Here is a 72,089-nt window from a genome sequence, read left to right on the forward strand (position 1 = left end):
AGCTGTGTGTATGCTTGTGGTGGAACTTGAGCCCATCATTGCTCCAATTCATGGTCTGATGGTGCCTATCTTGCTACTGGCAAGGTTTTTTGACAAGGACAAGTGTCATTGACACTTGTATTAACCCCCTGGCTAGTTTCTTTTCCTTTTGCAGGTTTCAAATTCAATTTAATCCAGCGACAAAGATTCCAAGACTAGTAATTTAGGATTTTTGTATATGATCCAACACTTGTAATTCTTATTTTGTTTTATTTATTATTCTATCCATTCTTGTATAATGAATATTCTAAAGACAATGTAATTTTTGTCTATGATCAATAAATCTCAAGGTTTTACTTATGAGCTCTTATGTAAATTTAATTATTCACTTTCGAATTACTTGTATATGTGTGATGTGATTTGAATTATGAATTCATAATTCATTTATATATTGTTTACTTATTACTTCTTTTGTTTGAAATCAAATATGAAATGCCAAATCAAATATTCTCCCAAATCTCTAAATTTCAAAAGAGGTCATGTCGAAATTCATAACACTCACATTTCTCTAACCCTCATAGCAACGAGAGAGAAACCTCGATCCCTCTTAGGTTTTTATGCAATAATGCATGAAAATTTCCCCCATTTTGCGATGAAATGCACATCCCATTTCTAAATCTTACCCTTTGTTGATCCTATGTTCTGGGATATTACAAGATTCCACTCGGCTGATGGAGGGGATACGGCGTAAGCATGCAGAGAGTCCAAACCTATTTCAACGGGAAGCAAGAGGCACATTGTTCAGACTGGAGCTCAAGGTTCGAGAGTTGTGTGGAACTCGGCATCGATCGGGTATGGCTGATGGATCTGCAGTGGGCTTGAGCTGGTGTGGGTACGCGTCCCAGGAGATCTTGGCCAAGATTGCGGATGCTCGGCACGGTGATAACGACGAGGCGTGCGGTAAGCATGGGACACATCGACGGGACGGCGCACTGGTAGTTAGACATGTGGTCTCACATGTGTGCAGGGGTGCTGAATTATTGTTGGCGACTATGTCTATCGGGATTGACGTCAAGTGATGGACAAGAGTCGGACATGGTGAATCTAAGAAAGTGTTTTGAAAAGTCTGAAATGTGAAAAGTACATGGCTGTATATTCTGCGATGTTCAATGCACATGGGAAAGTGCAGCTGCCGATGTAGAAGGAGGCGGGGTGTTGTAGATGTGGGACATGTAGAAGACTATCTAAAAAATGAGGCAAATGTGAATTTTGATTCAAGGTGACACAAGGGCTACAATGAAACTTCTTCAAGTTGGAAGCACTTTCGTGCACATCATTGGTCGGTGTGTGATGGTGTCTAACGTGAAGAAGGAACTACACAGTGCTGTCACATGGAGTCTGGGAGTAGCAGCGAAGCTCGTTGGAAGAAAACTCAAGTCTGGAGTACATGGAGGGTTGACACTTGGATAAACTCGAGGTGGTGGAGAATATTCATCAAGGTGGAGTTTGTTGAGTTGTGTAGAATATTTCTACGTGTTGGGTTACGTTAGAACTCTGAGTTGTAATAGGTGTGAATATGTTACGCGTATTGTTCGAGTCGGACTCTAGTAGCCTGGCCTTCCCATATAATGTGATAACGTGAGGGGCACCACATGTTGTAACCCATCACGACTTGATAGCAGCAGGAGTGCAAGGGAGCCGAAGGATTGTGCCGGTGTCCAAGACGATCGGTGTTGCGCTATCAATGGGGAGGAGCGCATGTAGGCATGCCCGAGTAGCGAAGTTGTCGAACTGCGTTAATAAATTTCGGTGTTATCATCATGTTGTGATTGCTTGGTTCCTCGGTAGATCAATTATGCGCATACGACACTAACATAGGGCGTGTTTGGTAGCCTGCATGGATTTCCTGGCTCACTACGCCATCGAGATGGGCCACCCTGCGCGCCGCGAACAGGCCATAGACAAGGAAACGCGGGTCGTTTGGTAGCCTGGGCGGCCTTTTGTGCGTCAGAGAGGGAAGCCAGGACCCATTGTTTGGTTGCCCGTTTCCAGCCCAACTTGCACACAGGAAAACATGAATCAATTGTTTGGTTGCTCAAATCATAGTTCCATATCTTTACCACAATTTAAATAGGGTGAGATTACCATGCCATAGCATGTCACATATGACCAGACACCATTCAAAACAACAAGATCCTCACGATCACCACGATGAGGAAGGCGATGATGTAATCTTTGACCTGACTCAGACGTACCTCTGGTGGTGCTCTTTGTAGAGCATGTACTTCCTCTGACAGTAACTGTGCTAATGGAGCTGCCACATCTATGGCCTGATCTTCCAGGAACTCCTCTTCCAGGTAGGTGAGGTACTCTTGTTGTGCCTCATCCAATGTGTCATACCCTCGGTAGTTGTTGTTGGAGTAGCCACTGACCTGGTCCTTACAGACCCTTCATGAGCTATAGATTCCTCGAACCCGTCCGCGGAGCACCACATACCACTAGCACGACATAAGAAGAACAGGTAATCGATCACAACCATGAACCAATTCATAACAAAGCAAGAAAACCACACAAGTGTTGACAACAAATGATAAACTAATAGGGGCATGCATGATCATTCCAAAAGTGGATCACAAGTTCATCCTACACTACTATGGTGTCATCCTACCACACCAATAAAAGTGGTGAATGTACTAGGACGTCGCCTAGAGGGGGGTGAATAGGCGGTGTATAAAAACTTCTACTTGAGAGCTAAACTAGGCGGAATAAAACTACTAAGTGTTTACTAGTTTAGCTCAAAGCCTATCAACTAGGGGTTTGCCTAAGAGCACCAACAACCTACGCTAGCATGATGAGCAACAAGGTGATAACAAGATAGGTATAGCTTCAAGCATGATAGATATCACAATGTAAAGCGCATAGGTAAAGGAGTTTGGGTTGAGAAGTAACCGGTGCACAAGGAGACGACGATGTATCCCGAAGTTCACACCCAAGGGTGCTACGTCTCCGTTGGAGCGGTGTGGAGCCACGAGGCACTCTAATGAGCCACTAGGGCCACCGTATTCTCCTCGAGCCTTTCCTCCAAGGAGGAAAGCCTCGATCCACTAAGGGACCCTCGAGGGTGGTCACCGAACCCGTACAAGCTTGGGCAAACTCCCAAGTATCAAGATTGAGGCAACTCCACAACACGGAGGCTCTCAAGTACAAGGCTACAAGAGGCTACAACATGCCACACCGGCAACAAAGCAACCAAGACACGCGCTGATACGTCTACAACGTATCTATAATTTCTGATGTTCCATGCTACTTTTATGACAATACCTACATGTTTTGCTCACACTTTATAATGTTTTTATGCGTTTTCCGGAACTAACCTATTAACAAGATGCCGAAGTGCCAGTTCCTTTTTTCTGTTGTTTTTGGTTCCAGACAGGCTGTTCGGGAAATATTCTCGGAATTGGACGAAACAAAGACCAAATATCTTATTTTCCCCAGAAGGTTCCAGATCACCGAAGGAGAGTCGGAGGCGGGCAGCAGGGGGCCCACACCATAAGGCGGCGCGGTGGCCCCCTGGCCGCGCCAGCCTATGGTGAGGGGGCCCCGTGGCCTCTCCGACTCCGCCTCTTCGCCTATAAAGTCCCTCGTGACCTAAAAACGCGACACCAATTGACGAAACCCCAGAAAGACTCCAGGAGCGCCGCCGCCATCGCGAAACTCCGTTTCGGGGGATAGAAGTCTCTGTTCCGGCACGCCTCCGGGACGGGGAATTGCCCCCGGAGTCATCTCCATCGACACCACCGCCATCTTCATCGCCGTTGTTGTCTCCCATGATGAGGAGGGAGTAGTTCTCCCCCGAGGCTGAGGGCTCTACCGGTAGCTATGTGGTTCATCTCTCTCTCCTATGGTGTGATCTTTATGTGATCATGAGCATTGTATCACTATTAATCTATGTGCTACTCTAGTGATGTTATTAAATTAGTCTATTCCTCCTCCATGATGTAATGTTGACAGTGTGTGCATCATGTAGTACTTGGCGTAGGTTATGATTGTAATCTCTTGTAGATTATGAAGTTAACTATTACTATGATAGTATTGATGTGATCTATTCCCCCTTTCATAGCTATTGTTGATAGTGTGTATGCTATGTTAGTACTCGGTCTAAATTGCAACGGTCTATTATGCACTCTAGAGGTTACTTAAATATGAACTCCGGATGTTGTGGAGCTTGTTTACTCCGGCTTGAGGTGTGCTTTTATAGCCCTACACAATGAATGGTGTTTGTTATCCAACAAGAGAGTGCAGAAAGTTGCATTTATTTATTCAGTTATGTGATCAATGTTGAGAGTGTCCACTAGTGAAAGTATGATCCCTAGGCCTTGTTTCTAAGCATTGAAACACCGTTTCCAACAAGTTCTGTTACATGTTTGCTTGCTGCCATCTTTATTGCAGATTGCAATTACTACTTACAATCATCCATATTACTTGTATTTCACTATCTCTTTGCCGAACTAGTGCACCTATACATCTGACAAGTGTATTAGGTGTGTTGGGGACACAAGAGACTTCTTGTATCGTAATTGCAGGGTTGCTTGAGAGGGATATCTTTGTCCTCTACCTCCCTAAGTTCGATAAACCTTGGGTGATTCACTTAAGGGAAACTTGCTGCTGTTCTACAAACCTCTGCTCTTGGAGGCCCAACACTGTCTACAGGAATAGAAGCGTGCGTAGACATCAAGCTATTTTCTGGCGCCGTTGCCGGGGAGGTAAGGTAAAAGGTATTCACATCCTCCGACTACTAAGCTATTTCCTAGCACTGTTGCCGGTGTGTGAGTGCTCGAAGCTATTTCCTTTAGATCCTGCAGTTGCATCTTTTTGTTTCTTGTTTTTATTTTCACTAGTTAGGCTTAATGGAAAACAACAACAAAATTAGAGATCTTTATGAACTTTATATTGAATTAGGACATGATGTGTTTGAAGAGAGAATTAAAAAACCCATGGAACTTTGTTTGCAAAATAGTTGGAGCAATGTTATTAGCATGAACTCTTTGAACGCTATTATTGCTAATGCTATGGAAAATCTAAGCTTGGGGAAGCTGGTTTTGATGAGCATGATATTTTTAGTCCCCCAAGCATGGAGGAGAAAATTTACTTTGATGATACTTTGCCTCCCATTTATGATGATTATAATGATTGTGGTATTTTGGTGCCACCTACTATGGAGGATAAAGTTTATTATGATTATACCATGTCTGCAATTTATGATGATTACAATGATGGTTGTGATAGTTTTACTCCCACTATTACTAATAAAATTGATTATGCTTATGTGGAGAGTAATGATACTTTTATGCATGTAGCTCATGATAAGAATGTTTCATGTGATAGTTATATTGTTAAGTTTGTTCATGATGCTACTGAAAATCTTTATGAGAGAGGACAATATGGTTGTAGGGATTTTCATGTTACTAAAACACCTCTCTTTTTGCTGAAAATCTTGAAGTTGCGCTTGTCTAGTTTTCCTATGCTCATTGCATTATGCTTACATGACATGTTTATTTACAAGATTCCTTTTCATAGGAAGTGGGTTAGGCTTAAATTTGTTTCATATTTGCTTTTGATGCTCTCTTTTGCTTCAACTCTTATTTCTTGCGAGTGCATCATTAAATTTACTGAGCCCATCTTAATGGCTATAAAGAAAGCACTTCTTGGGAGATAACCCATGTTTTTATTTTGCTACAGTTTTTTTGTGTCTTGGAAGTTGTTACTACTGTAGCAACCTTTCCTTATCTTTATTTTATTGCATTGTTGTGCCAAGTAAAGTCTTTGATAGTAAGGTTGATACTAGATTTGGATTTCTGCGCAGAAACTGATTTCTAGCTGTCACGAATTTGAGTAGGTATCTCTGTAGGTAACTCAGAAAAATCAGCGAAAATTCACGAGTGATCCTCAGATATGTACGCAACTTTCATTCAATTTGAGCTTTTTAATCTGAGCAAGTTAAGTGCCCCTAAAAAATTCGTCTTTACGGACTGTTCTGTTTTGACAGATTCTGTCTTTTTATTTCGCATTGCCTCTTTTGCTATGTTGGACGGATTTCTTTGTTCCATTAACTTTCAGTAGCTTTGTGCAATGTACAGAAGTGTTAAGAATGATTGTGTCACCTCTAAATATGTGAATTTTTGATTAAGCACTAACCCTCTAATGAGTTTGTTTTGAGTTTGGTGTGGAGGAAGTTTTCAAGGGTCAAGAGAGGAGGATGATACAATATGATCAAGAAGAGTGAAAAGTCTAAGCTTGGGGATGCCCCCGTGGTTCATCCCTGCATATTTCAAGAAGACTCAAGCATCTAAGCTTGGGGATGCCCAAGGCATCCCCTTCTTCATCGACAACTTATCAGGTCACCTCTAGTGAAACTATATTTTTATTTCGTCACATCTTATGTGCTTTACTTGGAGTGTCTGTGTGTTTTATTTTCGTTTTGTTATTTTCATTCTCTGAATAAATTCGGATCCTAGCAATCCATGTGTTGGAGAGAGACAGGCTCCGCTTGTTCATATGAACACTGGTGTTCTTAGCTTTACTTTTAATGTTCATGGCGAAGGTTGAAACTGCTTCGTTCATTGCTATTTGGTTGGAAACAGAAAATGCTTCATGTAGTAATTGGTATATGGTTGTAACACCCCAAATTTCAATAAAAAGAAAGTTAGAGATTTCCAGAAAGCAAAATTTCAAACCAACAAGAACTTTTTAATTTGCATATAGTACCATGCATAGGACTTGTGCATTTGAGTGATATGCCATGATGATTGTTATTACTTGTATTTGATATGCTCTAAAACCCTAATGTGATCATATTAAGATCACCAACCAAATAAATCAAAGAGGAAGAAAATCCATAAAAATGAAAAACCCTAAAAACCCTCACATATGCCCTATGGCATTTTTATAAATTTTGACCCTAGACCTATTTGGTCTTCACCATTAGTTGAATAATGTTATTAAACACTTATTACAACTTTTGGAATCAAAGAATCACAACTCAAATAATTTCCAAATGCAAAACTAGCTCACATATGATAATGGTCAAAATTGACAATTATAGTCTGATCACCACTTTGAGCCATTGCCATTCAATTTTCCCAAACCAAATCTTGCTAACTCTTTGTACCATTTCAAAGTCAACATCAAGGTGAACAACTTTGGTAAAGATCACCATGCCAAAATCATCTTTGATCATGAGCAATGCTCATCCAAAGTCTCAACTTTATCACATATGCAACATGCTCCACTTAGCCAATTTTGGCAAAACTTGGAATTAAACTTTTCCACCACCACCTCTAATCACCTCTGGTCAAATACAACTTATCTAAACAAATAGATTTCAAATAGATTCACCTTTTGAATTATTTCAAATTTGAACAATTTTGCAAATTCCAAATTCGGGCACTATTTGCAACTATTGCAAATAGTGTTTCTACTCAACCTAATCTACACTACACTACTCTAAATTGTTCCCTGGTCCCCTTAAACCCAATCAATACCAAATAGCACACTAGGGAGAGAGAGAGCAAGCTAGGGCATGGCCATGCCGGCCATGGCGCCCAACCCGACAAGCTCCCCCTCTCTCCATTGCTTCCCTGCCCTGGCCACCTCGCCACAGCACGCCAACACATCGCCTAGCACCGCCTAGCACCGCCGTTGTCGAGGAGGACGACGACACTGGCCGGACGACGCGCGCCCAGGACGCGCTCACCATGCCGATGACGTCGCGCATGGACATGCTCGAAGATGTCACTGGCCACGCGCCCAGGACGCGCTCACCATGCCGATGATGTCGCGCATGGACATGCTCGAAGATGTCACTGGCCACGCGCCGCGCCGCCACCCTGCGCTCGCCCTGGACCCGCTCACGATGCCTTGAGCATCACCACGACACCTGGACGCCGCCAGACACCCGCCAGACCATGACCCGCGCCCACCGCCACCGGAGAAGGAAACCCTGGTCCGCCGCGGGCGCAGCAGACATGGAAACGATGCGACACAACCAGGCCCTCCCCGACCAAGCTGTTGCCGCCATTAGCCTCGCCTGGACACGTAGAGCATCGCCATGACCTCGCCTAGCTCGACCAGCCGCCGGAACCGCCGCGCCATGGTCGACCGCCACCCTGCCCCGCAGCACTCAAGCAATGCTATAAAAGGAGAGCTCCCCTGAGCAATCCAAGCACACCACCAGACTCCCCACCTCTCACTGCTTCTCAACCACCACTCCACCCATCGAATCCTCGCCGGAGCAAGCCTAATCGCAAGATCGCCGCCGCGGAAGCCCTGCAGCAATCGCCGGTGAACCAGACCACCTCGAGCTCCGCCACTGCCACCAGTCGCTTCGCCGTCGTCCACAACTTCACCGAGCATATTGCCAACCCTAGCTGGAGCCACCGTAAGCCCTCCAACCCCCTACCTGAGCCGCCGGTGAACTCCTCTCTCGCCGGCGGGACGATGAACCACGGCCGTTAGATCTTGATCTAATCCTACGCCCCACGCTGCTCCATACCGCTTCGGCGTTTAAGAGCCGCCACGGCGGGACCCTTCGTCGAGCAGCCCGCGCGGCACTGGACCGTGGCTGGGCTGGCCTTGGGCCGTTTTTAAATCTTTGGGCCCAGTTAGCTTTTCCCGCCGGCCTTTTAATTCAAACTGGATTTAATTAATTCAAATGATTTTCAATACTGCCTCCACTTTGAATTTCAATAGATTTAAATTGGCTAAACCAAAGTTGATGAACTTTATATCTTTGGAAAGCTAGTAAAATTATCTACAACATGCCACTGGTCCCATGACCAGATTCTTTGTAGAATTAATCTGATAAAAATAACAAGGCAGGGACTTTTCCCTATTCAAATAATTCTTAAAAATCAACCAAAATAGATATTAAGTTAATTCCAACTCTAATAGCTCACTTTTGACTTACACTAATTGTTTATGCAATCAAATGGTGTGGTCACTTTGCATGATCATGCCATAGTTTAATTAATGGATATTATGGCTAGTTTAACTAGTTGATATTGTCCAAAACTATTAAAGTAAATTATGTGGAGTCTTACACTTCATTTAAACTTGTCTCACATGAATTCATGGGATGTTTGGACCCCTGGTCCCAAACTCTCCTATATGAATTACTTGAGATTTAAATCATATGTAGTGTTATTAAATGATATGAGGTGATCTACCTCATTTAAATCATTTCTCCAAATGATGATGATGAACATCTGACTTAGGTCAATATGAGTTCATACATGATTGTTTGAGAAATTAAATCTTAAGAAGATTTCAATGAGAGGAAATTATTTCTCAAGAACCCTATGGAAACTATCATTTACATATGGAATACAAAGAAGTGAATTCTATTCAAACAACACAACCCATGCACCCTAAGTAGATTATTTTGTGTGCATAGAATAGTTTGTGTGTTTATATGTGATATATGGAATAGCCATTGAATTAGTGAGTAATTATACTCGTATTCAAATTTAGACGGTAGCACCGGAGAGTACGCCGAAGAAGAAGGTTGCTACCAAGAGGAGGAGGAGGAACAGTTTGAGAACTACCAAGGCAAGCTAATATTCTGGCAAAGTGCAAAGCCCCTTGGGGCAAGGCACCATGATTCTTACCTTTTCTTACATAAGCCTATCCCAAGTTTTTCCATTACAAGCTTTTACTTGTTTTCTCAATAAGTTACTTTTATAGTTAACTTTGGTCAAAGTACAAGTTGGTGACTAGAGTAGTGAAGTTAGTCTCTTCCAAGCAAAGCAAGATAGCACCCCTCATGATTTAGAGCTAGTGCTAATGAAATAAAACTTGACTACTCTAGATGGGAACAATGTGAATTTGAAATGAATTTGAAACCTTGGAATGAAGAGGCATTCCATTGAATGATTTTTGAAGGTGAATGTGACCAAGAGAAGATGGTGATTTTTGATAAACAATGATGTTGGTTTGAATGCGATACCTTTCCAATTATTAAGTACCCCCACAATACCTGATTATGGGTAGGGCTTAACTGGAAGTTTATGCATCTTAGTATGGGTTCCCTCTGAACACACGTCATAGGGGTTACGCTTGAGGCTGCCTCGGGTTGTTGAGAAATGATGTGAAATTGAGGTGAATTGTACGGCCAAGCCCTGTGCAGTTCCCAGGTTGACAGTTGGTCTTCACTGGGAGGCCAAGCTCATGGGGAGAGGTGCTCATACTAGGATTTATAAGTGAAAGGTTATGGTTGATGATCCGCGTACTGTGTTGCGATGATTTTGGGTAATCCCGACGGATGAAATCAAATGTTGTGGCACAAGTGTGCAACCTCTGCAGAGTGTAAACCTATTCGAATAGCCGCGTCCACGGTTACGGACGGTTGGAAAGGCCATACAGTTTCCGATGTCATAGCTTTGAAAATGAGGTTGAAAGATGATGGTGAAATGACTTGTGGTGAATTGAATTGAAATCACCACTTGAATGGTGGGAATGACACTAATGTTCCCACTTGAGTTAGTTAGCACTTGAATAAGCTTTTCTCAAATATTGTGAACTAAAACTAGCTTTATGCAAATCAACTAGAGCTTAGCAAACCATACTAGAAATGTCTAGCACTTACATTAGTATTAGTTTGCGAGTACTTAAAGTACTCACGGCTTTGTCCCTGGCTATTCAAATGGCCAGAGTATGAAGATGAACAAGGAGATGACCAGCAGGACGCCTACGACAACTAAGCGCCTTCCGACGTCAAGCGTTGGCCTGTGGACTAGAGAGTCCTTGTATCTTACGCTTCCGCTATGAACTATGAACTTGTGTGTGTTCGTTGATCAATAGATCATCTATTCGTGTAATATGGATCATGTGATTCCAAATTTGTAAGACTTTTGGTTTGTAATGAATGATGACTGTGATACTTAACTATTATGCCTCGCAACAACAATATTCCTGGGATTGCGATGTATGACATAATAGGCATCCGGACTTAAAAATCCGGGTGTTGACAATGGTCTTGAATAATTTGGTACTTGGCAATTGTTTTGCTCAAATAGATAATGTTTAAGCTCTTGCATCATGTACTTTGCGCCTATTAGTGAAGAACTACCATAGAGCTTGTTGAAATTTGGTTTGCATGATTGGTGTCTCTAAAGTCTAGATATTTTCTAGTGAAGTGTTTGAACAACAAGGAAGACAGTGTAGAGTCTTATAATGCTTGCACTATGTTCTTATGTAAGTTTTGCTGTACCGGTTCATACTTGTGTTTGCTTCAAACAACCTTGATAGCCAAAGCCTTGTATTGAGAGGGAATACTTCTCGTGCATCCAAAACCTTGAGCCAAAATCTATGCCATTTGTGTCCACCATACCTACCTACTACGTGGTATTTCTCTGCCATTCCAAAGTAAATTGCTTGAGTGCTTTCTTTAAAATTTCATTCCTTGTCTTTGCAATATATAGCTCATGGGAAAATAGCCTTAAAAACTATTGTGGTAAAGAATATGTAGTTTATGTATCTTATTTCTTATAAGTTGCTTATTGAGCGGTAACCATGTTTCTGGGGACGCCATCAACTATTACACCTTTGTTGAATATCATGTGAGTTGCTATGCATGTTCGTCTTGTCTGAAGTAAGGGTGATTTATCATGATCAAATGGTTTGAGTATGCATATTGTTAGAGAAGAACATTGGGCCGCCAACTAAAGCCATGTATCATGGTGGAAGTTTCAGTTTGGACATTAATCCTCAATCTCTTATGAGAATATTATCTGTTGTTGAATGCTTATGCATTAAAGAGGAGTCCATTATCTGTTTTCTATGTTGTCTCGGTATGTATGTCCTTAGTTGAGATCTATCAAAAACGAGAAATCAAATGCGATCTATCTCCTTGGACCTTTGTACAGGCAGCGTAGAGGTACCCCTTTGTGACACTTGGTTGAAACATATGTTATGCAATGATAATCCATGTAAATCCAAGCTAATTAGGACAAGGTGCGAGCACTATTGGTATTCTATGCATGAGGCTTGCAACTTATAGGATATCTTATGCATAACACATATGAATTATTACTACCGTTGACAAAATTCTTTCTATGTTTTCAAAATAAAAGCTCTAGCACAAAAATAGTAATCCATGCTTCCCTCTGCGAAGGGCCTTTCTTTTACTTTATGTTGAGTCAGTCTACCTACTTCTTTCTATCTTAGAAGCAAACACTTGTGTCAACTGTGTGCATTGATTCCTACATACTTGCTTATTTGCATTCATCATATTACTTTGTGTTGACAATTATCCATGAGATATACATGTTGAAGTTGAAAGCAACCGCTGAAACTTATATCTTCCTTTGTGTTGCTTCAAAACTTTCTACTAAGAATCTATTGCTTTACGAGTTAACTCTTATGCAAGACTTATTGATGCTTGTCTTGAAAGTACTATATTCATGAAAAGTCTTTGCTATATGATTCAGTTGTTTAGTCGTTGTCTTTACCATTGCTTTGAATCACTTCATTCATCTCATATGCTTTACAATAGTATTGATCAAGATTATGATAGCATGTCACTTTAGAAATTATCCTTGTTATCGTTTACCTACTCGAGGGCGAGTAGGAACTAAGCTTGGGGATGCTTGATACGTCTCCAACGTATCTATAATTTCTGATGTTCCATGCTAGTTTTATGACAGCACCCCTCATGATTTAGAGCTAGTGCTAATGAAATAAAACTTGACTACTCTAGATGGGAACAATGTGAATTTGAAATGAATTTGAAACCTTGGAATGAAGAGGCATTCCATTGAATGATTTTTGAAGGTGAATGTGACCAAGAGAAGATGGTGATTTTTGATAAACAATGATGTTGGTTTGAATGCGATACCTTTCCAATTATTAAGTACCCCCACAATACCTGATTATGGGTAGGGCTTAACTGGAAGTTTATGCATCTTAGTATGGGTTCCCTCTGAACACACGTCATAGGGGTTACGCTTGAGGCTGCCTCGGGTTGTTGAGAAATGATGTGAAATTGAGGTGAATTGTACGACCAAGCCCTGTGCAGTTCCCAGGTTGACAGTTGGTCTTCACTGGGAGGCCAAGCTCATGGGGAGAGGTGCTCATACTAGGATTTATAAGTGAAAGGTTATGGTTGATGATCCGCGTACTGTGTTGCGATGATTCGGGGTAATCCCGACGGATGAAATCAAATGTTGTGGCACAAGTGTGCAACCTCTGCAGAGTGTAAACCTATTCGAATAGCCGCGTCCACGGTTACGGACGGTTGGAAAGGCCATACAGTTTCCGATGTCATAGCTTTGAAAATGAGGTTGAAAGATGATGGTGAAATGACTTGTGGTGAATTGAATTGAAATCACCACTTGAATGGTGGGAATGACACTAATGTTCCCACTTGAGTTAGTTAGCACTTGAATAAGCTTTTCTCAAACATTGTGAACTAAAACTAGCTTTATGCAAATCAACTAGAGCTTAGCAAACCATACTAGAAATGTCTAGCACTTACATTAGTATTAGTTTGCGAGTACTTAAAGTACTCACGGCTTTGTCCCTGGCTATTCAAATGGCCAGAGTATGAAGATGAACAAGGAGATGACCAGCAGGACGCCTACGACAACTAAGCGCCTTCCGACGTCAAGCGTTGGCCTGTGGACTAGAGAGTCCTTGTATCTTACGCTTCCGCTATGAACTATGAACTTGTGTGTGTTCGTTTATCAATAGATCAACTATTCGTGTAATATGGATCATGTGATTCCAAATTTGTAAGACTTATGGTTTGTAATGAATGATGACTGTGATACTTAACTATTATGCCTCACAACAACAATATTCCTGGGATTGCGATGTATGACATAATAGGCATCCGGACTTAAAAATCCGGGTGTTGACAAGTTGGTATCAGAGCCATTGTTTGACCTTAGAAGACCTTAGTTAGAATGGGCATTCTGAAAAACTTAACTTTGAAATCAAATGAAAGAAAATATTTGTGAAAATTTACTACACTCTTGTCTTTGAGACTTTGCCAAAATTTGATGAATCATGTTCTATCTTATTTGAATCAACTTAAAATTTTGCCACACTTTGCCCTCTCTAACTTACTCATCCAATTCTCTTTCAGATGGAGCCGAATGAACCCATCAACACCAAGTTTTACCAGCTTGGGAACGGAGGGAGCTTGATCTTCGAGCACGACCTCAACGCCGTCTCTGACTTCCTTGGGCGCCCACACCCCGAGTTCCACGGGGTTCAGCTGGACGACACGCCCGGAGGAGAGTTGCAGTGGGTGATCACTGCCGACTTGAGGGGCAAGATGGAGCCTCCCACCTCGGAGAGGATCCTCTTCTCCTTCCGCTAGAGCAACTGGCTCGACGGGCTCGCACGTGGCCTTCAGGAGGCACTTGCACGCCTCTGTGGACAGAACGTGGTGCACATCCTCGCCTCTCGCTACACCCACCTTGTGAGGCGTGATGCTGCGGGAGTGCCCATGGAGCTGCAGCCGCACCCGGAGTTGAGGCACCATGCTGAGCACCTGGACTTCATGCTCTACCAGACTCAAAGGGACCTCGACGCCACTCGCGCTTACGCGAACCAGACCCATGCTCACATCACCGAGCAGGGTGAGGCGATCAAGCTACTCAACAACGACCGCAAGAGCCTTCGCCAGCAGCGTGCCAAGAAGGACGCTACGATTCGTCGCCTTCGCGCCCGGATCGCGTCACTTGAGGCCACTGTCAAGGCCCAGGATGATCAGATTCGTCAGCTGGAGGATGACGACGGAGGCATCGACATTCAGGGAGGAGACGCCTTCCTGAGCGACGACAACGACTTTGAGGAGGACGAGAACACCGAGGAGGAGGACTACGAGTTCCTGGAGGCAGGACCCGACGACTACGTCCCGATCGATGTCGAGGATGAGGAGTAGTTGCACTAGTCTCACTTATGTATGTGTGAGTTGTATCCCGTCCCTTGTATCGTAGCATGAGAATGGTTCTTAAAACCATTGGAGTAGGTGTGTTAGTTTGTACTATGTGTTGAATGAATGAATGAATGTTATGTTTGTCATGAAAAAAAAAATTACAAGTTTTCAAATATGTTTTCAAACTTAACCAAAATGAACCATAGAATGTTCCCTCTTATCTCATGATCTTCTACATCTTCAGATGGCCCCTCCAAATCGCACCAACGACGCGATGTTGCAACTGCTGCAAACCATGCTTGCCGACAGAGAAACAGAAAGAGCCGAACGCCAAGCCAACCTCATCGCCTTGCAGAACATCGCCAACCAAGGCCATGGAAATCATGACCACCCCGGATCCAAGCTCAAGAACTTCCAAAACACCAATCCCCCGGTGTTTAGCAAGACCGAGGAACCCCTCGACGCCAACTATTGGCTCCAGACTATGGAGAACAATCTGGAGGTAGCCGGAGTGGAAGCCAACGAGAAGGTCTTGTTCGCCACCCACTATCTCGCTGGACCAGCCCGCGCTTGGTGGACAAGCACCCGTGCCATGAACGGAGGTCAATTCATGACTTGGGAGGATTTCAAACTCAAGTTCAGCAAGTACCATGTACCCCCGGGTCTTATCAAGAAGATGAGGGATGAGTTCCGTGAACTGAAACAAGGTCGCATGACGGTGGTTGAATACCGCGACAAGTTTCTTACACTGTCGAGGTATGCCCCTGATGAGACCGACACCGTTGAGAAGAGGAAGGAGAGATTCCTGAACGGACTGCATGATGAGATGCAGACTGTCCTCGTCAACATCCCCTTCGCCGACCTTGAAGCCCTTGTCGACTCCGCCATCCAGATGGAGGGCAAGTTAAACCAAGCCAATGAGAACCGCAAGCGCCGCATGGCGAATCAGAGTGGATCAAGCCACCCCCAAAAGTATCGCCCTAGCTCAAGCGGAGGTTTCACTCCGAGAAACAACAAGCCACCGATGCAGAACTCGCGCCCCGGTTATCAGAACCGGAGTGGAGGAAACTCCAAGCCAGGAGGCTACAACAATAACAACTACAACAACAACAACTACTACAACCGCGCTCCGCCCCGAGCCCCTAACAACAACAACAACAACAACACCAACACCGCTCCCAGAACCGGAAGCAATACCGTTCCCGTTGCGAACAAGCAGGACAAGACCACCATCACTTGCTACGAGTGTGGTGTAGTGGGGCACTACTCCAACGAGTGTCCCAAGCGTCTTGCCAAGCTCGTCGGCAACACCGCTGCACCTGCTCAGCAGCAACGCCGTGTCTCCACCGGCAAGAAGTTCGCCCCCAACAACCCCAATAACCACAACGGCCGCCTCTACCACATGAACGCCGACGAAGCCCAGGAAGCACCAGATGTTGTACTGGGTATGTTTTCTGTCAACCACATCCCTGCCAGAGTGTTGTTTGATTCCGGAGCATCTCATTCTTTTGTCACCGAAGACTTTGCATCAACAAGTAAAATTCAACCCCTCAGTTTGAAGCATGTTATGATAGTTCAAATTCCCGGATCAACCACCAAAGCCAGAAAATTTTGCAAAAATGTACCAATCAAAATCCATGATGTAGATTTCTATGCCAATCTAATCATACTTGGAACCAAAGGTTTGGAAGTCGTCCTAGGAATGGACTGGATGTCAAAACACAATGGATTGATAGACTGTGCCAAGAAATCCATAACCATGACTAGGAGCACCGGTATCGTAGTAGAGCACGTCTCTGAAAAACTACCCAGAAAATTCACCTGCAACCAAAGTGTATCCAAGCCAACTCTGGATCAAATCAGGGTCGTTTGTCGCTACCCTGATGTGTTTCCGGATGATCTACCCGGTATGCCCCCGGATAGGGATATCGAGTTTATCATCGAGTTAATCCCCGGAACTGGACCCATAGCCCAGAGAGCCTACAGCATGAACGCAACCGAGCTTGTGGAGCTGAAGAAACAGATAGATGATATGTTGGCCAAAGGTTTGATTAGACCGAGTGCATCCCCCTGGAGATCCCCCGTCTTGTTTGTGGACAAGAAGGATGGTGCAAATCATTTATGTACGGACTATCGTAAGCTTAACGATGTCACCATCAAAAACAAATACCCCCTACCCAAGATAGAAGACCTGTTTGATCAACTCACCGGATCCAAAGTTTTCTCCAAGATCGACCTTAGAACTGGATACCACCAACTGAAGATCCGAGCCACCGACATTCCGAAAACTGCCTTTACCACCAGATATGGGTTGTATGAGTACAACGTCATGTCGTTTGGACTGACCAATGCCCCCGCTTATTTCATGAATCTCATGAATAAGATCTTCATGAACTTTTTGGACAAGTTTGTCGTTGTATTCATCGATGACATTCTCGTCTACTCCAAGTCCGAAGAGGAACATGAACAGCATTTAGAGATTGTCCTAGAAACCCTTAGACAGCACAAGTTATATGCCAAGTTTAGCAAGTGTGAGTTTTGGTTGGAAGAAGTTGGATTCCTGGGACACATCTTGTCTGCAGGAGGAATTGCCGTAGATCCCGCCAAGATCAAAACTGTCATGGAATGGCAAGCCCCGACCACACAAACCGAGGTCCGCGCTTTTCTTGGATTAGCCGGATACTACCGCAGGTTTGTAGAAGGTTTTTCGAGCATCGCTCGACCAATGACCCAATTGCTGAAAAAGGACAGGAAGTTTGAGTGGACCGACAAATGCGAAGAGAGCTTTCAACAGCTCAAGAGTAGACTGACCACAGCACCAATACTGATCATGCCAGATATCGCAAAACCCTTTGACGTATATTGCGACGCCTCCAAGACTGGACTTGGATGCGTGCTTATGCAAGAAGGCAAGGTTGTATCCTACCTTTCAAGACAGCTCAAACAACATGAACAAAACTACCCAACCCACGACCTCGAACTTGCAGCCGTGGTCTTAGCCTTGAAAGTTTGGCGTCATTACCTCATGGGTAATCGATGCGAGATCTACTCCGACCACAAAAGCCTCAAATATATATTCACCCAGAAGGAGCTAAACATGAGACAATGCCGATGGATCGAATTGATCAAGGATTACGACATGGAGATTCACTACCACGCCGGCAAGGCCAATGTGGTAGCGGATGCTTTGAGTCGACTGCCGTGCCAGTTGAACTCCATGCTCGCAACTAAACAGCCTAGCTTGCATCAAGAGTTTGAACAGTTCAGACTTGAACTTGTTAGTGAAGGATTCCTAGCCAGCATAGAACTGCAACCCACCTTGGTTAGCCAGATCAAGGAAGCCCAGAAGGACAACGCTAGCATTGACGGAATCAAGAAGCAGATAGCCGCAGGAAAAGCCCCCGGATTCACCGTAGACGAAGCCGGAGTTCTTTGGTACAAAGAACGTCTCTGCGTACCCTCGGACTCTGACTTGAAACAAGTCATCCTGCAAGAAGCCCATGACACCCTTTATTCAATCCACCCCGGAGGTACCAAGATGTACCAGGACCTAAAGGAACAATTTTGGTGGCATGGAATGAAGAGAGAGATCGGTAGCTATATCGCCAAGTGCGACATCTGTCAGAGAGTCAAGGCAGAACATCAATGACCCGCTGGACTGTTACAACCCCTCCAGATTCCAGAATGGAAATGGGACTCCGTAGGAATGGACTTTATCACCGGGCTGCCCAAATCCAGCAACGGCAATGATTCAATATGGGTAGTTGTCGATAGATTGACCAAAGTCGCCCATTTCATCGCCGTCAAAACCACTTACCAAGGCCCAAAGTTAGCTGAACTATACATCTCCAGAATAGTCGCCCTGCACGGAACCCCCAAATCGATAGTGTCAGATAGAGGATCACAGTTCACCTCAAGATTCTGGCAGAAAGTACATGAAGGACTAGGCACCCGCCTGAATTTCAGCACCGCCTATCACCCTCAGACCGACGGACAGACTGAGAGAGTAAACCAGATACTGGAGGACATGCTTAGAGCATGCGTACTGGAATACGGATCCAAGTGGGAAGACTGCTTACTTTACGCGGAATTCTCTTAGAACAATAGCTACCAAGCCAGCCTACAGATGGCCCCCTTTGAAGCCTTGTACGGAAGGAAATGCCGTACCCCCCTAAACTGGTCAGAAGTCGGAGAGAGCCAAGTTTTTGGCCCAGATGTTCTTCGTGAAGCCGAAGAGAAAGTCCACAAGATCCGAGAGTACCTCAAGACGGCGCATTCAAGACAGAAGAGCTACGCCGACAAGAGACGTCGGGAGATGACCTTCGAGATCGGAGACTTCGTCTATCTCAAGGTATCCCCCTTGAAAGGAATGCAGAGATTCCAACTGAAAGGAAAGCTTGCACCCCGATATGTTGGACCTTTCAAAGTCCTCAGCCGCCGAGGAGAAGTATCCTATCAACTGGAGCTACCGGAAGAGATGTCGGCGGTGCACGACGTGTTTCACATCTCCCTCCTCCGGAAGTGCCTTGAAGTCCCGGAGAAGACCAAAGTGTTCAAGAACATCGATCACCGATTGGTGGATATCAACAAGGATCTGACTTACCGCGAAGTGCCGATTCGCATCTTGGAAGAAGCATACCGAACCACCCGCACCCGAAGCATCAAGTTTCTGAAGATCCAATGGAGCAATCATACCGAGGATGAAGCCACATGGGAACGCGAAGACTTCATGAAGAAGGAGTACCCAGATCTCTTTAGTACCTAACTTTCTTTTCGATCTCGGGACGAGATCTTTTGTAAGGGGGAAGGGTTTGTAACACCCCAAATTTCAATAAAAAGAAAGTTAGAGATTTCCAGAAAGCAAAATTTCAAACCAACAAAAACTTTTTAATTTGCATATAGTACCATGCATAGGACTTGTGCATTTGAGTGATATGCCATGATGATTGTTCTTACTTGTATTTGATATGCTCTAAAACCCTACTGTGATCATATTAAGATCACCAACCAAATAAATCAAAGAGGAAGAAAATCCATAAAATGAAAAACCCTAAAAACCCTCACATATGCCCTATGGCATTTTTATAAATTTTGACCCTAGACCTATTTGGTCTTCACCATTAGTTGAATAATGTTATTAAACACTTATTACAACTTTTGGAATCAAAGAATCACAACTCAAATAATTTCCAAATGCAAAACTAGCTCACATATGATAATGGTCAAAATTGACAATTATAGTCTGATCACCACTTTGAGCCATTGCCATTCAATTTTCCCAAACCAAATCTTGCTAACTCTTTGCACCATTTCAAAGTCAACATCAAGGTGCTCAACTTTGGTAAAGATCACCATGCCAAAATCATCTTTGATCATGAGCAATGCTCATCCAAAGTCTCAACTTTATCACATATGCAACATGCTCCACTTAGCCAATTTTGGCAAAACTTGGAATTAAACTTTTCCACCACCACCTCTAATCACCTCTGGTCAAATACAACTTATCTAAACAAATACATTTCAAATAGATTCACCTTTTGAATTATTTCAAATTTGAACAATTTTGCAAATTCCAAATTCGGGCACTATTTGCAACTATTGCAAATAGTGTTTCTACTCAACCTAATCTACACTACACTACTCTAAATTGTTCCCTGGTCCCCTTAAACCCAATCAATACCAAATAGCACACTAGGGAGAGAGAGAGAGCAAGCTAGGGCATGGCCATGCCGGCCATGGCGCCCAACCCGACAAGCTCCCCCTCTCTCCATTGCTTCCCTGCCCTGGCCACCTCGCCACAGCACGCCAACACATCGCCTAGCACCGCCGTTGTCGAGGAGGACGACGACACTGGCCGGACGATGCGCGCCCAGGACGCGCTCACCATGCCGATGACGTCGCGCATGGACATGCTCGCAGATGTCACTGGCCACGCGCCGCGCCGCCACCCTGCGCTCGCCCTGGACCCGCTCTCGACGCCTTGAGCATCACCACGACACCTGGACGCCGCCAGACACCCGCCAGACCACGACCCGCGCCCAACGCCGCCGGAGAAGGAAACCCTGGTCCGCCGCGGGTGCGGCAGACATGGAAACGATGCGACACAACCAGGCCCTCCCCGACCAAGCTGTCGCCGCCATTAGCCTCGCCTGGACACGTAGAGCATCGCCATGACCTCGCCTAGCTCGACTAGCCGCCGGAACCGCCACGCCATGGTCGACCGCCACCCTGCCCCGCAGCACTCAAGCAATGCTATAAAAGGAGAGCTCCCCTGAGCAATCCAAGCACACCACCAGACTCCCCACCTCTCACTGCTTCTCAGCCACCACTCCACCCATCGAATCCTCGCCGGAGCAAGCCCAATCGCAAGATCGCCGCCGCGGAAGCCCTGCAGCAATCGCCGGCGAACCAGACCACCTCGAGCTCCGCCACTGCCACCAGTCGCTTCGCTGTCGTCCACAACTTCACCGAGCATATTGCCAACCCTAGATGGAGCCACCGTAAGCCCTCCGACCCCCTACCTGAGCCGCCGGTGAACTCCTCTCTCGCCGGCGGGACGATGAACCACGGCCGTTAGATCTTGATCTAATCCTACGCCCCACGCTGCTCCATACCGCTTCGGCGTTTAAGAGCCGCTGACAGGCGGGACCCTCTGTCAGGCAGCCCACGCGGCACTGGACCGTGGCTGGGCTGGCCTTGGGCCGTTTTTAAATCTTTGGGCCCAGTTAGCTTTTCCCGCCGGCCTTTTAATTCAAACTGGATTTAATTAATTCAAATGATTTTCAATACTGCCTCCACTTTGAATTTCAATAGATTTAAATTGGCTAAACCAAAGTTGATGAACTTTATATCTTTGGAAAGCTAGTAAAATTATCTACAACATGCCACTGGTCCCATGACCAGATTCTTTGTAGAATTAATCTGATAAAAATAACAAGGCAGGGACTTTTCCCTATTCAAATAATTCTTAAAAATCAACCAAAATAGATATTAAGTTAATTCCAACTCTAATAGCTCACTTTTGACTTACACTAATTGTTTATGCAATCAAATGGTGTGGTCACTTTGCATGATCATGCCATAGTTTAATTAATGGATATTATGGCTAGTTTAACTAGTTGATATTGTCCAAAACTATTAAAGTAAATTATGTGGAGTCTTACACTTCATTTAAACTTGTCTCACATGAATTCATGGGATGTTTGGACCCCTGGTCCCAAACTCTCCTATATGAATTACTTGAGATTTAAATCATATGTAGTGTTATTAAATGATATGAGGTGATCTACCTCATTTAAATCATTTCTCCAAATGATGATGATGAACATTTGACTTAGGTCAATATGAGTTCATACATGATTGTTTGAGAAATTAAATCTTAAGAAGATTTCAATGAGAGGAAATTATTTCTCAAGAACCCTATGGAAACTATCATTTACATATGGAATACAAAGAATTGAATTCTATTCAAACAACACAACCCATGCACCCTAAGTAGATTATTTTGTGTGCATAGAATAGTTTGTGTGTTTATATGTGATATATGGAATAGCCATTGAATTAGTGAGTAATTATACTCGTATTCAAATTTAGACGGTAGCACCAGAGAGTACGCCGAAGAAGAAGGTTGCTACCAAGAGGAGGAGGAGGAACAGTTTGAGAACTACCAAGGCAAGCTAATATTCTTGCAAAGTGCAAAGCCCCTTGGGGCAAGGCACCATGATTCTTACCTTTTCTTACATAAGCCTATCCCAAGTTTTTCCATTACAAGCTTTTACTTGTTTTCTCAATAAGTTACTTTTATAGTTAACTTTGGTCAAAGTACAAGTTGGTGACTAGAGTAGTGAAGTTAGTCTCTTCCAGGAAAAGCAAGATAGCACCCCTCATGATTTAGAGCTAGTGCTAATGAAATAAAACTTGACTACTCTAGATGGGAACAATGTGAATTTGAAATGAATTTGAAACCTTGGAATGAAGAGGCATTCCATTGAATGATTTTTGAAGGTGAATGTGACCAAGAGAAGATGGTGATTTTTGATAAACAATGATGTTGGTTTGAATGCGATACCTTTCCAATTATTAAGTACCCCCACAATACCTGATTATGGGTAGGGCTTAACTGGAAGTTTATGCATCTTAGTATGGGTTCCCTCTGAACACATGTCATAGGGGTTACGCTTGAGGCTGCCTCGGGTTGTTGAGAAATGATGTGAAATTGAGGTGAATTGTACGGCCAAGCCTGTGCGATTCCTGTGCTGACAGTTGGTCTTCACTGGGAGGCCAAGCTCATGGGGAGAGGTGCTCATACTAGGATTTATAAGTGAAAGGTTATGGTTGATGATCCGCGTACTGTGTTGCGATGATTCGGGGTAATCCCGACGGATGAAATCAAATGTTGTGGCACAAGTGTGCAACCTCTGCAGAGTGTAAACCTATTCGAATAGCCGCGTCCACGGTTACGGACGGTTGGAAAGGCCATACAGTTTCCGATGTCATAGCTTTGAAAATGAGGTTGAAAGATGATGGTGAAATGACTTGTGGTGAATTGAATTGAAATCACCACTTGAATGGTGGGAATGACACTAATGTTCCCACTTGAGTTAGTTAGCACTTGAATAAGCTTTTCTCAAATATTGTGAACTAAAACTAGCTTTATGCAAATCAACTAGAGCTTAGCAAACCATACTAGAAATGTCTAGCACTTACATTAGTATTAGTTTGCGAGTACTTAAAGTACTCACGGCTTTGCCCCTGGCTATTCAAATGGCCAGAGTATGAAGATGAACAAGGAGATGACCAGCAGGACGCCTACGACAACTAAGCGCCTTCCGACGTCAAGTGTTGGCCTGTGGACTAGAGAGTCCTTGTATCTTACGCTTCCGCTATGAACTATGAACTTGTGTGTGTTCGTTGATCAATAGATCATCTATTCGTGTAATATGGATCATGTGATTCCAAATTTGTAAGACTTTTGGTTTGTAATGAATGATGACTGTGATACTTAACTATTATGCCTCGCAACAACAATATTCCTGGGATTGCGATGTATGACATAATAGGCATCCGGACTTAAAAATCCGGGTGTTGACAATGGTCTTGAATAATTTGATACTTGGCAATTGTTTTGCTCAAATAGATAATGTTTAAGCTCTTGCATCATGTACTTTGCGCCTATTAGTGAAGAACTACCATAGAGCTTGTTGAAATTTGGTTTGCATGATTGGTGTCTCTAAAGTCTAGATATTTTCTAGTGAAGTGTTTGAACAACAAGGAAGACAGTGTAGAGTCTTATAATGCTTGCACTATGTTCTTATGTAAGTTTTGCTGTACCGGTTCATACTTGTGTTTGCTTCAAACAACCTTGATAGCCAAAGCCTTGTATTGAGAGGGAATACTTCTCGTGCATCCAAAACCTTGAGCCAAAATCTATGCCATTTGTGTCCACCATACCTACCTACTACGTGGTATTTCTCTGCCATTCCAAAGTAAATTGCTTGAGTGCTACCTTTAAAATTTCATTCCTTGTCTTTGCAATATATAGCTCATGGGAAAATAGCCTTAAAAACTATTGTGGTAAAGAATATGTAGTTTATGTATCTTATTTCTTATAAGTTGCTTATTGAGCGGTAACCATGTTTCTGGGGACGCCATCAACTATTACACCTTTGTTGAATATCATGTGAGTTGCTATGCATGTTCGTCTTGTCTGAAGTAAGGGTGATTTATCATGATCAAATGGTTTGAGTATGCATATTGTTAGATAAGAACATTGGGCCGCCAACTAAAGCCATGTATCATGGTGGAAGTTTCAGTTTGGACATTAATCCTCAATCTCTTATGAGAATATTATCTGTTGTTGAATGCTTATGCATTAAAGAGGAGTCCATTATCTGTTTTCTATGTTGTCTCGGTATGTATGTCCTTAGTTGAGATCTATCAAAAACGAGAAATCAAATGCGATCTATCTCCTTGGACCTTTGTACAGGCAGCGTAGAGGTACCCCTTTGTGACACTTGGTTGAAACATATGTTATGCAATGATAATCCATGTAAATCCAAGCTAATTAGGACAAGGTGCGAGCACTATTGGTATTCTATGCATGAGGCTTGCAACTTATAGGATGTCTTATGCATAACACATATGAATTATTACTACCGTTGACAAAATTCTTTCTATGTTTTCAAAATAAAAGCTCTAGCACAAAAATAGTAATCCATGCTTCCCTCTGCAAAGGGCCTTTCTTTTACTTTATGTTGAGTCAGTCTACCTACTTCTTTCTATCTTAGAAGCAAACACTTGTGTCAACTGTGTGCATTGATTCCTACATACTTGCTTATTTGCATTCATCATATTACTTTGTGTTGACAATTATCCATGAGATATACATGTTGAAGTTGAAAGCAACCGCTGAAACTTATATCTTCCTTTGTGTTGCTTCAAAACTTTCTACTAAGAATCTATTGCTTTACGAGTTAACTCTTATGCAAGACTTATTGATGCTTGTCTTGAAAGTACTATATTCATGAAAAGTCTTTGCTATATGATTCAGTTGTTTAGTCGTTGTCTTTACCATTGCTTTGAATCACTTCATTCATCTCATATGCTTTACAATAGTATTGATCAAGATTATGATAGCATGTCACTTTAGAAATTATCCTTGTTATCGTTTACCTACTCGAGGGCGAGTAGGAACTAAGCTTGGGGATGCTTGATACGTCTCCAACGTATCTATAATTTCTGATGTTCCATGCTAGTTTTATGACAATACCTACATGTTTTGCTCACACTTTATAATGTTTTTATGCGTTTTCCGGAACTAACCTATTAACAAGATGCCGAAGTGCCAGTTCCTGTTTTCCGTTGTTTTTGGTTCCAGAAAGGCTGTTTGGGCAATATTCTCGGAATTGGACGAAACAAAGACCAAATATCTTATTTTCCCCGGAAGGTTCCAGAGCACCGAAGGAGAGTCGGAGGTGGGCAGTAGGGGGCCCACACCATAAGGCGGCGCGGGTGGCCCCTGGCCACGCCAGCCTATGGTGAGGGGGCCCCGTGGCCTCTCCGACTCCGCCTCTTCGCCTATAAAGTCCCTCGTGACCTAAAAACGCGACACCAATTGACGAAACTCCAGAAAGACTCCAGGGGCACCGCCGCCATCGCGAAACTCCATTTCGGGGGACATAAGTCTCTGTTCCGGCACGCCGCCGGGATGGGGAATTGCCCCCGGAGTCATCTCCATCGACACCACCGCCATCTTCATCGCCGTTGTTGTCTCCCATGATGAGGAGGGAGTAGTTCTCCCCCGAGGCTGAGGGCTCTACCGGTAGCTATGTGGTTCATCTCTCTCTCCCATGGTGTGATCTTTATGTGATCATGAGCATTGTATCACTATTAATCTATGTGCGACTCTACTGATGTTATTAAAGTAGTCTATTCCTCCTCCATGATGTAATGTTGATAGTGTGTGCATCATGTAGTACTTGGCGTAGGTTATGATTGTAATCTCTTGTAGATTATGAAGTTAACTATTACTATGATAGTATTGATGCGATCTATTCCCCCTTTCATAGCTATTGTTGACAGTGTGTATGCTATGTTAGTACTCGGTCTAAATTGCAATGGTCTATTATGCACTCTAGAGGTTACTTAAATATGAACTCCGGATGTTGTGGAGCTTGTTTACTCCGGCTTGACGTGTGCTTTTATAGCCCTACACAATGAATGGTGTTTGTTATCCAACAAGAGAGTGTAGAAAGTAGCATTTATTTATTCAGTTATGTGATCAATGTTGAGAGTGTCCACTATTGAAAGTATGATCCCTAGGCCTTGTTTCTAAGCATTGAAACACCGTTTCCAACAAGTTCTGTTACATGTTTGCTTGCTGCCATCTTTATTTCAGATTGCAATTACTACTTACAATCATCCTTATTACTTGTATTTCACTATCTCTTCGCCGAACTAGTGCACCTATACATCTGACAAGTGTATTAGGTGTGTTGGGGACACAAGAGACTTCTTGTATCGTAATTGCAGGGTTGCTTGAGAGGGATATCTTTGACCTCTACCTCCCTGAGTTCGATAAACCTTGGGTGATTCACTTAAGGGAAACTTGCTGCTGTTCTACAAACCTCTGCTATTGGAGGCCCAACACTGTCTACAGGAATAGAAGCGTGCGTAGACATCACGCGCCACAACCAGCTCCAAAACCACAAAGGCTAACACACTCCACAAAGACAACAACGCCACAAAGGCTACCAAGCCACAAAGACGACAAGGCCACAAAGGCTACAAGGCCATAAAGGATACAACACCACAAAGGTAACAAGGCCACGGAGGCAAGAACACCACTAAGATCAAACACGCCCTCTACGTGACCAAAACCCCGGAGAGAACCCAAACTGATGCACCTAATGCAATGGCTAAGAACACCACTAAGATGCCCAAGTTCTTCTCTGCCAAATTCCAACAAAGCTACAAAAGCTATTGGGGGAATAAGGGAGTAAGAAAAAATATGTGGAGAAACACCAAATAACTCCAAGATCTAGATCTAGCAAGATCCCCTCACTTGGAGAGGAATTCAATTGGTGAAGCTCTAGATCTAGATCTCCTCTCTCCTTTCCCCCAAAAATATGCAAGAAATAGTGGGGGGATCAAGAGGAGGAAGAAACAACTCAAGGTCAACAATGGAGGAGAGAGAATGGAGGGAAAGAAGTAGTTGGGTCGGAGGTGGAAGAGGGGTATAAATAGAGGCTCCAAAATATAGCTGTTGGCCTGGAAAAACGGTCAGATTCGTGCCCGAGCGGTTCTACCATTTGTCAGAGCGGTACTACCGCTCGTGCGCAAACTGAGCAGTAAATACGCGAAAAAGGCCCAAACCGGTAGTACCGCTCTGCGGAGCGGTACTACCGCTTGTGCAAAAAACTGAATCAGATCGGAGCATGCAAAGCAGGAGAGAGAGAGAAGGAACAGCAAGCCAGCAGCGCAATGCGTGTGTGGCAGGTTGAGTAGGGCATCAGCGCATGCGGCAAGGAGAAGTGCAGCAGCTGGGGAAGGATTCCCGCGCGGGAACAGCCTCAGTCGAACGAGGCGGGCGGGAGCATCGAGGCGGTCAACTCGCTGATGGCGTGGCCATCCTCTCCCGCTCGACGGCGACCGAGAGCGGCAGCGCAGCGTGAGCGGCCTGGGCGTGCGCGGGGTTGGGCTTGGCGTGGAGGAGGGCTGGCGAGCGAGGCGGTGGCAAGCTGGGCCGGGTGGCGGCCCAACGCGGAGGGAGCAGGCAGCGGCCTGGCGCGGGCCAACTGCTGGGCCGGAGTGCAGGGCGCGGCCCAGAGCGGGAGAGAGGAGCAGCTGGAAAAAAACAGATCGAGCCGAGCGGTAGTACCGGGCCCAGTACCGGTTCGATACCGGCCGGGGTCCAGGGGCTCACGGAGCCTTTTACGGTACCGGGCCGGTACTGGCCCGGTAGTACCGCTCCACCTTTTTCCCTTTTTGTTTTTTCTTTGAACCGCAATACGGAAAAAAAACAATAACTCGAGATAGGAAACTCCGATTGCGGTGAAACCAATTTTATTGGAAAGAGGGCGACAAGAGCTACCCCTACACAAGGTGAAAACATGGAAAAGAGAGAGTGATGATTTTCTCATGGTCATAGAGGTGTAACCTCTCAATATGGTATATCGGCAAAATCATCACCCTCGCACATCCAACATGCGATGCATCCGGTATCCGTTTCCGATGAACTAGAGCTTGTCATGAAAATGAACACAAGCTCTAACCCATCTCATGGATAAGAACCAAGAACAACCAAGAAACACGATGCAATGCATGCAAGGTTTGAGCTCTCTCCGATGATGCGACCTACTATCCTATCGAGCACAAACCTTAACCTTGCGCGTTCCTCTCGAGTCGGTGATACGCGTACAGCACGCGTCCGTTGGGAACCCCAAGAGGAAGGTGTGATGCGTACAGCGGCAAGTTTTCCCTCAGTAGGAAACCAAGGTTTATCGAACCAGTAGGAGCCAAGAAGCACGTTGAAGGTTGATGGCGGCGGAGTGTAGTGCAGCGCAACACCAGGGATTCCGGCACCAACGTGGAACCTGCACAACACAACCAAATTACTTTGCCCCAACGTGACAGTGAGGTTGTCAATCTCACCGGCTTGCTGTAACAAAGGATTAGATGTATAGTGTGGATGATGATGTTTGCAGAAAACAGTAGAACGAGTATTGCAGTAGATTGTATTCGATGTAAAGAATGGGCCGGGGTCCACAGTTCACTAGTGGTGTCTCTCCCATAAGAAATAGCATGTTGGGTGAACAAATTACAGTTGGGCAATTGACAAATAAAGAGGGCATGACTGTCAACACCCGGATTTTTAAGTCCGGATGCCTATTATGTCATACATCGCAATCCCAGGAATATTGTTGTTGCGAGGCATAATAGTTAAGTATCACAGTCATCATTCATTACAAACCATAATGTCTTACAAGTGGAGTCACATCATCCATATTACACAAATATTTGATCTATTGATCAACGAACAAATACAAGTTCATAGCGGAAGCGTAAGATACAAGGACTCTCTAGTCCACAGGCCAACGCTTGATGTCGGAAGACTCCTAGTTGTCGTAGGCGTCATGCTGGTCATCTCCTTGTTCATCTTCATACTCTGGCCATTTGAATAGCCAGAGACAAAGCCGTGAGTACTTCAAGTACTCGCAAACTAATACAAATGTGAGTGCTATACATTTCTAGTAAGGTTTGCTAAGCTCTAGTTTATTTGCATAAAGCCAATTTTAGTTCACAAGTATTTGAGTAAAACCTTATTCATGTGCTAACTAACTCAAGTGGGAACATTAGTGTTATTCCCACCATTCAAGTGGTGATTTCAATTCAATTCACCACAAGTCATTTCACCCATTTCATTTCAACATCATTTTCAAGAATTTGACATCGGAAACTGTATGGCCTTTCCAACCGTCCGTATCCGTGGACACGGCTATTCGAATAGATTGACTCTCTGCAGAGGTTGCACACTTGTGCCACAACATTTGATTTCATCCATCGGGATTACCCCGAATCATCGTAACACAGTACGCGGATCATCAACCATAACCTTTCACTTATAAATCCTAGTATGAGCACCTCTCCCCATGAGCTTGGCCTCCCAGTGAAGACCAACCGTCAACCTGGGAACTGCACAGGGCTTTGAAGGAGATATGCCCTAGAGGCAATAATAAAGTGGTTATTATTTATATCTTTATGTTTATGATAAATGTTTATATATCATGCTATAATTGTATTAACCGAAACATTAGTACATGTGTGATATGTAGACAAACAAGAAGTCCCTAGTATGCCTCTTAAACTAGCTTGTTGATTAATGGATGATTAGTTTCATAATCATGAACATTGGATGTTATTAATAACAAGGTTATATCATTGTAAGAATGATGTAATGGACACACCCAATTAAGCGTAGCATAAGATCTCGTCATTAAGTTATTTGCTATAAGCTTTCAATACATAGTTACCTAGTCCTTATGACCATGAGATCATGTAAATCACTTATACCGGAAAGGTACTTTAATTACACCAAACGCCACTGCGTAAATGGGTGGTTATAAAGGTGGGATTAAGTATCCGGAAAGTATGAGTTGAGGCATATGGATCAACAGTGGGATTTGTCCATCCCGATGACGGATAGATATACTCTGGGCCCTCTCGGTGGAATGTCGTCTAATGTCTTGCAAGCATATGAATAAGTTCATAAGAGACCACATACCACGGTACGAGTAAAGAGTACTTGTCAGGAGACGAGGTTGAACAAGGTATAGAGTGATACCGAAGATCAAACCTCGGACAAGTAAAATATCGCGTGACAAAGGGAATTGGTATTGTATGTGAATGGTTCATTCGATCACTAAAGTCATCGTTGAATATGTGGGAGCCATTATGGATCTCCAGATCCCGCTATTGGTTATTGGTCGGAGTAAGTACTCAACCATGTCCGCATAGTTCACGAACCGTAGGGTGACACACTTAAAGTTGGATGTTGAAATGGTAGAACTTGAATATGGAATGGAGTTCGAATATTTGTTCGGAGTCCCGGATGAGATCCCGGACATCACGAGGAGTTCCGGAATGGTCCGGAGAATAAGATTCATATATAGGATGTCATTTTATGTGAATTAAAATGACGCGGAAGGTTCTATGGAAGGTTCTAGAAGGTTCTAGAAAAGTCCGGAAGAAACCACCAAGGAAGGTGGAGTCCACATGGGACTCCACCTCCATGGCCGGCCAACCCTAGTGGGGGAGGAGTCCCAAGTGGACTCCCCCTTAGGGGGTCGGCCACCCCCCCATATGGGAGGTGGAACTCCCACCTCTAGTGGGAGTCCTAGCTTGGGTAGGTTTCCCCACCATATGGAAGGTTTTTGGTTCGGGTCTTATTCGAAGACTTGGAGACCAACACTTGGGGTTCCACCTATATAATGAGGGGCCAAGGGGAGGGGGCCGGCCACCCAAGAACCACCAAGGTGGCCGCACCCCTTAGTGGCCGGTGCCCCCCTCTCCCAAACCCTAGCGGCCTCTCTCCTCCACCACGTCCCGCACACTAAGCGAAGCTCCGCCGGACTTCTCCACCACCACCGACACCACGCCGTCGTGCTGTCGGATTCAAGAGGAGCTACTACTTCCGCTGCCCGCTGGAACGGGGAGGTGGACGTCGTCTTCATCAACAACCGAACGTGTGACCGAGTACGGAGGTGCTGCCCGTTCGTGGCGCCGGAAGCGATCGTGATCAAGATCTTCTACGCGCTTTTGCAAGCGGCAAGTGAACGTCTACCGCAGCAACAAGAGCCTACTCTTGTAGGCTTTGGAATCTCTTCAAGGGTGAGACTCGATAAACCCCTCGTTGCTACCGTCTTCTAGATTGCATCTTGGCTTGGATTGCGTGTTCGCGGTAGGAAATTTTTTGTTTTCTATGCAACGTTATCCTACAGTGGTATCAGAGCCGTGTCTATGCATAGATGGTTGCACGAGTAGAACACAATGGTTTTGTGGGCATTGATGCTCTTGTTATCTTTAGTTTGAGTACTTTGCATCTTTGTGGCATAGTGGGATGAAGCGGCTCGGACTAACTTTACATGACCGCGTTCATGAGACTTGTTCCTCGTTCGACATGCAACTTGTATTGCATAAGAGGCTTTGCGGGTGTCTGTCTCTCCTACTATAGTGAAGATTCAATTTACTCTTCTATTGAAAACATTAGTATCAACGTTGTGGTTCATGTTCGTAGGTAGATTAGATCTCTCTCGAAAACCCTAAACCACGTAAAATATGCAAACCAAATTAGAGACGTCTAACTTGTTTTTGCAGGGTTTGGTGATGTGATATGGCCATAATGTGATGATGAATATGTATGAGATGATCATTATTGTATTGTGGCAACCGGCAGGAGCCTTATGGTTGTCTTTAAATTTCATGTTGAGTAGTATTTCAAAGTAGTTATAATAGTTGCTACATGGAGGACAATCATGAAGACGGCTCCATTGACCTTGACGCTACGCCGACGATGATGGAGATCATGCCCGAAGATGATGGAGATCATGTCCGTGCTTTGGAGATGAAGATCAAAGGCGCAAAGACAAAAGGGCCATATCATATCACATATGAACTGCATGTGATGTTAATCCTTTTATGCATCTTATTTTGCTTAGATCGCGGCGGTAGCATTATAAGATGATCCCTCACTAAAATCTCAAGATAATAAAGTGTTCATCCTTAGTAGCACCGTTACCAAGTCTTGTCGTTTCGAAGCATCTCGTGATGATCGGGTGTGATAGATTCAATAAGTACATACAACGGGTGCAAGGCAGTTTTGCACATGCGGATACTAAGGTGGCCTTGACGAGCCTAGCATGTACAGACATGGTCTCGGAACACGTGATACCGAAAGGTAGAGCATGAATCATATGGTTGATATGATGAACACTTTGAGTGTTCGCCATTGAAATCACACCTTATCTCGTGATGATCGGGCTTAGGTGCGGTGGATTTGGTTCGTGTGATCACTAAAACAATGCGAGGGATATTGTTTTGAGTGGGAGTTCACCTAGTTTTTTAATTATGTTGAATTAAAATTTGAACTCAATTTGTCATAAACTTAGTCTAAACTTTTGCAAACATATGTTGTAGAGATGGCGTCCCCAATCAATTTTAACCAGTTCCTAGAGAAAGAGAAACTTAAGAGCAACGGTAGCAACTTCACTGACTGGTTCCGTCATGTGAGGATCTTCCTCTCTGGCGGAAATCTGCAATATGTGCTTGATGCACCGCTAGGTGACCCTCCTGCAGAAACTGAAACCGATGAAGTAAAAGCTGTTTACGAGACTCGGAAAATTCGGTACTCTCAAGTTCAGTGTGCCATCCTGTGCAGTCTGGAATCCGTTCTTCAAAAACGTTTTGAGCACCACGATCCTCATGAGTTGATGAAAGAGTTGAAAGCTATTTTTGAGACTCATGCGGCCGTGGAATGCTATGAAGCATCGAAACAATTCTTCAGCTGCATGATGGAAGAAGGCAGCTCCGTTAGTGAGCACATGCTCGCCATGACCGGGAATGCGAAGAAACTCAGTGACTTGGGAATAGTGATTCCTAACAGACTGGGGATTAATCGTGTCCTTCAATCACTGCCACCAAGTTACAAGAACTTCGTGATGAACTACAATATGCAGAACATGAACAAGGAGTTTGTCAACACCCGGATTTTTAAGTCCAGATGCCTATTATGTCGTACATCGCAATCCCAGGAATAATGTTTTTGCGAGACATAATAGTAAGTAGCATAGAGTCATCATTTATTACAACACATATTGTCTTACAACCATAGATCACATGATCCAATATTACACGAATATATTGTTCAACATCACAAATAGTAGCGGAAGCGAAGTAGTAGTGGACTATCTATTCCACAGGCAACGCTTGACGTTAGAAGACGATCCTAGTTATCGTAGACGTCCTGTTGTCCGTCATCCTGATACTGGTGCTCTCCTTCATAGTCTGGCATTTGAATAGCTAGGGCAAAGCCATGAGTACTTTTAAAGTACTCGCAAACTAACTCTACAATAATTACTCATTAAATGTAATAAGGGGATGCTAAGCTCTAGGTTTATTTGCATAAAGCCAAGTTTTAGTTTGATAAATCTTTGGTAAAGCCTTGGCATGTGCTAGACTAACTCAAGTGGGAACATTAGTGTCATTCCCACAACTCATAATGATTCACCACAATATCACCTTTCAATTCACCATTCATTTTTAAGATCAAAACATATTAATGATAATGGAGATAGTATGGCCTTTCCAATCGTCCGTAACCGTGGACACGGCTATTCGAATAGGTTTAACACTCTGCAGAGGTTGTACTCTTGTGCCACAACTTTTGATTACATCCGTCGAGGATAACCCCGAATCATCGTAACACAGTACGCGGATCATCAACCGTAACCTTTCACTTATATATGCTAGTATGAGCACCTCTCCCCATGAGCTTGGCCTCCCGGTGGAAACCGCAGTTAACTCGGGAACTGCACAGGGCTTGGGCCGTACATTCACCTCATTCTAACATCAATTCACACTTAACGGAGGCAGCCTCGGCGTAACCCCTATGTTGTTTGTTTAGAGGGAACCCATACTAAAATACACAAGTTTCTAGTTAAGCCCTACCCATAATCAGGTATTGTGGGGGTACTTGTATAATTGGAAGGGTATCGCATTCAAACCCAATCATCAATTTTATCAAAAATCACCATCTTCTCTTGTTCAAATCCACCTCCACTTTACTTTCTTTCAAAGTCATTTCACTTCACCATGTTCCCATCTAGAGTAGTCAATTTTAATTGATTAGCACTAGCAACTATATGAGGGGTGCTATCTAGCTTTGAGTTGTGCTAATCTATCTTCAAGTATTGTTCTACTCTAGACCAAGTGAATCATAAATCAAAAAGTACTTTGAAATAAATAAGCAAAAGTAAATGTAGGTAAAAACATGGGATGGTAATACATAAAAGTAAAGTGTGATGGTGCCTTTGCTCTTATAGAGCTAAGCACTTGTGTTTAGCAAGGGTTAGCTTGCCTTGAGCTGGGTAGTTATCGAAGTTCTCTTCTTCTTCCTGAGAGTAGCCCTCCTCCTCTTGGTATTCCTCGTTACTAGCGTCTATATACGAATACGAGGTATAAATACTAAACCAAGCTCACATACTAAACTAGAAACACTCAAAAGAGTTCACACACTAGTCCTATCATCAATTAAACATGGCATGGTGGATTATTTGATTAGTCTTTATTTGAAAGAAAATAATTTCCTCTCATTATTCCTATTTCTTAAATTTGGTATGTAGATCCTTAGAGGAATTCATTTCTTCTCATTACCTCTTATTAAGATTTAATCTCTTCATATAATAATAAGGTATGAAATATAGGTTGACCCAAAGTCAACATTTCATATCTATTATATGTGAGTATAATTTAATTGAAGTGCTACACTTCACATAGTTTAATACTTAACATTTAAATGGATTAAAATCTCTAAGTAATAATTCTCAAGGGTTCATTAGACTAAGTCATTCCCCCTTATTATTAGTACTTAGGATCAAAATTTAAATGAGAGGTAGCTCTCATATTAGTGTTGAGTTTGAATTTCAATTTCAATTGCTCTAGAATTGACTACATAGCCATTTTATTTGATCTAGTCCATGATCATACAAACAACATGTCTATATTATTGCATAATCAATTAGAGGACATCATTTGTGATTTATTAGAATTGGAATCAATTCAAAATCTATTCTGGTTAAATTTTAAATAAAGTTTGAAAGTTCAAAAGTCCCTGTCTTGTATTTTTTATCAAATTAAATCTACTATGAAATTGGAGGTAGGGCCAGTGGCATTGGATAGATAAATTCATGGGCTTTCCAATGGTATAAAGTTTTCTAAATTTGGTTTGGCAGATTTCAAACTATTCAAATTTTACTAAACTATCAGCAGGGCAATTTGAATAAAGATTAAATCCAAATTTGAATCGTGGGCTTAGGCGGGAAAGCTAAACGGGCCGAAACGAAATTAAAACCCACTTCGCAGCCCAACTAGAAACCGGTGCGGGTGGGCTGCCCTGACGAGGTGGGGGCCACCTGTCGGCGACACTTAACACAGCGAAACGGTATTTGCAAACTAGACCGTAGGATTAGAACGAGATCCGACGGCGTGTGAACGTCGTCGTCTCCGACGAGCGGCGAGCTCCCTGGCGGCGAGCCTAGGGGGTCGGAGGGCGTACCAGGCCATTGCAGGTGGCTGGCAGTGTGCGCGGAGAAGTGGAAGTAGATGGGGAAGAGCTTGGTGCAGCGGCGCTCGGGGAGGCTCCAATCGACGCAGAGCTTCCGCGGGCTCCGGCGGCTTCGAGCTCTCGATTGCTGCTGCTCCGACGAGGTGGTGTCAAATTGAGGTGGGGAGAGTGATCAGTGAAGAGAGGGGAGCAAGGTGTGTGAAGAACTTGAGCGCTGAGGTGCTCTATTTATAGCGGGAGGGAGGTGGCCGAGTGTGCTGTGGAGGAGCGTCCATGGCGCGGCGCTTCTGGCGTTCCAAGGGGCAAGTGAAGGACGGCATCGTGTAGGCGTCGTCCTGGCGATGCTCGAGGACTAGCTAGCGCAGAGAAAGGGTGACACTACTAGGGAAAGGCTTACCGCCGGCATCCTGTAATGGCTTACCGCCGGCGCCTTCGCATTCGCCGGCGATCACCTCGCCGGTGGTAATGCCTCATCGCCGGCACCTTCCAATTCACCGGTGGTAAGTTGCCGTTACCGCCGGTGTTTTGCGCAATTCGTCGGGGGTAAGAGTTTCCGCCGGCGCCTTTCCATCTCGCCGGGGCTTGGATGTTACCGCCGGCGCTCCCCATTTCGCCAGCGATAATACTAACAGGAGCATCAGGTCCTTACCGCCGGCGCTTCCCATTTCGCCTGCGGTAATATTAATAGGACCATCAGGTCGTTACCGCCGGCGCCTTCCCATTTCGCCAGCAGTAATATGAACAGGAGCAAAAAATAAAACTCGAATTAGACAATATGTACACCAGAATTCATAGCATATACACAGAATATATATACAGGCAAGTACAAGAATGACAGCAAGATATACATCAAGATATACATCATTAGCAAGATACACATCATTGGCAATACACATCATTAGAAAGTCCCGAAATGTCGATAACATGCATGCATCAATAACACAAGTGTCGATCATATGGTTCAACCATCACGACTCGAAGTAGCACATGTTACAGAAATACATATAAGTCCAGTCGACGACCTAGCTAAACAACAATGACATAGTAAACTAGAGAGGCGGTAGCGGCAAGCATCATCACGATGAAAGGGGTCCTCCACATCTCCCTCCTCTGTCCCGCTCGAAAGTTGGCGTATCGAGTTTCCGCCTCCTCCAAAGTGGTGTACCCCTTGTAGCTGTTGCCGCTGAAACGGTGGACCTGCCTCCTACAGTCTTCCCAGTCCTCGTAGACTCCAGGAACCCTGCCGTGGTAGACGACATAGTACGTCATCTATGCAAACACATAAAAAAGAAATGAAAGTTGTTAGTACATTAGTAGAGAGAGATATAACATAGAGTAGTGCAAAGAAAAAGCATGAAAATTACTTAAGTAATTTTATGACTAACATTTGCAAAGGACAAAAGTGTTTGAGTCAAGTCGGCTTTGGCGGGAAGGGACGGATGCCCTCAAGCATGTTGAATGTTCTGTCGTCATATCCATCTTCTAATCGGCCTTCTATCTCGGCCTTAGAAAGTGCGGGACCATAGTGGAACAAGCCACCATTACCGCAGACATCCCTCCAGAGTATTGTGCAAATGGTCCGCTGGATGGCACGGAACTCGGCTCTCACGTTTTCATCGGTGGTGTCCGCCATGTTCACGAACATCCGCTGAAGACTGGATGGCAACAAGAGATCGTTCTGAGACCTTACAATCGACCTCATCTGTAGGATGGCAAACCAGGCCTCCATCCCATTGTCATGCGCCGATTGCTTGAGGCAGGGGAACTTGGTTATGTGGTTGCACACATAGCAACCTTTCACTTTCTTCTCATGCCTGATTTTGTCGATGCCAACCTCGGCTATGAAGCCGCTGAGGGCTTTATCAAGTGTAGACTTAAGGTCGGTGAAGTCCTTGTCCGGATCAAGCCCGGAGTCGAGGTAACTGACATGTGAATGATACGGGTGAAAGAGGAGGAGGGTGCAGTACTTGAATCTGCGCAAAATGGAAATAAACCATCATACTCGATCGACTATGAAGGAAATTCATGAAAGAATGTAATAGAGGGTACTCTAGTAACCAAATACTTACTCGCGGAAATATGGTATGGCAAAGCATTTCTTATCCTTGTTTAACACCAAGAAATCCCTGATGTACTTCGCCAGAAACGCTTGTTCGTTCTGGACGACAGTTGGAGTCATGTAGAAGGGGTCCATGATAGCGATGTCCGCTGTGTTCTCCATGGCGATATCGTGCGCCATGCTGAGCGATAGGAGGCGGACCAAGTTTCGGTCGAGCTGTTGCATGTTCAATAGCCTGAAGATGTCTTCATATCGAATGAACATCAAGTCCGCAGGTATGTGGTGACAAAGCCAAGGCAACGGGCACCTTGGCCGTCAAAACCGGGTACGAGGGATTTCTATCTCGAAGAAGTAGTTCCTCCTTCATTAGAACAGCATCATGCAAGCTCCTCATATCGGGCGTCACCTGCTGGACAATGTGTGCCGGCAGCATAGGCTGGCCTAGGTGATGCATCTTCCTCCACGGGGTCGGCAACTTGTCATTAACCACTTTCTTGCTTGCGGCAACATCTCCGGACTTCTTCCGCTTCCTGGCCTTCTTCTTACTGCAATTGGGAGTGGCGTTTTGTTTCATACCCTCCGTGGTCGCACCAAGGAGTGTCCTCGGGGTAAGCCCAACTCGGGGTGGAGCGGTGAAGGCGGTAGGGTCTTCCTGCTCGGGAGTTTCTTGTGAAAGGAACAACTTCTTCTTTAGCGTACGATCGGCGGGTGGCTTGTAAGGAGAAACCCCGTCACCCTCCATCTCAGCGATGAACGTATCGATTGGAGCTTGATCGATGTCCAACGCGTTGCCGTGCTGACTCTCGGGCTGACTGTCGGGCTGGCTATCGGGCCCAAAAGGACCACCAGCCGGTGGAGGACTCGGGGCAGCCGTCGCATCCTGAGGAGTGACCATGCCATAGCTTGCCTCCGAACCTGAGGCGGCGGTGTTCAGCCGAATTAGGGCTTTCGGCCATAGAAGGATGTGATTCTTGAGGTCCCCGAGAGTGAGCGGGGTTTCCGTTTCCGGGGGTTGATAAGGAGGATGGAGGTCTTGGCATCCCGGTAACGACCGGTTCACGCGAACCCGGCTCACGCTATCATCCATCCTGACGCAGTGGAAAATCCGCTGTGTTGGCAGGATGACACTGCCGCTCGCTACAGCCTTCAACTTGTTGTCCACATTCAGTAGCAAGGTGCAAGGAGTCGCGTTCTCCTGTGAAAACATGTGTAGGTCAGAGAGGGGCGACGACAAAGTAACTAATTTGTAGAGCTTGAGAGACTAAATTAATTACCGTGAGGGCGTCGAGCTCGGCTCGCGTTGAAGGACCGAGGCCAGGCGTGCAGGTGACTGAGGGGCTAGTACTGTGGCCCCCCGCCAGGTCCGACGAATGCTCTCTAGCGCCCACATTGCCGGCGGGTGGAGTCACCAAGTTGGGTGTGCATTGAGCGTGTCTAGTTGGAGGCCGGTTGTCCGAGTTCTTTGGCGCCTAGGCTGATAACCGGCATCGGTCCCTTTTGGCCACCGGCGAAGTAATTCTTCATCGACAACACAAGATCAGGGATGATTTCATTGACCCTGGTGGCCACCGCGTCATCGACCTTGCTAGCAACCTCGGCACTGACGCGTTGCAGAACCTCGGCACTGACTCGTTGCTGAACCTCGGCACTGACGCGTTGCTCCATGGTTGTTTCCAAGTCGGCCACCTTTTTCAGCAGAGCCTCGTGCTCCCGGTCCTTCTGCGCCTGCCGCGACTCCTTAGTGCTTGCGGGCACGTCCAAGCCATAGTCGGCAAGCTTGCGACCTCCTCCGGCGCCGGGGACACGGTGGGGCTTGTCCAAAAGCGGCCGCGCCTTCACGGTGTTCAGACCCCTGATAAAAGGCGTGTCCCACGGGACTTTGCCCGTCGACGTCTGGGACGAGGAGCCAGCTGATTCGGCGGCTGCTTGTTCCGCCAACTGCCAGAAGTAACATGAACAATTTTAGAATGTAATGGACTTGGTGAGCAGTATCAAATTAATAAGCTGGTAAATTGCTTACCACTGCTTTCTCTAGTGCCATCACCTTCGCGTCGGCGACCAACTCAACTCCCACCACCACATCAGGTTTCGTGACACGTTTCCCAGCCAATTCTCGATGGTATCGGGACCTGAGATATGCCCTGAAGAGTGGGTCTTTGTACTTGGCAAAAGGGGGCTCGAGGCCAGCATTTATGTAGGCCTGGTCCTCCTTGTCCCATACCGGCTGCTTGCCTTCGAAGCCACGGCAACCGAGATTGTGGTGACCGATGTTCTTATCCGCCAGCTCCTTCCCCCAGGTCGATTGTCTTTTGGTGTACTCGAGCTCCTCGTTTTCCAAGAATTTATTATACTGCTCCAGCGTCATCCGCGGGAAGTGGCGCTGGATCTCTTCCCAAGTCTCATTGTCACCAAGCATCCCCCTCAGCATGGTTTTATAACCGCTGAGGTTCTTGGAGAACTTAGAGAGGGCTCGTCTGTTCACGATGTTATCCTTGGTATCCTCGTTCCTGTATTCCACAGGGAACTCATACCGTGCGTGCAGCCGCGCAAGGAGTTGGGCCTGCAGATGCTGCTTCTTCTTGGTTCGGAGTTTCGTCTCGTTGACGTCGACGACGTCCCGAAGGATTGCTCCCAGTTGGAGGCCGTACCCCTTCGCCACGTGCTTGGGCTCAGTAGGAATCCCGGTCTTGGCGTCCACCGCGGTGATTATGTCACGAGTGGTGCCGACCCTGTTTGGGCGCTGCTGCTTACGTTTCCTCTTGGCCTCGGTAGTAGTATCCGAGCTACCCCCGGCAATGCCACTGTCGGTGGTCTCGTCGGCAGCGGCCCTCTCATCCTCACCATCGTTGTCCATCTCAGCATCCTCCTCCTCCGAGGACTCGTCATCGCTGCCTGGAAGTTCCTCCAGCAGATCCGAGACCATGAGCCTGTAGTGCTCATCCAACTTCCGCTGAGAAGACCCGTCAACGTCTTCGTTGGGGTCTGCAGAAGACGACATCGCTAGCTAGAGAACAATAGCATCAAAAGTATAGTAAGTACTAAATTCATTAATTTGACCATGAGCCTAATGTTGCAGTTTAGTCTAAATATGAACACCAAACCAAGAGACCTAGAGCACATGAGCACCAGATGTAATTGACCTATTTTTAATTTGACAAAACCAAAGAACCTAGCTATACTAAATTCATTAGTGCACTGCCAATCTAGAAGCAAGACAATGCCATGCGAAAATTTGGCATGACCTTTGCTAAAAATGGTCATGCCGGAGTGCCCGAAATTCGCCGGAACGGAAGTTAATCGACATTCCGGCGAAACATGGACACTCAATGTGTACCTGCAGAGAGATTTCACACAACTTTTCCAAACACATGCTCAGGTCTACCACCACCACATCAGGCTCAGGTCTACCACCATCAAAAGGAAATGACAGAGTTTGGACCATCCAAACACAAAATCTGCTTCATTTTCTGAACTTCTCCAACCAAATAGACAAACATAATAATATGGAAAGAAATTAGCTAAGCAGCTCTGCAATTTTTTTCATGATTGAAAGCAATAGGTGCAATTTTTTTCATGATTGAAAGCAATAGGTGCAATTAGCTAGTGGTGGGGATAGGCTGGCACCATCACTGTCTAAATATGTAAGCCATGTACTTAAACAAATGAACTCAACAGCACTTGTTAATATCAACCAGCATATGAACTCAACAGCACTGTTAGCCCTTTTTATGGGTCCAGTCCAACCTGACAGTAAAAACTGAAACACAAAAATAAAAGGAACGAAGTGTCCAGTCCAACCTCACAGTAAAAACTGAAAACTATTGCTTTATGGATGTTAATGTTCAGCTTCTGGGAGAACTTATGTGTGAACAACACGCAGATGCCTTAGACTAATACTTACTGGGCTATGCAAAATCAAATAGGAAAATAAGTTGACATAAATGAATCAACTTTTGATTTGTGTTACCTATGCACTCAAGCATGGCAACAAATAACAATTCTAGAAGCACGCAATGGAAATGCAAATCAGAGGATAGACAATACAGAGTAGCATCAGGCATCATAACTTAACAGTTAGCAGAGCTAGGCATCGTACAAAAATGGTCAAGCATGGAGCCAGATGGAGCAGATGCAAAATCTGAATTCATCTTGAATAAATCCAGTATAGGCACAACCAGTACAGCACTGAATTGTTTGTTCATGGCTTAAACGACATTGATAAATTCCAACTTGAGTTCAGAACAGTATAGAGGCATTTGGTTAAGCAAATAAAAATCAAGGACAGTGAATGATACATGCTGTAAGTTTGCACACAGCAGATGTGAAAAATTAAAAACCGCATCTACTGAAACTAAAGCCTCATAGTGTAAATGATTGCAAAGAATCAGTATGCCATCTAGTCCCTATTGCCTAAAATAAATTATGGATATAAGATCAGTAGCCAAAATAATTCTTTTTTGTTTGAATCTCGTGGGCGGCCAGACCGAATCGTAGCTAGTGGTGGGGATGGATTGGGCGGATCTCGCTGGCCGCACAGGCAGACGCATGAACAAGGAGAAAGGGAAATCGGTGGTCAGATGGGGAGCTTATTACCGTAGCACGCAAGGAGGCGGTCCGGTGAGGTGGAGGCGGACTCCGTCCGTGGATGTCGATCGCCCGCCTGCCTGCGACGAGGAGAGGGACGAGCAGGTTGGTTGGTTGGCAGCAGGGGCGGCGGCAGGAGGAAGGAGGCCGCCTGCTCGTGGCTCGGGAGACGGTCAGGCCAGCTCGACGGAGCGCCGCGCACGGACGGCAGGGCGAGGAGAGGCAGGCGGCGACGGCGGATCGACGGCGGTCGATTTGGGGGGAATTAACGACGACAGACGCCAAAACGACTAAGTCGTGGACACTTTACCCCCGGCGTTTTGCCGTAAACGCCGGCGGTAACGTTTGAGCCACTAACAGGTGGGCCCAAGAGCGTTTACCACCGGCAAAATCGAGCAATTCGCCGGGGATAACAGGTGTCTATGTATTAATTCCGTAAACCCTCGTAGTTATACAGAATCGATTCGATAGCGCAGCTGGTTCGACCCGATCGCTTATTTTGCCGGCACAAAGCCCCCGGGTTCGAATCCCTGTGGGTGCAAAAAAGGCACCATTTTTTGCACTTTTCTTAAGACTTTTTTTATTGTTTCTAGTTATTTAGATAAATTGTAAAGTCCTTTGGCAACTTTTTTTTCTTTTCTTAAGACCTTTTTTTATTGTTTCTAGTTATTTAGATAAATTGTAAAGTCCTTTGGCAACATCCGATAAAAAACCAAGACATAAAAAACCAAGACATAAATTTAGGATAAATTGCGAGACATAAATTGATGATTTTAATTCTTGAATGACTTCAAAGTCCTTTCGAGGATATCCGATAAAAAACCAAGACATAAATTTAGGATACACTTGAGAAGGACAAATGGGTTGTTCGAGAGATAATTATTATAAATACACAAATGACTTCAAAGTCCCTTCCGCTTGGTCCTTGTGACCCCACCGGTATCGTCGCGACTCCTTGTGTACGGAGGAACACTTGACCTAGGTAGCGTCGTCCTTCTTCTTCTTAGTGTGTAGGTTCTATCGTCTTCATCGGGTTCTTCCATCATTGGGTCTCCGACGAGGCCGTCGAAGTCTTGCTCGTCGGCAACTCCATCCATTCCGACGAGGGCCCTTTTTCCTCTCCTTACGACAACACGGCTGGGCCTTGACGGGACAGTTATGAAGAAGCATTGCTCGACGTGCTTAGCCAATACCCAAGGCTCATTTTGCGCGGTGGGGTTCTTGGTCTTGGATTTGGGGGGCAGTCGCATGGTGGTGACATACGCATCTTCTTTTGTGACGTCCGTAGCCCATCTGACACGAAACATCGGTAGCTTCTCCCCGACGTAGTCGAGCTCCCAGATTTCCTCGATCCTTCCGTAGTACCTTTTCTTCTCTTCACCCATGTACGATTCCATCGTCACGCCCGAGTTCTGATAGTCGCTTTTTTTTGTCTCTCTCCTCTGTGGAAAATGTGTAACCGTTGATGTCGTATTTCTGATAAGTCATGAGGTTGGCGGCGGGCCCATAAGACAAGGCCAATATCATTTTGTCTACGTCGCTTGCCATTGGTGGGGGATTGGCATCAATCTGGTCTTTGAACCAGCTCGCGAAAGAGGAGTTGTGCGCTCTAAATACCTCTTGTTCCGTCATCGGCTTGTCAGCCCTGCTCTTGATCATGTTTATGTGCTGATCCACCCAAGGCTCTACCTCGTTCATGTGCTGTAGTGCTACTAAGTGGGCCCTGTTAAAGTCTGTTCTCCTATCATCTTGATCGGCGTCGAGTTCCCTCCTGCCAGCGTTGTGGCCTACTCCCTCGAATCTGCCGAGGTGCTTGTTGGCGGGCAATCCAACCGGACGTGGGTCGTCCTCGTTTAAATAATTCTTGCAGAAAGAGATGCACTCCTCGGTGAGAAAGCCCTGGACGATGCTTCCATCCGGATGTGCCCTGTTACGAACGTATCCTTTGATGAAGCCGTTCATTCTTTCTAACGCCATCATGTTGTGAAGGAACGCGGGCCCGAGATCCTCGATATCGTCCACTATATGCACCAGCAGATGGACCATGATGTCAAAGAATGCGGGCGGGAAGTACATCTCCATCTCGCATAGGATGGTGACGATCTCTTCCTGCAGCCTCCCGAGTTTCTTGACGGTTATCGACTTTCGAGTGATGACGTCGAAGACGTTACACAGGTCAGTCAGCGTCGCACGAACGTGCGGTTCCATTATCCCTCGGATAGCAACCGGAAGTATCTGCGTCATCATGACATGACAGTCATGAGACTTCATCCCGCTGAAGATTTTTTTCGTCGGGTCCAGCCATCTGCGTATCAGCCCCGCGTAGCCTAGGGGAAATTTGACTTCTAGTAGGCACTTGAAGAATTGTTCGAGCTCATCGGGATTTAGAGTGAAGCAGGAGGGGCGAGGAGTTTCGCGCTGCTTGGCCACCCTTTTGCGTTTGCGACCATCCGTCTCCTCCTCCTCGGTTTCCTGGTCATCCTGGGCGAAATGAAGCTCTTTTCTGATATCAAGGGCCATCAGGTCGTGTCTTGCTTTCGACCCGTCTTTGGTCCTCTCCGGCATGTTGAGCACAGTGCCAAGCAAGCTCTCGCACACGTTCTTCGTGATATGCATGACATCAAGGCTATGAGGCGTACCGAGGACCTTCCAGTACGGCAAGTCCCAAAACACGGACCTCCTTTTCCATACCCCCAAGAGCGGCCCGGGTTCCTTTTTCTTTCTCTTGTCTCCTTTCTTCCGCTTCTGGATCTTTATCTTACCCGCCGGAGGGCAGTCTTTCCAGTTTTTCAACAGAGTATCTATCTCTTCGCCGCTTCGCCTAGGTGGAGGTCCCTCGACCTCATCCTTCCCATTGAACAGGTCTCCACGCTTCCTCCACGGGTCATTCTTGGGAAGCCACATTCGATGCCTCATGTAGACGGTTTTTGAAGACCCGGGATCCTTACCCAGCTGTAAAAATGGCGTCTTTTCCATGCACCTCACACATGCCTTGTGTCCGTGGCACACCTGGCACGCAATATATCCGTATCCAAGATAGTCCTGCACCGTCGTCAACAGTGCGGCTTTCATACGGAAAGTTTCTTGTCCGTAGGCGTCCCAAGTTTCTGTCCCTTCCTCCCACAGAGTGACTAGCTCCTCCTTCAATAGCTCCAGATACAGGTTGATATCGCTCCCTGGCTGCGTCGGCCCTTGGATTAGCATACTCATGTGTATGTACTTCTTCTTCAGGCATAGCCATGGAGGGAGGTTGTACATCCATACAAACACGGGCCAGGTGCTGTGCTTGCTGCTTTGGTTCCCAAACGGATTGAGTCCGTCGGTGCTCGCACCCAACCTGATGTTCCTTGGTTCTTTCCCGAATTCTTCGTAATACTCATCGTCTAATGTTTTCCACTGGCTTGCATCCGAAGGGTGTGTTAGCACTGGGTTTTCAACCCGTTCTACATCACGCATCACCGCCTCCTTTCTTTCCGCGTGCCAGCGCATGAGCTTTGCTTCCTTGGGGTCCACGAAGTACCGCTGCAGACGGGGCGTGAGCGGGAAGTACCACACAACTTTTCGAGGAGATTTTCTTGTCCCTCTCTTGTATCGAGATTCGCCACACTGTGGGCATGTATCGAGATTGGCATGCTCGTTCCGATATATTACGCAGTCACTGATGCATGCGTGGTATTTCTGGTGTGGTAAATCGAGAGGGCACACGATTTTCTTGGCCTCCTGTAGGCTACCGGCACACGTGTTATCTTTAAGAAAGTGGATCTTCAAGTATCCGAAGAGTTCGTCCACGCTTGTGTCCGTCCATTTGTGCTTTGCCTTCATCTCCATAATATCGAGAGCGTATCTCAGACGGCTCTCCTCCGTCCCACGAGCTGCATCGTACAACGGAGTTCTCGAGTCTACCTCGAGTTGATCTAGCTTAGCCTTCCGTCTACCAGCGATTTTGGGGTCAGTCGATGTGTTGCTGAGAAGAAGTTCTTGAACATGACGGTCCTGCACGGCCGCGGTTAGCGGGGTATTTCTACTCATGTCCTCGTCGGCCGCATGTTCTTCCTGGCCTTCTTGATCACCATCAACGTGTGCACCATCCTCTTCAACCTCATCTCCATTGTCGTGTGGGGCATCCTCTCCATCACCTTCGTTATCATCATCTCCACCATCATCATCTCCATCACCATCGGTATCATCATCTCCATCATCACTCATCCACTGAGTATGCCCCTCCATGAAACTATACCTGAGCAGGTGTTGATTCACTATGCCTGAGAAGGGGTCAAACAACGATCCTAGCTTGCATCTTCGACAAGGACACATTATATCCTTTCGCTTTTTTCGATACATGTCGGCCGTCGCGCGTTCCACGTATCTATCCACGACGCTTTCCCTCATCGCGATGACCATCGCCGCCTACAAGACAAGATAATTGATTACACCGCCGTCTCGGTTTTCACGGAAAAAATTCGGCATGACCTTTGCTAAATATTGTCATGCTGGAGTTCCAAAATTCGCCGGAACGGAAGTTAATCAACATTCCGGCAAGACATTGGCAACTCAATGTTCCTGCACGCGTAAACAAATGCAAAACAATGCATTTACATATATGGAACCACGCCTTTTGCCACCACTAGTACTAGTGATATAACCGCGAATTTTCGCCAACACATGAACATTCCACTCATTTAGTTTATGTACCTACTAGTTGACGCGATGTCCAAAAGCACCCGAGAGACGCCACACGTCGACTTTAATGATTGAGAGATCTAGAGATCTAAGAAATGGAGAGATCTAGCTAGATCTAGTGGAAAAGGTGGTGGGAGGAGATAGATCTAGATCTATATTATGCAAATCATGCTAGAGGGGCTAGGTAGTGCATGATTTGCTCAAATACATCATATTTTATTGGTTGAAATAGCTAAAATGGGTGGGGGAATGAGCTAACTAGTGCTTGGGTTGATTTGCCATCACATATGAGTGTGTGTGGGTGCTGGTAGGTGGCTGGTCGTCCTAAATGGACATGCCCAGGTTACCGCCGGCGCCTACAATGAAGAATGCCAGCGGTAGGGCCAGTTACCGCCGGCATCTACGGCACGCAAACGCCGGCGGTAAGTGAAGGCTGGTGGCCCACCCTGGCTCGGCGACACCCCCGGCGTCTACGTCCCCGTTTCGCCGGCGGTAATGGCCCAGTATCCCCGGCGCTTTAGGCCCAACTCGCCGGCGGTAAAGCCAGGCCCACTTGGGACCCCGTGGCCCATTGTACCCCCGGCGCCTCCGTTTCTGTTTCGCCGGCGGTAATGGCCCAGTTCCCCGGCGCTTTAGGCCCAACTCGCCGGCGGTAACGCCAGGCCCATTTGGGACCCCGCGGTCCATTGTACCCCCGGCGCCTCCGTTTCTGTTTCGCCGGCGGTAATCGAGCTACCCCCGGCGCTGTCCTTCCTATTCGCCGGCGGTAGTGTTAGCCCCCCCGGAAGGTATTACCGCCGGCATCTTCAGCTTGTATTTGCCGGCGGTAAGGAGTGCGGCTATAAGCCTTTCCCTAGTAGTGTGAAGGGATGGCTCGGGCGCGTGCGATGAGTGCGGCGGTACCCGCGGTACTTCGCCGGTGAGGACGACGGTGACAAGGCTTCTGCGCGTGCTTGAGCATGTCTAGCGGCTAGAGGGCGCAGAGGCGGTGCTCGTTCCAGGAGTAGAGATGCAGGGGGAGGACGGTCGCGCTCGAGTGCGCGACGTACTGGCGCGTCCAGAGCGCGCTCACCGCGTTGGCTGGCATGCTCTGGCATGGTTTTGGACGTGAGCGTTCTGGCCAATGCCGTGCGTTGGCGATCGAGTGAGCGGTACTGGCATGATCCTTGTGCTTCAGAGATGCTCGAAGACAAGAAGAAAAGTTGAGAGGGAGGCCAGAGAGAGGGATGCCCAAAGGTGGCCGGGGTACATGACATGGCATTGTTTTAGTGTTTCCCCCTCCTTTAAACGGTGGTACAAGTACTTGGCTCGATGCAGGAGGCTCAGAGGAGCAACAATGATGAAGATTAGAAAGGGGTTTAGGCTATGGTCCAATGGATAAATGGCTGGGTTGTGTTTCAGATTTGATGCCTGCCAGGTGTTCGATCATATGGCCGCATGAAGCTTTTGTTTAAATTTTGAAATTCTTTTTGGTGAATCTCTTTTATATAATTAAAGTGAAGTATTGGTGGTGGTGGTACTCATTTTGGAGTTGAATTGCAAAGTTTCAAATTTGGGTATGATCTTCACTTTATTTCAGCATCACTACTTGTCACCTTTATACTGGTCAACCTAGTCAACTCTAGCCATGGTGGTCAACACCAAAGTTACTCACCTTGACAGGGTCTTGGATGACATGGCTTTGGTTGACCAAGTTTAGTTCAAGAAATGAGAAAACCAGAGGGGTAAAGTAGTGAAGAAAATATTTTGGTGACAAGTGACCATTATCATATGTATGTAAGAATTTTGATTTCCTTGTGTTTGATTCTTGATCCAATGATGCAATTGTGTTAGTTTATCATATTGAAGTATTTTACAAGCAAGGGAGCAAGCAATTATGACCTAGGTTGAGGATTTGCAATTTGGCATATTGTGTATGTAAGTGAAAAGTGGGTTTTTCCCATTTTCTTCAATTCCCCTCAAATTAGGGTTTGGTGATCTTGGTTAGGGTTCAAATAGCAATTGTTAAACATACTAACACTCATCATGGCAATTGCACAAAAGAAAATTCACTCAAATGCATGAACCTATATGTGGCACTATATGCATAGAAAAAGTTTTTGTTAAAGTGCAAATTTTGACTTTGGGGAAAATGTCTTTCTTATTTATTATTGTTGAAACTTGGGATGTTACAAACCCTTCCCCCTTACAAAAGATCTCGTCCCGAGATCTGCGAGAAAACTAGGTACTAAAGAGATCTGGGTACTCAGTCCTCATAAAGTCTTCTCTCTCCCAAGTGGCTTCTTCTTCGGTGTGGTTACTCCATTGGATCTTCAGAAACTTGATACTTCGGGTACGGGTGGTTCTGAAAGCTTCTTCCAGGATGCGAATAGGTACTTCGTGGTATGTCAAATCTGAGTTGATATCCACAGCTCGATGGTCGATGTTCTTGAAAACCTCGGTCTTCTCAGGCACTTCCAAACACTTCCGGAGTAGCGAGATGTGAAACACATTGTGCACCGCTGACATTTCTTCCGGTAACTCCAGTTGATAAGACACTTCTCCTCGGCGGCTCAGGACTTTGAAAGGTCCGACATATCGGGGTGCGAGCTTTCCTCTAAGCTGGAATCTCTGCATTCCTTTAAGAGGGGACACTTTGAGATATACGAAATCTCCGATCTCGAAGGTCATCTCTCGGCGTCTTTTGTTGGCGTAGCTCTTCTGTCTTGATTGGGCTGTCTTGAGGTACTCGCGGATCTTGTGAACCTTCTCTTCGGCTTCTCGGAGGATATCTGGTCCAAAGACTTGACTCTCTCCTACTTCCGACCAATTCAGAGGGGTACGGCACTTCCTTCCGTACAGTGCTTCAAAGGGGGCCATCTGCAAGCTGGCTTGGTAGCTGTTGTTGTACGAGAATTCTGCGTACGGTAAGCAGTCTTCCCACTTAGACCCATACTCTAGCACACATGCTCTCAACATATCTTCGAGTATCTGGTTGACTCTTTCAGTCTGTCCATCTGTCTGCGGGTGGTAGGCTGTGCTGAAATTCAGACGAGTTCCGAGTCCTTCATGTACTTTCTGCCAGAATCTGGAGGTGAATTGGGATCCTCTGTCGGATACTATCGACTTCGGGGTTCCGTGCAGGCTGACTATCCTTGAGATATAGAGCTCTGCGAGTCTCGGTCCTTGATAGGTGGTCTTGACGGGGATGAAGTGGGCGACTTTGGTTAGTCTGTCGACCACTACCCAGATGGAATCATTTCCCTAACTAGATTTGGGCAGTCCGGTGATGAAGTCCATTCCTACAGAATCCCACTTCCATTCGGGAATCTGTAGTGGTTGCAACAGTCCTGCGGGGCGTTGGTGTTCTGCTTTGACTCTTTGACAGATGTCACACTTGGCGATGTAGCTTCCAATTTCTCTCTTCATTCCATGCCACCAGAATTGTTCTTTCAAATCCTGGTACATCTTGGTTCCTCCGGGGTGGATGGAGTACAGGGTGTCGTGAGCTTCTTTCAGAATAACTTGCTTCAATTCTGAGTCTGACGGCACGCAAAGGCGCTTGTTATACCATAGCACTCCTTCTTCATCTACGGTGAATCCCGGTGCTTTTCCGGCGGCTATTTGGTTCTTGATTCCGTCAATGCTAGCATTTCCTTTCTGGGCTTCTTTGATCTGACTAATCAGGGTGGGATGGAGTTCAATGCTGGCGAGGTACCCTTCGCTAACCAGTTCAAGCCTAAACTATTCAAACTCTTCAAACAGGCTGGGTTGCTCAATTGCTAACATGGAGTTCAACTGACACGGCAGTCTACTCAGAGCATCCGCTACCACATTGGCCTTGCCGGGGTGATAGTGGATTTCCATGTCGTAATCCTTGATTAACTCTATCCATCTGCGCTGCCTCATATTCAACTCCTTCTGCGTGAAGATATACTTCAGGCTCTTGTGATCCGAGTAAACCTCGCATCGATTACCCATGAGGTAATGACGCCATACCTTCAGTGCTAAAACCACGGCTGCTAGCTCTAAGTCATGGGTTGGATAGTTCTGTTCATGCTGCTTCAGCTGTCTTGATAAGTAGGATATCACTTTGCCTTCTTGCATCAGCACACATCCAAGACCAATCTTGGAGGCGTCACAGTACACATCAAAGGGCTTGGTAATGTCCGGCATCACCAGTATTGGGGCTGTTGTCAATCTTAGCTTGAGCTGTTGAAAGCTCTCTTCACACTTGTCGGTCCATTCGAACTTCCGGTCCTTCTTCAACAATTGGGTCATCGGTCTTGCTATGCTCGAGAATCCTTCAACGAATCGGCGGTAATATCCCGCCAATCCGAGAAATGCACGGACTTCGGTCTGAGTGGTTGGGGCCTTCCATTCTTCAACAGTCTTGATTTTTGCGGGGTCAACGGCAATTCCTCCGGCTGACAAGATATGACCCAAGAATCCTACTTCTTTCAACCAGAACTCACACTTGCTGAACTTGGCATACAACTGATGTTCCCGAAGGGTATCTAGGACCACTTCCAAATGTTGCTCATGTTCTTCTTCAGACTTGGAGTATATGAGGATATCGTCGATGAAGACAACGACAAACTTGTCCAGGAAATTCATAAAGATCTTATTCATGAGATTCATGAAGTAAGCGGGGGCATTGGTCAATCCAAATGACATGACATTGTACTCATACAATCCATATCTGGTGGTAAAGGCAGTTTTGGGGATATCAGTGGCACGAATCTTCAGCTGATGGTATCCTGTCCGCAGATCAATCTTCGAGAATACTTGGGCTCCGGTCAGCTGGTCAAACAGATCTTCTATCTTGGGCAACGGATACTTGTTCTTAATGGTGACATCGTTGAGCTTACGGTAATCCGTAACCAAACGAGTGGCACCGTCCTTCTTATCCCCAAACAAAACTGGCGATCTCCAAGGTGATGCACTTGGTTGAATCAAACCTTTGAATAGCATATCATCCAGTTGCTTCTTCAGTTCCACTAACTCTGCAGGGTTCATGCTATAGGCTCTCTGGGCTATAGGTCCGGTTCCGGGGATTAGCTCGATGATAAACTCGATATCCCGATCTGGGGGCATACCGGGTAGATCATCCGGAAACACATCAGGATATCGACAAACGACCCTGATCTGATCCAAGGTGGGTTTGGCTAGGCTTTGGTTACAAGTGAACTTTCGGGGCATCTGTTCAGATATGTGTTCGACTATAACTCCGGTGCTACTAGTCATGGTGATGGCCTTCTTGGCACAATCAATCAGTCCATGATGTTTCGCCATCCAGTCCATTCCCAGGACTACTTCCAAACCTTTGGCTCCCAGAACAATCAAATTTGCATAGAATTCTATTTCATGTATTCTGATTGGCACATCTTTGCAAATTTTTCTAGCTTTAGTGGTTGATCCAGGTATTTGAACTATCATGACATGCTTCAAACTGATGGGTTGAATCTTACTAGTGCATGCAAAATCTTCGGTAATGAATGAATGCGATGCTCCAGAATCAAACAGCACTCTTGCGGGTATTGAGTTAACAGAGAACATACCCAGCACCACGTCTGGGGCTTCCTGAGCTTCTTCTGCATTCATGTGGTAGAGGCGGCCGTTACGGTTGTTCGGGTTGTTGGGGGCGAACTTCTTGTTGGTGGTGACACGACGCTGCTGCTGCGCAGGGCCTGAGGTGTTGGTGGCAGTCTTGGCGAGCTTCTTGGGGCACTCATAGGAGAAGTGCCCAGCCACTCCGCACTCGTAGCAGTTGTAGGTGGACTTGTCCTTGGGGGTGATGGGAACAGCATTGCTCCCAGTCCTTGGAGCAGTGTTGGAGTTATTGTTGGGGGCGCGGGGTGGAGCGCGGTTGAAGTTGTTGCTGTGGTTGTTGTTGTTGTTGTTGTAGTTGTGGTGGCCTCCTGGCCGGGGGTTTCCTCCACTCTGGTTCTGATAACTCTAACGTGGATTCTGCATCGGGGGCTTGTTGTTTCTTGGGGCGAACCCTCCACTTGAGCTGGGGCGATACTTGTGGTTGTTGCTGGGCCCACTCTGGTTCATCATACGGCGCTTGCGGTTCTCATTGGCTTGGTGTATCTTCCCCTCCATCTGAATGGCGGAGTCAACAAGGGCTTCTAAGTCAGCAAAGGGGATATTGATCAGCACAGTCTGCATCTCATCATGCAGTCCATTCAGAAACCTCTCCTTCCTCTTCTCTACGGTGTCCGTCTCATCCGGGGCGTACCTTGACAAAGTGAGGAACTTGTCGCGGTATTCCACTACGGTCATTCTGCCTTGCTTCAGTTCCCTGAATTCATCCCTCATCTTCTTAATCAAACCCGGGGGCACGTGATACTTGCAAAACTTGAGTTTAAAGTCCTCCCAAGTCATCATTTGCCCCACATTTAATGCGCGGGTACTTGTCCACCAGGCACGTGCAGGTCCAGCCAGATAGTGGGTGGTGAACAACACCTTCTCGTTGTCCTCCACTCCGGCAACCTCAAGATTGTTCTCCATAGTTTGGAGCCAATCATCAGCATCGAGGGGTTCCTCTGTCTTGCTGAACACCGGTGGGTTGGTGTTTTGGAAGTTTTTCAGCTTTGACCCTGGGTGGTCGTGGTTTCCGTGGCCTTGATTGCCCTGAGCAAGCTGTTGAAGTGCAGCTAGGTTGGCTTGACGGTCAACTCTCTCAGCTTCTCTTTCTGCCATCATCTGTTGCAGCATTTGCATCATTGCGACTTCGCTGCGAGTTGGGGGTGCCATCTGAACAGTGATAGGGATCATGAGATGAGAGGGAAATTTCTATGGCTCATTTTGGGATAAAATTTCACACAACTTAAAACTTGATTCATAATAATAATAATATTACACACACACAAACATAGTCATGGAGGTAGCAAATATTACAAGCCAAATGTTCCGGAGGGTTTGAAGAACCCTTTCAACAAACTACGATACATGGGGCGGGTACAAAGGACCGATACATAACACGGGACGCAAGTGCTCAGACGGGACTACTCGCCATCGACGTTGATAGGGTAGACATTGTCTACCCCGGCAGCAAGGTGCTCGTGGCCATCCTCGTAAGGGTGGAACTCCAGGTCGTCGTCTTCCTCCTCCTCGTAGTCGTCGTCGTTGCTGACGTAGGAGTAGCCGTCCCCCTGGATGTTCTCCCCTTCACCTTCGCCTTCCAGCTCCTGGATCTGCTCAGCTTGAGTGGCGATGGTCGCCTTCAGAGCGGCGATCCTGGCCTTGAGGCGGTTGATGGCGTGATCCTTCTTCTGGTTGGCACGGCGGAGTGCCCTGCGTTCTCCGGCGATCACCCTGATGGTGTCGGCTTGCTGCGCCAACTGGATGTGAGTGTGGTTGGCGTATTCGCGGGAGTTGTCGAGGTCGATGCGGGTCTCATTCAACATGAAGTCAAGATGATCCACATGGTGGCGAAGTTGCGGGTGCGACGGCAGGTTCATTGGCACTCCGAGGGAGTTGTGCCTTGCATAGTGCACAAAGCGGCTATCCTCGAAGTCCATGAAGTTTTGCCCGCACAGACGTGCGAGTCCTTCCTGAAGTCCCCTTGCGAGACCATCCGCCCAGTTGTTCTCCCGGAAGGAGAACTGGATCCTTGCGCTCATTGGGAGCGTGAACCTTCCACGAAGGTCCACCATGATCTTCCCACTGGAGTTGACCACCGGGCTGGTCATTGACCATTCCGCCAAAGACTTCCGGTGGTGGGCGCCCGAGGAACTCTGAGAGGGAGAAGAGGTCCCTCTCAAAGATGATCTCTCCACCGTTCCCCAACTGATAGAACTCAGTCTGGAGAAAGGGCTGCGCGTCCACGACGTGATCCATCTGTAGAGAGATTAGATGATTAAGTTAGAGAAGTGCAAGTGTTCCAATTTTTAATTCACTTATAAGAAGGGCATGAATTTAAAGTTTGTAATAGACTCTTCAAGGTAAGAAAGTGAATAAGGTTTTCATAACTAGTCAAATCATGGAATTTGAAACTAAGTTTTTGAGCATCCATTCTAACTAGGGTCTCCTAAGGTCAAACAATGGCTCTGATACCAACTTGTCAACACCCGGATTTTTAAGTCCAGATGCCTATTATGTCATACATCGCAATCCCAGGAATAATGTTTTTGCGAGACATAATAGTAAGTAGCATAGAGTCATCATTTATTACAACACATATTGTCTTACAACCATAGATCACATGATCCAATATTACACGAATATATTGTTCAACATCACAAATAGTAGCGGAAGCGAAGTAGTAGTGGACTATCTATTCCACAGGCAACGCTTGACGTTAGAAGACGATCCTAGTTATCGTAGACGTCCTGTTGTCCGTCATCCTGATACTGGTGCTCTCCTTCATAGTCTGGCATTTGAATAGCAAGGGCAAAGCCATGAGTACTTTTAAAGTACTCGCAAACTAACTCTACAATAATTACTCATTAAATGTAATAAGGGGATGCTAAGCTCTAGGTTTATTTGCATAAAGCCAAGTTTTAGTTTGATAAATCATTGGTAAAGCCTTGGCATGTGCTAGACTAACTCAAGTGGGAACATTAGTGTCATTCCCACAACTCATAATGATTCACCACAATATCACCTTTCAATTCACCATTCATTTTTAAGATCAAAACATATTAATGATAACGGAGATAGTATGGCCTTTCCAATCATCCGTAACCGTGGACACGGCTATTCGAATAGGTTTAACCCTCTGCAGAGGTTGTACTCTTGTGCCACAACTTTTGATTACATCCGTCGAGGATAACCCCGAATCATCGTAACACAGTACGCGGATCATCAACCGTAACCTTTCACTTATATATGCTAGTATGAGCACCTCTCCCCATGAGCTTGGCCTCCCGGTGGAAACCGCAGTTAACCCGGAAACTGCACAGGGCTTGGGCCGTACATTCACCTCATTCTAACATCAATTCACACTTAACGGAGGCAGCCTCGGCGTAACCCCTATGTTGTTTGTTTAGAGGGAACCCATACTAAAATACACAAGTTTCTAGTTAAGCCCTACCCATAATCAGGTATTGTGGGGGTACTTGTATAATTGGAAGGGTATCGCATTCAAACCCAATCATCAATTTTGTCAAAAATCACCATCTTCTCTTGTTCAAATCCACCTCCACTTTACTTTCTTTCAAAGTCATTTCACTTCACCATGTTCCCATCTAGAGTAGTCAATTTTAATTGATTAGCACTAGCAACTATATGAGGGGTGCTATCTAGCTTTGAGTTGTGCTAATCTATCTTCAAGTATTATTCTACTCTAGACCAAGTGAATCATAAATCAAAAAGTACTTTGAAATAAATAAGCAAAAGTAAATGTAGGTAAAAACATGGGATGGTAATACATAAAAGTAAAGTGTGATGGTGCCTTTGCTCTTATAGAGCTAAGCACTTGTGTTTAGCAAGGGTTAGCTTGCCTTGAGCTGGGTAGTTATCGAAGTTCTCTTCTTCTTCCTGAGAGTAGCCCTCCTCCTCTTGGTATTCCTCGTTACTAGCGTCTATATACGAATACGAGGTATAAATACTAAACCAAGCTCACATACTAAACTAGAAACACTCAAAAGAGTTCACACACTAGTCCTATCATCAATTAAACATGGCATGGTGGATTATTTGATTAGTCTTTATTTGAAAGAAAATAATTTCCTCTCATTATTCCTATTTCTTAAATTTGGTATGTAGATCCTTAGAGGAATTCATTTCTTCTCATTACCTCTTATTAAGATTTAACTAGCGGAGCGACCCGCGCATTCGCGCGGCTAGATTTATCCTTTGTGGTGAGACATCAATTTGGATTATTGTCTTATGTGAATTTTATTTCTTTGTATGATTTTGATTTTTTTCCTAGATATAGGATGTTTTAAGTGGTACATTAACTATCGTGTTTATATCCAATCGTTGTTTTTTCTCGTTTAGTGTCATATATGCAACATGGTCCTTAAATGATCATCTTATCTTTGGCTTGTCACCACCTTAGTTAATATGTGTTTTTATTTATCGCGCTCTACTCTTGTGGAGCCCTTTTTTAACTCTGAAACATTTAGTTCTATGCATGTTTATAGATCTAAGAAGTCGATGTATGTCAATATATATGAGCCGTGTTACCTAGAATTTTTTTCCGTTTTTACTTCAGTTCGAGTGGAAGACATATTTGTATTCCACCAATGAGATTTTAGTTTAAAATTTAGTATTAATTTTGTCCATATAGTTTTCATTCTATCATGATATATTATTTGATTCACTGAAACGTTGGCATTGTCACTCCGCTCTTAAACCATACATTCATTTTATCTTATAATAGAAGTCAGTGATTTAAACAATTTTTCTCATCTTTGAGTTATCCATTATGCAAAACCTCCCTCCTGACTCCTGAGTAATTGTGGCTATATTTTAGCGATCACATCAATAAATTTTGCATTCTGCCTGATTCAAAAGAAAGTCTGAGATCTGGCCTTATTTTTTTATGTATATAGAAAAAATATATTTTTCACTCCAATACAGCAGCGTCGCAATGAACTGGTGAGAAAATGAGCTAATCCATGTGTAAGCATCATGCACCTTGGGAGAGAGAGTAGCTCAAAGAATCGGGGAGTACATGGACTACCTGCCGTCCGTCCTTGGTGAACAGCGTATACTCTTCGCCGGTGTCATCCTGGGAGTGCCCCTCCACCGAGTCATCACCGTCCATGGCCTCCGTCGACTGGTTCCAGTTGAGTCGAACCAATCGTGGTTCATCAATCCCATCTCTGCTTCATCTGTTCTTGAATAAGAGTCTGATTAATGAGCAAAACGTGCCCTCGAAGGTCGACGATGCCACCAGCAGTGCGGGTGTTGGCCATTGCATGCATGTTGCTATCAGCGAACATTAGATGAGTACCTTCGTACTTCTTCTAGTCAATCAGCTGCTTGCATACGTCTCCTATCTTCCGCCGGATTAGATTGGATTATGTTTTAACCAAGTAGAGAAAAAGGGGAAACGCTTAAAATGATAACCTCAACACCGATGTTGTATGTCCGAGTTGATGCAGATACTCCTAATCCAGAGCCATCATAGTATGGCCTCTTGAATGCATATCACTCTATCTCTACAAACAACACTATCAAGAGTTTAGCCAACAGACCAGAGCATAATATGTCCTACCGTATCAATATACCATTGTTTGAGAGTAAACTGGAAGTATAGACCTAGTAAAAAAGACCTCTGAATATATTGTTGCCAGGAGAATGAGTGAGGATATCTTTGGTGGAAGTGAATATCCTAAATGAATCTTATAGAACCTCCGAATATTCGTCGGGGCAACCTAGTCTTCCATGATCAAAATTCCGCACAGATCGTCATTTGCTGGGCTGAGAAAACACACTTTCGGAAGAATACGATGGAAATTCCACACAGATCGTGATTCGCAAATCCTCCTTTAGCAGGGGTCCCACCCGTGACTACTTGTCGTATTGCTTGAGGCGTGCATGCATCCAGATCTTGATTATCAGACTACTTGCATGCATGAAAGCCTGATTCCTGATTAGGCAGTTAATTCGAAAAATCCTTCATATGCACGTACTACCTAGCGTGAGTATCTTGCCTGCATCCATCGCCCTGATTCCTGATTAGGCAGTTTTAATTCGAAAAATCCTTGACATGCACGTACTACCTGGCTTGAGTCTCTGGCCTGGATCCATCGCGTGTCCTTGACTGCCGAGACCGGAGCCAATCCAATCTGCCGACGATGAAAGTTGGAAACATGCACCGTAGCGGAGATGGACCGAACGTCAGAGCCATGCGCGGCACCGGAGACAGATGCCGCAGGAGAAGCGGTGGCAGATTAGGGGTAGAGGTGTATGGGAGATGAACAATCGATATGCTGATATCGAGATCGACTTTGTTTGACTATATCCTAACTAACATATTTTTTTGAGCTGATCCTAACTAACATATGGTAGAACGACAATCGATACGCGCGGCTGGATTTTTTTATATCTTATTTGATATAATTTATTTTATTTATTATTGGTCATATATATGTAGTTCATTAATTTTTCAGATGAAGCTTTCTTTAATTTTAATTTTTGCTCCATTAGCACTTATATAAACTGCAAAGTATACTTTCAATAAGGATTATAAAACCGTACTAATCAACACGATTATACAAAGGAAGTATTATGCTTAAGGTATTAGAATGCTGCTAACGACTATACTGGGAACAAAACACTAACATTAATTAGATCGTTGAAATGTGTACCCGCGCTCCTAAACAATAGAGTGTCGTATTAATTTTCGCATTTTATTTCTCTCTCTATCCCTGATATGCATCGTTCCATCAAGGGTGCTGCATTTTCGGTTGCTGCAATATGGCTGGCCACATACTATAATAAATCTATCATCATAGATCTCTGTAACATTTGGAATCATAGGAAGAATTAGAGCATGATGATAGGTATCTGAATATATCTGTTGTATGTTTAAAGAGTTATTTTCATAGATCATCCATAGAACTAACCCTACCCTTAAAGATATGACTTGCATGACCTCTTATGATTGTCTCCATGCTTTGTAGTCTTCTTTTCTATTTTATCTACCCTTTCGTAACTATCATTTTTGTATAATGAAAATTGATTCTTAATCTGGTGTATAGCAAAAGTCCAACACATCAGCCTATGTAATAAAATATGTATGATTCACAACCAAATGATTCGCACACATGCATATCATATCCGATCTAGAAATTAAACCACATCTATATATTTTTCAAGCAGTACATGTAGGCTATCTAGAAGTAAGCTTGTACCTAGTTGCATCTGCTAATTAGTCGATACGCTATTGTTGTCAGGTTCTTCCTTTCACAGCAAAGTCAGCAGGCATGTCTTCCTCTCGTTTCAAATCACAGGGGACATTAAAGTGTGCGAGTGAATTCAATTTAGACAGCGAGCTATACGTAGAGGCTGCTGCTTGCAAGACAGCAGCTTAAGCACGCGGTAGCGCGTCGGGCGGTGATCGCGATGCATGAGGCGGGGTGAGTGATCAGGGCTTTGCATGTTGCTCTAGAATAAATCAGCTCTTTTTCATCGTCATTGGAACCATACGTCGATTGCGGCTTAGTCTGAACCTTGATATCCTCGAAACTATCCATTGGAAATTGTTAGGAGATGTAGGGATGGGATTAACATCTAATCACACACACATAGGAATGCTTGCAGATATTTCCCAAAAATCAATGGGCGTGGCTATTGTGCATTTGATCTATTGGGCGACCTTTCGTCTTGAGTTTGTATTGGGCTTGCTGATGCCGTGCCTCCGATTTGCCGGCTTGAGGCCATCTGAACCTCGACAATTCATAGATGAGTTGATCTTGCGATTTCGACCAACTGATTGTGTGGCCGGGTATTTATGTGGCTGAACCTCGACAATTCATGGATAAATTGATCTTGCAACATAGCTGTACCGATTGCGTGGCGGTGTTTCTCTGTGTATTTTGGGGTGACATCGAAGGTGTGGGTGTGAACGTGAAGACCACCCTGGCCATCGCCATTTTTCCGATCCTTGTCTGCGTGCTGATCGCCCAGCTGCAGGAGCTCCGCTGCTGTTGTGGCTACGCGTGCGTCGAGCCGTCGACACGGCCGCGGACGGGAGTTGCATGATCAGCTGGTTATTTTATATAGTTCGTAGAAGATCTTTTTTTTTGCGAATCTACTCCGTAGATCTAAAGTCGGCCGGGTTACTTTAAACAGGTCTTCTATAGTACATTAGGCCGGTGCGTGGATATGTATACAGTTTTTTTAAACGATCCGGTCTGGTCGTGTGTATCTCCATTTCTTTACGTGGGTAACGGATGCGTGATATCTGTTCAGTTTTTCAAACGAATGATCCTGCCTGGCCGTGTATATCTGGGTGTGTGATATCTATTCAGTTTTTCTAAATGATCCAGCCTGGTTCCGGTGGGTAGCGATCCTCACGGCGTGTGCTCTGGTAACTTATTAAATCTAGTCCATTCATTTTGCAATGTTTAATCTACACCGTCATTTGTCTTGTACTTTAATAATATAATAGAAGATCTCTTCATATAATAATAAGGTATGAAATATAGGTTGACCCAAAGTCAACATTTCATATCTATTATATGTGAGTATAATTTAATTGAAGTGCTACACTTCACATAGTTTAATACTTAACATTTAAATGGATTAAAATCTCTAAGTAATAATTCTCAAGGGTTCATTAGACTAAGTCATTCCCCCTGATTATTAGTACTTATGATCAAAATTTAAATGAGAGGTAGCTCTCATATTAGTGTTGAGTTTGAATTTCAATTTCAATTGCTCTAGAATTGACTACATAGCCATTTTATTTGATCTAGTCCATGATCATACAAACAACATGTCTATATTATTGCATAATCAATTAGAGGACATCATTTGTGATTTATTAGAATTGGAATCAATTCAAAATCTATTCTGGTTAAATTTTAAATAAAGTTTGAAAGTTCAAAAGTCCCTGTCTTGTCTTTTTTATCAAATTAAATCTACTATGAAATTGGAGGTGGGGCCAGTGGCATTGGATAGATAAATTCATGGGCTTTCCAACGGTATAAAGTTTGCTAAATTTGGTTTGGCAGATTTTAAACTATTCAAATTTTACTAAACTATCAGCAGGGCAATTTGAATAAAGATTAAGTCCAAATTTGAATCGTGGGCTTAGGCGGGAAAGCTAAACGGGCCGAAACGAAATTAAAACCCACTTCGCAGCCCAACTAGCAACCGGTGCGGGTGGGCTGCCCTGACGAGGTGGGGGCCACCTGTCGGCGACACTTAACACAGCGAAACGGTATTTGCAAACTAGACCGTAGGATTAGAACGAGATCCGACGGCGTGTGAACGTCGTCATCTCCGACGAGCGGCGAGCTCCCTGGCGGCGAGCCTAGGGGGTCGGAGGGCGTACCAGGCCGTTGCAGGTGGCTGGCAGTGTGCGCGGAGAAGTGGAAGTAGATGGGGAAGAGCTTGGTGCAGCGGCGGCGCTCGGGGAGGCTCCAATCGACGCAGAGCTTCCGCGGGCTCCGGCGGCTTCGAGCTCTCGATTGCTGCTGCTCCGACGAGGTGGTGTCAAATTGAGGTGGGGAGAGTGATCAGTGAAGAGAGGGGAGCAAGGTGTGTGAAGAACTTGAGCGCTGAGGTGCTCTATTTATAGCGGGAGGGAGGTGGCCGAGTGTGCTGTGGAGGAGCGTCCATGGCGCGGCGCTTCTGGCGCTCCAAGGGGCAAGTGAAGGACGGCATCGTGTAGGCGTCGTCCTGGCGATGCTCGAGGACTAGCTAGCGCAGAGAAAGGGTGAAGGGATGGCTCGGGCGCGTGCGATGAGTGCGGCGGTACCCGCGGTACTTCGCCGGCGAGGACGACGGTGACAAGGCTTCTGCGCGTGCTTGAGCATGTCTAGCGGCTAGAGGGCGCAGAGGCGGTGCTCGTTCCAGGAGTAGAGATGCAGGGGGAGGACGGTCGCGCTCGACTGCGCGACGTACTGGCGCGTCCAGAGCGCGCTCACCGCGTTGGATGGCATGCTCTGGCATGGTTTTGGATGCGAGCGTTCTGGCCAATGCCGTGCGTTGGCGATCGAGTGAGCGGTACTGGCGTGATCCTTGTGCTTCAGAGATGCTCGAAGACAAGAAGAAAAGTTGAGAGGGAGGCCAGAGAGAGGGATGCCCAAAGGTGGCCGGGGTACATGACATGGCATTGTTTTAGTGTTTCCCCCTCCTTTAAACGATGGTGCAAGTACTTGGCTCGATGCAGGAGGCTCAGAGGAGCAACAATGATGAAGATTAGAAAGGGGTTTAGGCTATGGTCCAATGGATAAATGGCTGGGTTGTGTTTCAGATTTGATGCCTGCCAGGTGTTCGATCATATGGCCGCATGAAGCTTTTGTTTAAATTTTGAAATTCTTTTTGGTGAATCTCTTTTATATAATTAAAGTGAAGTATTGGTGGTGGTGGTACTCATTTTGGAGTTGAATTGCAAAGTTTCAAATTTGGGTATGATCTTCACTTTATTTCAGCATCACTACTTGTCACCTTTATACTGGTCAACCTAGTCAACTCTAGCCATGGTGGTCAACACCAAAGTTACTCACCTTGACAGGGTCTTGGATGACATGGCTTTGGTTGACCAAGTTTAGTTCAAGAAATGAGAAAACCAGAGGGGTAAAGTAGTGAAGAAAATATTTTGGTGACAAGTGACCATTATCATATGTATGTAAGAATTTTGATTTCCTTGTGTTTGATTCTTGATCCAATGGTGCAATTGTGTTAGTTTATCATATTGAAGTATTTTACAAGCAAGGGAGCAAGCAATTATGACCTAGGTTGAGGATTTGCAATTTGGCATATTGTGTATGTAAGTGAAAAGTGGGTTTTTCCCATTTTCTTCAATTCCCCTCAAATTAGGGTTTGGTGATCTTGGTTAGGGTTCAAATAGCAATTGTTAAACATACTAACACTCATCATGGCAATTGCACAAAAGAAAATTCACTCAAATGCATGAACCTATATGTGGCACTATATGCATAGAAAAAGTTTTTGTTAAAGTGCAAATTTTGACTTTGGGGAAAATGTCTTTCTTATTTATTATTGTTGAAACTTGGGATGTTACAGAGTTACCTGAACTCTTTGGCATGCTAAAAGCTGCTGAGATTGAGATCAAGAAAGAGCACCAAGTGTTGATGGTCAACAAGACCACCAGTTTCAAGAAACAGGGCAAGTCTAAGGGAAAATTCAAGAAGGGTGGCAAGAAAGCTGCCACGCCTCCTGTGAAACCTAAGAACGGCCCTAAGCCTGATGCTGAGTGCTATTACTGCAAGGAGAAGGGACACTGGAAGCGTAATTGCTCCAAGTATCTGGCTGATCTGAAGAGCGGCCTTGTCAAGAAGAAGAAAGAAGGTATATTTGATATACATGTTATAGATGTTTATCTCACTGGTTCTCGTACTAGTACCTGGGTATTTGATACTGGTTCGGTTGCTCATATTTGTAACTCGAAACAGGAACTAAAGAATAAACGACAACTGCTGAAAGATGAAGTGATGATGCGCGTTGGAAACGGATCCAAGGTCAATGTGATCGCAGTCGGCACACTTCCTCTACATCTACCTTCGGGATTAGTTTTAAGCCTAAATAATTGTTATTATGTACCTACGTTGAGCATGAACATTATATCTGGATCTTGTTTAATGCAAGACGGTTATTCATTCAAGTCTGAGAATAATGGTTGTTCTATTTTTATGAATAATATCTTTTATGGTCGAGCACCACAAAAGAATGGCTTATTTCTGTTAGATCTCGATAGTAGTGATACGCATATACATAACGTTAATGCTAAGCAAATTAAATTGAATGATAATTCTACTTATATGTGGCGCTGTCGTCTTGGTCATATTGGAGTGAAACGCATGAAGAAACTCCATACTGATGGATTACTTGAATCACTTGACTTTGAGTCACTTGATAGATGCGAAGCATGTCTAATGGGAAAAATGACTAAGACTCCATTTTCTGGTATGATGGAGCGAGCTACTGACTTATTGGAAATCATACATACCGATGTATGCGGACCAATGAGCGTAGCATCGCGCGGTGGTTATCGTTATGTTCTAACCTTCACAGATGATCTGAGTAGATATGGGTATATCTATTTCATGAAACATAAATCCGAAACTTTCGAGAAGTTTAAGGAATTTCAAAGTGAAGTAGAAAATCAACGTAACAAGAAGATTAAATTTCTACGATCTGATCGTGGAGGTGAATATCTGAGTTATGAGTTTGGCATGCATTTAAAGAAATGCGGAATACTTTCACAATTGACACCGCCGGGAACACCTCAACGTAACGGTGTGTCCGAACGTCGTAATCGAACTCTCTTAGATATGGTTCGTTCTATGATGTCTCTTACTGATTTGTCGTTATCATTTTGGAGTTATGCATTAGAGACAGCCGCATTCACTTTAAATAGAGCACCATCAAAATCCGTAGAAATGACACCGTATGAACTATGGTTTAATAAGAAACCTAAGCTGTCGTTCCTGAAAGTTTGGGGTTGCGAAGCCTATGTAAAGAAGTTACAACCGGACAAGCTAGAACCCAAAGCGGAGAAATGCGTCTTCATAGGATACCCTAAGGAAACTATAGGGTACACTTTCTATCACAGATCCGAAGGCAAAATCTTTGTTGCTAAGAACGGAACCTTTCTTGAGAAAGAATTTCTCACTAAAGAAGTGACTGAAAGAAAAGTAGAACTCGATGAGATTGATGAATCTATACTCATTGATCAGAGTAGCGCAGTACCGGAAGTTGTACCTATACCGCCTACACCGGCAACAGAGGAAGCTAATGATAATGATCATGAAACTTCGAACGAGGAAACTACTGAACCTCGTAGATCGACAAGGGAACGTGCCACTCCTGATTGGTATGATCCTTGTCTAAATGTCATGATTGTGGATAACAATGATGAGGACCCTGCGACGTATGAAGAAGCGATGATGAGCCCAGATTCCAACAAATGGCAAGAAGCCATGAAATCCGAAATGGGATCCATGTATGATAACAAAGTATGGACTTTGGTAGACTTACCTGATAGCCGAAAGGCTGTCGAAAATAAATGGATCTTCAAGAGAAAAACAGATGCTGATGGTAATATTACTGTCTATAAAGCTCGACTTGTCGCAAAGGGTTTCCGACAAATTCAAGGAGTTGACTACGATGAGACTTTCTCACCTGTAGCGAAGCTAAAATCTGTGAGGATTTTGTTAGCAATAGCTGCATTTTTCGATTATGAGATTTGGCAGATGGATGTCAAAATGGCGTTCCTTAATGGAGACATTGAGGAAGAGTTGTATATGGTACAACCCAAATGTTTTGTCGATCCTAAAAATGCTGACAAAGTATGCAAACTTCAGCGTTCAATCTATGGACTGAAGCAAGCATCGAGAAGTTGGAACCGACGCTTTGATAAGGTGATCAAAGACTTCGGGTTTATACAGTGTCATGGAGAGGCCTGTATTTACAAGAAAGTGAGTGGGAGCTCTGTAGCATTCCTGATATTATATGTAGATGACATATTATTGATCGGGAATGATATAGAACTATTAAGCAGTGTTAAAGGTTATTTGAATAATAGTTTTTCAATGAAAGACCTTGGTGAAGCATCGTATATATTAGGCATCAAGATTTATAGAGATAGATCAAGACGCCTAATAGGGCTATCACAGAGTACATATCTGGACAAGATTCTAAAGAAGTTTAGAATGGACGAAAGTAAGAAAGGGTTCTTACCTATGTTACCAGGCAAAGTCTTGAGTAAGACTCAAGGACCGGCTACGACAAAAGAAAGAGAAACGATGAGTAAAATCCCCTATGCCTCGGCAGTAGGATCTATCATGTATGCCATGCTATGTACTAGACCGGATATAGCACATGCTGTTAGTTTGACTAGCAGATATCAAAGTGATCCAGGAATGGAACACTGGACAGCGGTCAAGAATATCCTGAAGTACTTGAAAAGAACTAAGGATATGTTTCTTTGTTATGGAGGTGACCAAGAGCTCGTTGTAAGTGGTTACACCGATGCAAGTTGGAACACTGATCCTGATGACTCTAAGTCACAATCTGGGTACGTGTTTATATTGAATGGTGCTGCAGTAAGCTGGGCAAGCTCGAAGCAGTGCACGGTGGCGAAGTCTTCAACAGAATCAGAGTACATAGCGGCTTCAGAGGCTTCATCAGAAGCGGTATGGATGAAGAGGTTCATTGTAGAGCTCGGTGTGGTTCCTAGTGCATTGGACCCATTAATCATTTATTGTGATAACATGGGTGCCATCGCCAATGCACAAGAGCCAAGGTCACACAAGAGGCTGAAGCATATCAAGCTGCGTTACTGTCAACACCCGGATTTTTAAGTCCAGATGCCTGTTATGCCATACATCGCAATCCCAGGAATATTGTTATTGCGAGACATAACAGTTGAATATCACTAGTCATCATTCATTACATACCATAGTCGTCTTACAAATAGAGATCACATGATCCATATTACACAAATAGTTGATCTATTGATCAACCTACACAAAGTTCATAGTTTCATAGCGGAAACGTAAAGTAGAAGGGACTCGCTAGTCCACAGGCCAACGTCTGACGTCAGAAGATTCCCTAGTTGTCGTAGGCGTCCTGCTGGTCGTCATCTTGATAGTTCTGCTCCTCTTCATAGTCTGGCCATTTGAATAGCCAGGGACACAGCCGTGAGTACTTTAAAGTACTCGCAAACTAATACTAATGTAAGTGATAACAATTCTAGTAAGGGGTGCTAAGCTCTAGTTTATTTTGCATAAAGCCAGTTTTAGTTCACGAACATTTTTGTAAACAACTCTTCATGTGCTAACTAACTTAAGTGGGAACATTAGTGTCATTCCCACAACTCCGTTGTGATTCAACGGCAATGTCACCCTTCAAGTTCAAATTCACAAGTCACCCTTCACCATTCATAGTTTTCGAAAAGTTCTGATGACGGAACAGTATGGCCTTTCCAACTGTCCATAACCGAGGACGCGGCTATTCGAATAGGTTTAACTCTGCAGAGGTTGTACACTTGTGCCACAACAATTGCAATAGCTCGTCAGGGTAATCGGCCCTGATTTATCGTACGCGATGCACGCGAACTACCAATCATAACCTTTCATTTACATACCCTAGTATAGGCACCTCTCCCCATGAGCTTAGCCTCCCAGTGAAGACAGACGGTCAGCCTGGGAACTGCACAGGGCTTGGGCCGGACATTCACCTCATTTCGCATCATATCATATCATTTCTATTGTGGTAGAGGCAGCTTTCGGCATAACCCCGATGACGCTTGTTTAGAGGGAACCCATACTAAGACACACAAACTTCCAGTTAAGCCGTACCCAGATTCAGGTATTGTGGGGGTACTTCTAAAATTTGAATGGTATCGCATCCGAACCCAACCATCAGTGTTTTTGTAAAACTCACCAAGTCATTCACCAGTCATATTCACCTTCAAAATCTCTCAATAGAATGACTCATCATTCCAAGGTTTTCAAAGTCATTTCAATTCCCAAGTTCCCAAATGGAGTAGTCACGTTCAATTTAGCACTAGCATCTATGTATGAGGGGTGCTAAGTATTTTGCTTTGCTTCTAGGCTAACTTTGATACTCTTGTACTAATCCAATACTAACCAAGTGAATCATGAATCAAAGAGTACTTTGATAAAACAAAAGTAAATAAAGCTTGTAAAGTAAAACGGGGAAATAGGATCATAAGCATAAAATAAATGGGGTAATGCCTTGCTCATAGAGAGCTTGGCACTTTGCAAGAGTATTGTCTTGCAACCAAAAGGGTTTGCATCAATCTAGCTTGCATTGGAAATAGCTTGCTAACTTTACTACTCTAGTAAACTTCTTTACTTTGACCAAAGTTAACTATAAAAGCAACTTATTGAGAAAACAATTAAAAACTTGTAGGGTATAAACTCGGGATAGGCTTATGTAGGAAAAGATAAGATTCATGGTGCCTTGCCCCAAGGGGCTTTGCACTTTGCAAGAATATTAGCTTGCAAGGGTAATAACTTGCAATAATATCAGCTTGCAACATTATAACTTGCATTGGTATTGGCTTGCCTTGGTTGAAGTGGGGGTCCAAGTTCTCTTCTCCTTCCTCTTTGTAGAAGTCCTCCTCCTCCTGATAGTCTCCGGTACTAGCGTCTAAAATACGAATACGGGGTACACAATCATCATACCAAACTTACATACTAAACTAAGCACACACAAGCTTTACACAACTTAAACTAGCCTCACACACTACCATTAAGTGGGTGGATTTGTTCCTTTCTTATTTAAGAAAATAACTTCCTCTCATACTAACTTAGGTATTACTTTCAATTACTTAGAGAAATAATTTCCTCTCATTACCTTATTAAGATTTAATTTCTCTTATGAATAATATATGACCTAGGTTGACCCAAGTCAACCTCTTCATACTCTTCATTTGAGAAAATGATTTAAGTGAGGTTCCATACCTCATACAATTTAATATTAACATGGTAGTGACTTAATGTCACCAAATAACTCAATATGAGATTACATAGACCATGGTCACTACCTCATATTGAATTACTTGAGACCAAGATTTAAATGAGAGGAAAACCTCTCAGATGATTTAACACATAGTTGTAACTAGGTTAACAACTACCATTGAGATGATTTAACATCATCAACAATTTATTGGCTGTTCTAACATTACTTGTATTTACACCAATTATTCTATTCACACCAATACTACAATTAGGGTGCATTGGTTGTGTTGCTTGAGGAAGATAATTTCCTCTCCTTACATATGTAAATGATAATTTCCATATGGTTCTTGAGAAATACTTTTCTCTCATTGAAATCTTCTTAAGATTTAATTTCTCAAACAATCAGACATGAAATCATGTTGACCCAAGTCAACCATTCATCATCCTCATTTGAGAAATTGGTTTAAATGAGGTAGAGTACCTCATACCATTTAATAACACTACATATGATTTAAATCTCTAAGTAATTCATATAAGTGAGTTTGGCCAGGGGTCCAAACATCACATGAATTCATTTGAGACAAGATTTAAATGAAGTATAAGACTTCATATGAATTACTTAATAGTTTTGGACAATATCAACTAGTTAAACTAGCCATATTATCCACTACTTAAACTAGGGCATGATCATGTAAAGTGACCACACCATTTTCTTGCATAAACAATTAGTGTAAGTCAAATGTGAGCTATTGGAGTTGGAATTGACTCAATATCTATTTTGGTTGATTTTTAAGAATTATTCTAAGGCAGAAAAGTCCCTGTCTTGTTTATTTTGCTACATTAATTCTACAAATAATTTTGAGGTGGGACCAGTGGCATTTGATAGATAATTTCACTAGCTTTCCAAATATATAAAATTAGTAAAATTTGGCCAAGTAGAATTGGAGATATTTGATTTCTAGCAAGGCACCAGTATTTAAATTTGGGTTTAATTGGTTTTAACAAATTCAAACGCAAAGGGCAGCGCGGGAAACTAAACGGGCCGGCCCAGCTGTGCTCTAGTGCGCAGCGGGCCGCCTGACAGCGGACCCCATGCGTCAGTGGGTTTTAAAACCCGAACCGGTACGCAGCGATATGAGCTGTTGGATTACAAGAGAATCGGACGGTGGCGGATCGTCACCTTCCGCGACGGTGAGCAAACCCTGGCGCGGCAGAGGGGGTCGACGGCAGCTGGTCGGAGGCTCGGCGAGGGTTGGCGATGCGGGTGAACGACGTTGTCGAGGACGAGGAAGCAGATGGCGCAGACGGCGGCTCGAATGGTGGCCTGGAGCTTCTCCTCCGTCGAGCTACTGCGGCGGCGGTCGGCGGTGAAATTGGGGCTACTCCGGCGGAATTGGGAAGGGGGAGGTGGTCGAGGAGATCAAGGATGAGGAGGGAAGGCGACTGGTGTGCAAGAATTGGCCGTGGGTGTCCTCCTTTTATAGCGACGCGAGGTGGCCAGAGGTCTGCGGCGGAGTCGACATGGTCGCGGCTTTTCTGGCGAGTAATGGGGGTAGGCGAGGGCGGCGCTAGGTAGGCGAGATCATGGCGGTGCTAGAGCGCTTGCTAGCTAGGTGGGGGACGGTCTGGTGGCGACGCATTGCGTCCAGGTCTGCGGCGGCGTTCGCGGGAATACGGCGACGGTGTCGATGGCTACGGCGCTTGCGCGGGGCACGGCGCGTGTCTGGCGGGGTCCTGGCGAGGTGGCGGAGCTCGTGGCGCAGAGAGGGGGGCCAGGGCGTGTGTGTAGCGGCGGCACTGCGTGTGTCCAGAACGTGCCCGCGCGTGCACTCGTGCGACACGAGCGGCATGCTGTGGGGTTTTGGGTGCGCGTGGTGCGGCGTGGTCACCGCGTTCCTGTCGATTTGGCCGGTGCTAGGTGGTGTAGGAGAGAGAGGTGGCGAGCTATGGCGAGGTGGCCAGGGTGGTGAGTGAAGGGGAGAAGAAAGAGAGGAATATGGCCGGCATGGGGGTGACATGGCCATGTCCATGGCCGGCTAGCCTCTCCCCTAGGGTTTCTGTGGTGGAGTGATGAAGAGAGGGGACAAGGGGACAGGTAGGGTGGAGATGGGGTAGATTAGGGTTAGCTAGGACACTATTTCAAATAGTGTGGTATTGTTCCATAATTGAATTTCGATGTAACTCACCAAATTTTGTTTAATTCAAAAGGTGGCAAGATTTGGAAATGTGGTATTTAGTTGAGTTGTATTTGACCAGAGAAGATGGGGTGTGTTGGTGGAATTTGAAAAATCAAAGAATGGCAATAATGGCTAAGTGGAGAATGTTCCCCATAATAAAAAGTGCCAACTTTGGATGAGCATAGCAAATGATCAAAAATGATTTTGGCCAGGGGGTCTTTACAAAAAGTGTTCACCTTGATGTTGACTTTGAAATGGTGCAAAG

This window comes from Lolium perenne, chromosome 2, assembly GCF_019359855.2.
Source record: "Lolium perenne isolate Kyuss_39 chromosome 2, Kyuss_2.0, whole genome shotgun sequence".
NCBI lineage: Eukaryota > Viridiplantae > Streptophyta > Magnoliopsida > Poales > Poaceae > Lolium > Lolium perenne.